At 35.4% G+C, this 72089-nt stretch overlaps 4 protein-coding genes across 4 annotated transcripts; 3 read left to right on the top strand and 1 right to left on the bottom strand.

The window, feature by feature from the left end:
* Nucleotides 1-17015: 17015 nt before the first annotated feature.
* Nucleotides 17016-19959, top strand: ncd (non-claret disjunctional). The gene is made up of 3 exons (XM_073957942.1): nucleotides 17016-17513; nucleotides 17574-18226; nucleotides 18289-19959. Exons 1-3 carry the CDS (start codon nucleotides 17294-17296, stop codon nucleotides 19507-19509), a joined length of 2094 nt encoding a protein of 697 aa, XP_073814043.1. The 5' UTR covers nucleotides 17016-17293; the 3' UTR covers nucleotides 19510-19959.
* Nucleotides 19960-27175: 7216 nt separating this feature from the next.
* Nucleotides 27176-32078, bottom strand: LOC141387766 (3'(2'),5'-bisphosphate nucleotidase 1). Its single transcript, XM_073957955.1, has 2 exons — nucleotides 31812-32078; nucleotides 27176-31752 (listed from the first exon to the last, which is right to left on the bottom strand). The coding sequence occupies exons 1-2, from the start codon at nucleotides 31923-31925 to the stop codon at nucleotides 30946-30948; spliced, it is 921 nt and encodes a 306-aa protein (XP_073814056.1). The 5' UTR covers nucleotides 31926-32078; the 3' UTR covers nucleotides 27176-30945.
* Nucleotides 32079-39491: 7413 nt separating this feature from the next.
* LOC141390872 (lamin-C-like) lies at nucleotides 39492-40874 on the top strand. The gene is made up of 2 exons (XM_073963814.1): nucleotides 39492-40417; nucleotides 40490-40874. Exons 1-2 carry the CDS (start codon nucleotides 39996-39998, stop codon nucleotides 40617-40619), a joined length of 552 nt encoding a protein of 183 aa, XP_073819915.1. The 5' UTR covers nucleotides 39492-39995; the 3' UTR covers nucleotides 40620-40874.
* Nucleotides 40875-64848: 23974 nt separating this feature from the next.
* Nucleotides 64849-66029, top strand: Etfb (Electron transfer flavoprotein beta subunit). Its single transcript, XM_073963815.1, has 2 exons — nucleotides 64849-65023; nucleotides 65163-66029. Exons 1-2 carry the CDS (start codon nucleotides 64973-64975, stop codon nucleotides 65871-65873), a joined length of 762 nt encoding a protein of 253 aa, XP_073819916.1. The 5' UTR covers nucleotides 64849-64972; the 3' UTR covers nucleotides 65874-66029.
* The last annotated feature ends 6060 nt before the right edge of the window (nucleotides 66030-72089 follow it).

Genomic DNA, 72089 nt, shown 5'->3' on the forward strand with positions numbered 1-72089 from the left:
TCAAAACATTAATTTCAACTTAAAATAGCAACAATGCAGCATCAAACGACGACTACGATGAGTCTATACACAAACTTCATAACATAAACAAAATTGTTGACATCCATCACAACAAGCCCAACAACAAGAATGATGATGACAAATACATGGTCACGGTTAACATCAATGGCCGACGTCAGGATTTTGAAGTGGACTCTGGAGTAAAATATACATTAATCAACAAAAGTGCATTGACCGTGTTTAGAAATTCAAACTGGAAAGAAAATTTTTCTTCTCAATTTCTTTTAAAATTTTCTTGTTGTTCAGACACGGAAATCACGTTTGTGTTAATTTTATAATTTTTCTTATTCTTCTTCACACTCATTTTCTCATTGCGCCGTTCAAAAACAAAGCCAAGACAAAATTGTATAAACAAATAACACCAATTCAATCTGTACGAATTAATAAAACATATTCACTAAATGAGATTAATAATGAATTTCAAGAACTTTTTGATGAGAAGATTGGATGTGTTCCTAACTTTCAAGTTAAATTACAATTACGAGAAAATTCAACCCCTAAATTTTTCAAAGAACGTTAAGTTCCATTTGCCCTACGTCAGCGGGTAGAAAAAGAACTTGATGAATTAGAATCATCAGGCATCATATCGAAAGTGGAAAGGAGTGCCTGGGGTTCTCCATTAGTAATTATCCCGAAATCAGATGGTGGGGTTCGACTCTGTGTCGATTATAAAATTGGAGTAAACCCACAGTTAGTCTCAGCCAACTATCCAATTCGCCGGATTGATGAAATTTTAAATAGCCTTAAAGGAGCCAGGTATTTTTGCCGTTTAGATTTGTTTAAAGCATATTTACATCTTCAAGTCGACGAGGAATCCAGTCAAATTCAAACAATATCAACCCATAGAGGAACTTATAAATTCAATCGATTGTCCTTTGGAATAAAGACAGCGCCCTCTGAATTCAATCGCATAATAGAACAAATTCTGTCTGGTTTGAAAAACACAATGTCATATTTCGACGATATAGTAGTTTATGGCGCTACAGAAAATGAATGTTTACATAATTTACATCAATGTCTTCAACGTTTAAAGCAGTATGACTTACATTTGAATTTGGGGAAATGCTCATTTATGAAACTTAAAATCGAATATTTAGGACATGTAATTCAACATAATAAAATTTCAAAATCGCCTTCAAAAGTTCAAGCAATAGTAAATATACCAAGACCATCAAACGTGGATGACGTAAGAAGATTCTTAGGTATGGTTACGTACTATTCAAGATTTATTCCGGATTTGTCTTCAACAACTGCACCCCTACGGTTGCTACTACAAAAGAATAAAATGTTTTTCTGGTCAACAAGTTGTGAAACAGCATTTTTAAAACTCAAAAACATTATAGCTAGTGACCAAGTACTCATGCCATTCGATCCAGACTTGCCAGTTGTGGTAGCATGCGACGCTAGTCCCACAGGGATACCCCTTGTCACATATTGTTAATGGTCAAGAACAGAGAAGTGCGCAAGTAGCTGATTTTGACACTCATAAGCCACATGCTAAAAAACAAGCGTATGTGCGGCTTGCTACTCTAAAAAATAAATGCAAGTGTTGCTTGCCATTCTCAAAATATGTACGAGTGTGGCTAGTCACTCAAAAAATAAGTTATTTAAAAATGGATATTTTTTGACACTTGCGTATGCTTTGCCAAGTAGTTTTAAATACGCAATAACATTTTCTGTCTTACTTGTTTGCTCATTGCACATCAAGTATTGTTTTCAACCCTTGTAATTCAACCGATTGTCTCGTGCTCTCCGAGAGAGTGAGAGCTAAGATCATTTTCTAACACTGATTTTCAAACGTTAAAAGAACATGCAAAAGCGCAAAAGCACACATAACATTCCAAGCAAATAAAGAAAATCATACACAAACGAAACAACAACAAATAAAATTACAATTGTTTATTTTTGTAGTGTTGTGTGTGTGCTTCTACTTGTTAAGCCAATTGGCAAACTATCTACGATTGCGATTTTTGTATACAGTGCAAAATACGATGGACACTTGTTTTACTTATTACGCACAAGCAACGGTCTTGATGCGTCGTAAGTATTTTTTGTGGTGGTGGAAAAAATACCGAGTGCAAGAAAACACATGCGTTAAAAGAGCAAAAGGCCCAAAAACTTGTGCGTGCTCAATTGGCTTACGGATGCAAGTAACTCATTGATGATCTCTGGTCAAGAACATCCAGTAGCTTTTGCTTCAAGATCGTTGACAGCTACTGAGAAAAATTATAGCCAACTGGACCGCGAAGCACTAGCAATAATTTTTACAATAAACTATTTCTTCATGTCAGACAGACAATCGTCCCTTATGCCGAATATTTCACCAGAATAATAAATTGCCAGCAATAACATCAGCCAGATTACTACGTTACGCAGAATTTTTATCAAACTTCGATTACGAAATAATTTTCAAAAAAGGAACTGACAATTCAAACGCAGATTGCCTCTCAAGAGCAACACAAATGTTGAATCAGACAACAACAGATCAACTTATCAATGAAGAAGTTAATCAGCTTTGTGTTCAATCAATTTTCAACATTTCAAATATCAACGCCGAATTAATAGCGAAAGAAACAGCGAATGATCAATATTTATCCAGCCTTCTTGAGCAACTACGCAACGGCACTGATATTAGCGAGGCGTATACGGTGAATGACAATATTATATTCAAAGGTCAACGAGTGGTAATTCCCAAAAATATCCAGCCTCAAATATTAAAGGAACTGCACCACACACATTCGGGCATAACAAAAATGAAGCAGCTCGCCAGAAGATATTGCACATGGAAAGGTATAGATCGCGATATAGAACGAATGGTGCGAGCATGTGAGTATTGTGTTCAAATTCATTCAAAACCGGTGAAAGCCCCTTTACATCACTGGGAGGAACCAGCACAGAACTGGGATCGAATACACATCGATTATGCAGGTCCGTTCCAGAACCATCATTTCTTAATTGTAGTTGATGCGAAATCAAGATGGGCTGAAGTAAAAATTACGCGTGACGCACCCACAACCGAAATTACTTTGAAATTGTTGGCAGACATTTTTGCGAGTCATGGATTTCCCATTACAATGGTATCCGACAATGCAAGTATTTTCAAAAGCGGCGAATTCAAAGCTTTTTGCAAAACAAATGCAATTTTTCAAAAACTAATAGCTCCTGGACATCCAAGTACCAACGGCTTAGCAGAGAGAAATGTACAGACCCTCAAGCGGAAATTAAAGGCAATGTCAACTGAACGTGGTACATTACACAGCAAGGAAAACGAAATTTTGCAAAGATATAGAGCAACGCCTCTTTTATGTGGAAAAAGTCCAGCTGAATTGTATTTCAACCGTCGTATTCGAATTAAATTGGATGCAATATTGCCTACAATAAAATTTCAACATACAAAACCAATGCCTGGTGTTCGTAAACTAAGCGTGGGAGAAAGAGTGATAGTTCAACATATGCATAACAAAAAGTTAATATGGAAAAACGGTACAATTTTAGAAAAGTATGGACAGTTACATTATTTAGTGAAACTCGACGATGGATATGTGCTTAAACGCCATATAGACCAATTAAAAGCCTCAAGGGTTCAAGAAAAGAAAGTTCGTTTTGAGTCAGCAATTCAAAGTCAGCCATCGCGACAGCAATATAGTCAATATCAGTATTATACTCTCCAACCAGCACCTCAAGGTCAAATCCAATCAAGTACTCCAGAAACTTCAAATTCAGCAGTGCAATCATCTCCAGGAAATACTCAGCAGACTCAATATTCTCAACCGGTACAACAAGACAATAATCCAGATATTCCAATTTCTACAGTTCCAGATTCAAATTCAATCAGCCAACATCGTCCAACAACCCAGCAGTTCAGTCGACAACCAAATATTCCACCTTCAACTAATCGACAACATCCAGAACCTCAACAGCAATTCTTAAGAAGATCTCAACGTTCTCGAAACAAGCCATCGTATCTTAGAGATTACGTAGATGAAATGTATTCAAGATATCAATTAAGCGTGGGAGACTGTTGTGTCCCTATTTATAATTAATGTACAATGGTAACTCTAATAAATAATGTAAATTATAATACAGTGGCAACACTATAATTCAAATGTCATTGTATTCCCTTTCTACTTCATAGTTTGTAAGTTTCTAGCAAAGAGAATAAATGAGTTCCTAATACACTAATTAAAAATTAAACGCGTGCCAAGCTTTTCAATTATTCAACATACATAGTCCACTCTGACGACCATTCCAGACACAGCATGTGCGTAAGCAAATGACGCAAAAAAACAGATGTAAATACACTTCATTTGATTCTAGGATTTCGTAAAACGAAATCATTTAATATGCATATGTAAATTGGATTCTTCTTCTTTATTTACTCATCCGTTATCCGGATATAAGTGATCGTACAATTCATTTTGTTTTTTAATATTTATCGCATTATATTTATGTTATAGTATAGTGGTTGTCAGCTCTCTGTGTCTTGCAGCATTCAGCAGATCAGTTTCGTCGGTATAACCTGTCCAGTCCATGATGTTTTTGAGCCAAGATGTTTCTTTTCTTCCTCTAGCACGCCTTCCATCAATTTTTCCTTTTAAAATTGCTTGTAAAATGTTGTATTTGTTGTTCCTTAATACGTGTCCAAGATATGCTATTTTGCGACTTTTTATTGTTGTTATTAACTGCCGGCTTACATTCATCCTTCTTAGTACTTCGTCATTAGAAATTTTCGCAGTCCATGGTATTTTCAGTACTCGCCGGTAAATCCACATTTCGAAGGCTTCCAATTTTCTTTCATCAGAGGATTTGAGCGTCCAAACTTCTGTTCCATATAGCAGCACCGACCAAATATAGCATTTTATAAAACGTACTTTCGTTGTTACGTTTATGTCATGGCTTTTCGTAAGTTTGTTGTATTTACAAAAAGCATCTCGCGCCATCTCTATACGACTTTTAATCTCTTTCGAGGGATCCCATTGGTCGTTTATTAGTATCCCTAGATATTTAAAAGATCGCACTCTTTCAATTTCTGTACCTTGAACTTTTAAGGTCATATCTGTATGGGGATTTTTTCTGCTTATGACCATATATTTCGTCTTCTTCATGTTTATTTTAAGGCCATATTTCTCACTTACACGTGGAAGTTTCTCCACACGTTTCTGGAGACCGGATATACTTCCAGCCAGTAACGTGGCATCGTCCGCATACCTTATGTTATTAATTATTTTCCCATGAATTTTTATTCCGACGTTTTCTCCTTCTAGCGTTTCTTGGAATATTTTCTCTGAATATACATTAAACAATAAGGGAGATAGAAGACAGCCCTGTCTAACACCCCTTGAGATGCCAATTTCTTTTGTTGGTTCTCCACTTACTTCAATTCTTGCCGACTGATTCCAATAGAGACTTTTTATGCACATAAGTTCATTGTATTGCATTCCTATATCATGTAATATTTCCATTAATTTATCGTGTTTGACGGTATCGAAAGCTTTTTCGTAGTCAATAAAACACATGAATACATCCTTCTGGGCATCCCTACATTTTTGTGTTATAATTTGGATGCAGTATAGTGCTTCTCTTGTACCCATTCCTTCTTTAAACCCAAATTTGGTATTTCCCATGTGTGCTTCACATATTTTGTATATTCTACTATGAATAATCTTTAGAAATATCTTCAAGTCATGACTCATTAAGCTAACGAGTCTGAAGTCACTGCATTGTTTTGCATTATTTTTCTTGGGTATTGCGATGAAGGTTGATTTTAGCCATTCTTGTTGATAGTTTCCAGTGTTGTATATGTAGTTAAAAAGGTTGACTAGTAGGTGTATATTGCTGGAATCAATAAGTTTCAGTAATTCTGATGGGATTTCGTCCGGTCCTGTAGCCTTTCTGTCTTTCAATGATTTTATAGCGCGTTCTACTTCGCTCTGCGTTATAGGCGTCCCTCTTCTTGGAATTTCCGAATCATCCTCATAAGATGATCGTTCGCTATCAGTAAAAAGATTGGTAATATATTCCTCCCATATATGCTTCCTTCCCTCCAAGTCAAATACAGCTTCATTGTTTTTGTTAATTAGAACTGGATTGGTTATTTTCTTTCCATATATAAATTGGATTGAATATCTCAAATAAATTATTTTAAAAAGCGACTGAGTGCATATAAAAATCAAATACTTTTATTCTAGAAAGTTAGCTTTTATTACTCAAAAATACCCAAAAACATCTTAAAACGCTTCTTGCATAAAGCCATGCCTATAGGTGATAAATATCTAAAATTGATTGCTGACTTCTTTGACGTAAAAAAGACATAGGGCGTTATCATGAATGAAATTTCCCCGCGAGTTTCGTCCTTCCGCCGTTGCAACTTAAGGGCTGTTTACACCATCTATCAATGTCATATGAGCTGTCATTTCTTTCACCCATTCGACATTCTCTATGTTTGTCAAAATTGACGTCATCCATACAACTTTCAATTTGTGCGTTCATACCTACAAGTGTTATTTTCGTATGACATAACCTATAAATATAAAAACAGCTGTTTTTGTCATTGTTTACATTTATTGTTGAGTTGCAAATTTGCGCAAATTTTAATTTTGGTTAAAGGAAAATGAATATCTAGCATGTTTGTTGTGGTAGAATAGGTTTTTGGGGTTATAGAGGCATTTATGTTTTTGCCACAAAGCAATCATTTCCAAGACTGCTTCTTTCGACCAGTCGATCTGAAAATTGCATTATAAACACTCTTTGTTTACTTTTCTAAATATTTAAATATACATAACTTTCCATTTTCTTTTTTAAAATATTTTGTTTTTCTTTTTTTTTTTGAGAATGCCAGAAAACAGCTGATAAATTTATGTTTACATACAAGAATGCCGTATCAAATAGAGCGCTCCCTAAATGAAAAATTTACATATGAGTTGCCAAATCATATTGATAGATGAAAATTTTCATAGTGGTCACACTATAGCTCTGTTCCAGAACTAAAAAGTTTTTACAATTTTTACCACTTTTACGCATTTTGCGTTCCCGTACACAAAATTTATATGAAAATCGTTTACGACTTTTACAACTTTTACGACTTTTACCACTTTATAAAGTACGGGAACAGGCCATATGTGTACAACATTCGCAGGTAGAAAATTTGACATCTCATATGACATTGATAGATGGTGTAAACAACCCTTTAAGGGAGAAATTGAAAAAATTCACGGGGAATTGCTGTTCATGATAACTCCAATAGTCACTTGCAATCATGATTCAACTACTTTTTTGGCTACAAACAAATATGCAGTCTGACATTTCTTGCACCTATGACTATCTTTTTGGATACAAACATTTTGCTGAGTAATTAAAATACCATAAAATAAATTGTTTCTTGTGTTCTTAAGCATTTTATTTGCAAAAAGTTATTATAAATGTAAACATTGCTAAAATGTGAAAATTTTTGTGAAATGGATTCAAATCGGACATTGTCAAAATGTGAAGAACGGAATACATTTTTCATGACTCTGCGTTGACTGCTTCTAAAAAGCTATTCAATCACTACTTCTCTCTTGTAAAATTCATAAGTGAATTCATAGGAAAAGATGTACTTCAACGGCAAATGTACCGTACACTTGTAGTGATTCAACTGCATCCGCGGATGCAAACTTTTTCTGGGTTATTATGGCCTATTCTGTCAAAAGCAGGGTTGACATTTCTTACTGTTGATGACATTATGCACTAATAAAGGTAGATGCGTAATTGAAATGAATTGAATTTCTGCTGTAACACTATAGGTGTGTTCGTTTACTCAATAATTTATACAAATTTGTACAAGTCCAGTAACTTCTTGTAAACGACTAAGGTATTTTGCATTGTACTGTAGAGTAAACGAACAACATCCAGTAAAAATTCGTACAAATTTTGGGTAAACGAACACGCATTATATGATAAAATTGAAACCAAGGATAACGCATTTTTATTCTCGTTATAAAATTATATTCAAGGCACATTTATAGAAGGTAGAAGTGACAATCAGCTGTATTTTTACTTTTTTTGTAAATTTGGTTTTCAAAATATAATAGGGTCTATTCATGAAATTTGAAACTTCGATCTTTGCTATCAAAAAATACTTCTTTTCATCATAATCGTGTAATAAAAATTACCTACGAGAGTTCTGAATGCGTTATATTTACATTTTGATTCAAATTTGTTCTATTTTAGATGATTTTCAAAACGTATTTATGTTTTTCTTGAAAAATTTTTTGGATCGACCCTATTACTCAATATTTATCTTTGACAATTAATTTTCAATAACAACAATGTTGTTTTTGTAAATTTTTTAGTTGTTGTAATTCATGCACATACCTTCTATAAATTTACCTTGATTAAATTTATTTTTTAATAGAAATACATGCAAAAGAATGATTTGTCAAGTATTGATAGTCCGTGTTTAGACCACTGATGGGCAGAAATGCTCTGCCTCACACACAAAAGTGTAAAAAATACATGAGTCTCTCGCAATTTGCCCACCATTGGTTTAGACATACAAATTTCTCGGGAAAGTAGATTCAGTTTTTAGGCAATAGGTGGTAGGAAAGAGTATTGAGGAGCTCTTTCCTCTACGCTCTCTCCCAAAAAACTCAATTTACTTTCCCGAGAAATTTGTGTGTCTAAAAACAGACATATTAATTGAAATTTGTTCTAAAATTACAGGAACGGAAAAATTCAAATATTGGGTGTGTTCGTTTACTCGTTGAACAAATTAGTACAAGTCCAGTAACTTCTTGTAATCGAGTCGTGGTACAATTATTACAGGTAAAAGCAAGTGTTGTAGTACATCAATCGATACAACAACCACATAGAAATTTGTTGTTGTACGTAATACTAGTGTCAACTTCATTTTTGAAAATTGTAAACAAAAATATAAAATATCAATACGCTTTGAAGTCTCATAAATATTGGTTTAATGAAATACAAATATACATACATGTAAATTTAATAAATGAATTAAAAACTATTTAAACTATTTAAACTAACATCAATAATAATTCCGCGTGTTACTTTTCTTCAAAAATGTTGACAGTGGTAAGTATCACTGCATCTAAATATCCAGAATTACTAATAATTCATGGTTAATTTCAGATGGGGCACATTGAATCACAATTTTCAATTAACCAAATCCAAACATATTATATGCGAAGAAAAGATGAAATCCACGATTCAGAATGAAATTTATCAACATTAATGAATAAACACTGCTAGAAACAAATCAAGAAAGCCGATGGTGATGCAGTACGGCAGAAAACTACATACCTGCTGTAATAGGAAATGCAGCCGATGTTGCCAGGATAAGCAAACATCTCTATTTCTGACTCCCTTATGTCGATGGTCAGACTAGCAAGGTTTCTTGAAACCAATTTCGTTAAAGTTTCTTTTCAAGTTTCGTTAGTGTCCACACACTTTAACGTGACATTTTAGATTTTTGCGTGTCCTCTTTATTTTACCATTCGCGTTTGTTGTGTTTCACATACCAATAAAAACAAAACAAACATAAATAAACTAAAAAAAAACACAAAATACCTAATTAACATTAATAATTAAATTAATATTAATAGTTAAATTTTCACTATTTCATTAATTAAATGTTTTTATTAAATCTTTTTATGCTTGTTTTGCTGTTAACGTTTGCTTGAGAACATAAAAATGAAAGAAAATGGAAGAAAAAAATCTTGCAACGAATAACAAGAAGGGGCAACACATCAAACACAGAAAACCATGTACATGGGATTCACTACTTCATACCCCTCACCTATAAACTTGACGTCGCCATGTTGAAATCGTGCTAGTCTGACCATCGACTATACTGCATAAACAAATGAAACTTCTCAATTCGATATATAAAATATATTTTGTTCTATGTATGTACATACATATCAGTGTGTTTGGATATTATCCCCAAAAATTGTTGGCTAAAGTTCATAGATGCAAAATGGGTTCACTATTTTCATCCTACAGGTGTAACGAGAGTTTCGGATTTACGAAATCTGAACATGGGTTTATGTTTTGTTTAATCCATCGCTTGAAACAACAACCACATAGGACTGGTTTCGTGATGCTAACCACGGCAACACTTGAGACGAAACTGCTGTTCTGATAACTCGTCCTTAGCAAGAGGGGACTACTAGGGATATTTTGAACAAATCTGCTTCATCATAACCAAAAAACACGACTGAGGTTCCATAATAAAAGTTTAACCATACTCTGCAATTGTCTTATTCCGTATAATTCACAGTGCATCCAATATATTGAGATTTCATTAATAATGTTTTCCATCAGATCCTTGTCTGCAATGAGATATTTTTAAGTGCATAAATACCCACTTGACCCTAAATAAATATGGCTGTTCTTTTACACCATCCTTACAGATTGCTAAACTATTCGAAAGTTGCGTCCTGTGGATCTATTTATTCGAAGTTCGCACGTACATATTACTCGTGAAGTCTATAACTTCATAAATATGTGTTTAATGTTTATCGGCCCAGCAAAAAATTTTGGAAGTTGTGCAATTGAAGTTATGATTTCACAACATCTTTCAATGTAGTCCAACAGAGTAATGAAAAATGCACTCCGTTCGATACATTTTATAAGCAGTTGCTGTAGAGATCCCTACAGAAAAAAAACAATTGGTTGATCCCTACACATTTTTTCAAAAGATAAACAAGAGTGTATACATTTCGAAGAATTAGTTATAAAATAAAGAAATAACAACTTAAGTTGCAAACATTTTTGCGGTAATTCACGAGACGGAAATTTTTAATGGAGTGGAGTTGGAGTCCATGTCGAAAGCTGAACTAGTGATGGAAGGCAACATAAAAAAACATTAGGATGTTGAAAGGAAATCAGATGCGCTTGGATTAAATAGAGAACGGAGGAAGTAAGCTCAAATGTGATTGAATTTAATGGAATCTTTTTTTATTTGTTTTACACAAATAATAAATGCGTTTTATTTATTCTGGGATATTTCGCAATGGCTTCCATTTTTATTGCATCTTTGGACTGACTAAAAATGCAATCCGACGAGTGTTTTTAAAATCAATCCAAAACACTACATCAAAAGCTGTGATTTGGATCGAAAATGGAGTGCATCCTAGCTGTGTGCTATGGAAGCAAAATGGAGTGCATCCTAGCTGCGCGCTCTCTTGTAAAATTCATAAGTGAATTCATAGGAAAAGATGTACTCCAATGGCAAATGTACCGTACACTTGTAGTGATTCAACTGCATGCGTGGATGCAAACTTTTTACTGGGAGAAAGTAAAAATATAAATATTAATTGACAATTAACGAAAAGAACAACTTCATATTGTATTAGACACTAGTATTACGGGTGAACCTAATCAGCTGGGACTTGCTTTTACCTGTATTATTGTACCATGATGGGTACTTTACACGATATTGTTACGGAATTAGGTTTAACTAATCTCCGTGTAGACGTTGTTTTATTCCCCGATACGATTTGTACCAAATAAAACAGGGTTCGTTTTAGATTACGTTTCTACAATGCTTTATTTACTTTATTACACTTATTCAGAACCGACTTTAATTACTAAGCACACAGCAAGTCTCTGGTTAGCACGCAGCTACTCTTTTACCGATCTGTTCAGTTCAACGCTTAAAACACAACTCACTCAATGTTGCCATTCGTAACTCTATTTATACCCAAAATCTCCTTGGTCTAGAAATATCTAGAAATATGGCAACAACTCGAATCTGTGTAACGAACACACAGACTCACATTCGCACTAAGCGAACATCCATACTCACATACATACAAGCACAGTAATGACGTAACTACAACAACAAAGAACTACACGAAATACAAGTAGTAGGAACTAAACGATAATTACATTATTGTTGCAAAACAAAACAAACAAAAGAACATTAACAAAAGGTAATGTAACGACTAGAATGATGAAGAGAGTTCTACATGGTAGTTGTTGTTGCTTAAATAAAGTAACTGCGTAATAAAAACTTTACGTTACAATTCAAATTTTTAAATTAACGGAAATTAAACTAAACTAACTTAAACCTATCAGTTACATTCGTAACATTGCCTCCCGCTTAAGCCTGTTCGTCCCGAATAGGCACAGTTCCTTCTCTGTGGTATGGGCATTGGTAACACTGCCTCCCGCTTAAGCCTGTTCCTCTTGACTAGACGCAGTTCTCGTTCCGTAGTGGCGGCAACCAATTTAGACGTACCCTCTACGCCGTCAGCTTTGGACTTTCGCTCCTTTGGACGTCGTTGTTTTCTCGCCAGCAATCGCAACTTTATGTCTTCTTTCTTCGTGGTCACCCTCCTAAGTGCCACCTGGTCTTCATCGGACGTTTCCTTCCTTGCTGTACGTCTGCTTTTCGATGGACCTTTCCTCGACGTACATATTCGCTTTTTCGTCCTCGCTGCTGGATTTTTCCGCTTTCCTACAGGCCAATTGTCGGCGGCTTCCACCTTCAGCGTACGGACATCGACAGCGATCTCGCCGGATTCTGCCTTTGGGCGATGTTTGCTTTTCTCGTTGTAGCCCACATTTATCGGTATTTCCACATTGGACCAAGTCATCACACGGTGCTTTATGTCCAGGTTGATGTCGAAGGCAATCATAAAGTCCACGCCAAGTATAACTTCGTCCACAATATCGGCCACTATAAAATCGAAATTTACCGATTTCCTACCCATACTTAGCCTTTGGTAGGCCTTTCCATGCACCGGGGTCTTCTCGCCTGTGGCCGTCCGCAATTTGACTCCATTTAACGGCAATACCTTCCCTTTTACCAAATCCGGTCTAATAATGGACTTTGTTGCACCGGTGTCCAATGTCAAGGTACGCAATACACCATTGACAAAGCCTTTAACCGTTAAGTTGTGATTCTTCTGCTGGACTATGGCTATAGAGATTGTGGGACCATCATTTTCATCCTCTGCCAGCAGCGTCTCGTGATTGACGGAATTCCCTTTATTTGATTCACCTGATGTCACCCTTTCCAGATTCTTGGCCACCGGTTGGTCGTCGCTTTTTGAAGGCGGTGAAAGCGGTGAGGTGGATCTGGGCCTTGCTTGCCGCAATCTGCATTCTCGTGCAATGTGTCCAGCTTTCCGACAGTTGTAGCAAGTCCTTCTCGTTTTGCCAGCCCTTCGTTTCACTTTATCTATTACCTGCATTAGTGCATCTTTCATTAGTTCGACAACGGTCTGAGGATTGTTGTCCTCAACTTCCAGCTTCCGCACATTGCAAGCCTGAGGTTTCACCATTGTCTCTTGCTTATGTCCGCCACCGTACTTTAGTTCGAGAGCTGCAATTATATCTCCATAGTTGTTTCTAGAAGCGGCGGGAATATTCTGTAATACGTCAGCAGCACCGCCCTTCAATGCCATAAGTAGTCGTACCGCATTGTCGTTGTCGTTCCACGAATTTCTCGGAGACACCGCCTCGAATTGTAATTTGAAGACATCAAACGATGTAGATCCGTCGAATTCCGGAGGCTTGAATTTCAGAGTGTTATCAATAACTCGCACTGGTCCTCCTTTGATTTCCAGTTCAGACATTTTCTTTTCCAGATTCACAATCTTCTCGTCGTGGGCCAGAAATTGCCTATCCAATTTCTTTAAATGGTTTTCCATAACCTTGAATCGCTTTCCAATAACTTGCGTAATATTATCGAGTCTTTCGCTGATTTTCGCCTCTAATTCTTCCAATTTTTCGTCGAATTCCTCTGTCAGACATTTGAAGCTTTCATTTATTGCAATAGATTCCTCTTCCATTCTCTTATTAAATTCCTTCGCCAACGTTACTGCAATAACTTTTGCAACCTCCGTATAACTCGGAACCGCGTCTGAAGTTTCATCTCTAATATCAAACTCATATTCGTCGATGTTCATTCCACGGCGCTCGAACTCTTCCAACAAGCGTTTTTGTAGTTCGGCCTTGTTGCCAGTAGAACACAACTCCAACTTACTTAGCTCCTTCTTCAAATCTTCCTTTCGTAGATCCTTGAACTTCATTGTAGGATGATCGTAATCTCGCTTCCTGACACCAATTGTTACGGAATTAGGTTTAACTAATCTCCGTGTAGACGTTGTTTTATTCCCCGATACGATTTGTACCAAATAAAACAGGGTTCGTTTTAGATTACGTTTCTACAATGCTTTATTTACTTTATTACACTTATTCAGAACCGACTATAATTACTAAGCACACAGCAAGTCTCTGGTTAGCACGCAGCTACTCTTTTACCGATCTGTTCAGTTCAACGCTTAAAACACAACTCACTCAATGTTGCCATTCGTAACTCTATTTATACCCAAAATCTCCTTGGTCTAGAAATATCTAGAAATATGGCAACAACTCGAATCTGTGTAACGAACACACAGACTCACATTCGCACTAAGCGAACATCCATACTCACATACATACAAGCACAGTAATGACGTAACTACAACAACAAAGAACTACACGAAATACAAGTAGTAGGAACTAAACCAGGTATCGGCACCAATACAAATGCATTGTTTGCGGCCTCACGCATACGACTCTCTCTCGCTCTCTCCACAAACAGCGTGTGCGTTAATGCATTGCTAAAATTAAAAATCATTGAAACAACCGACAACAGAACCTTCTTCTTTGACTTCTGAACGAAGACTGAGAGGTGGTTGTTCTGTTGTTATTCTCATCAAGGGCACGTGTGCCCCTTTTTGCCGGACATTGAACTAAACGATAATTACATTATTGTTGCAAAACAAAACAAACAAAAGAACATTAACAAAAGGTAATGTAACGACTAGAATGATGAAGAGAGTTCTACATGGTAGTTGTTGTTGCTTAAATAAAGTAACTGCGTAAAAAAAACTTTACGTTACAATTCAAATTTTTAAATTAACGGAAATTAAACTAAACTAACTTAAACCTATCAGTTACATTCGTAACAATATGTTATTTTACATATGTGTTGTCACTTTGCGTATACATTTTGTATATAAAAAGTGACAACCCATATGTAAAATACATATCTTTGCACGATATGTATTTTACATATGGGTTGTCACTTTTTATATACAAAATGTATACGCAAAGTGACAACACATATGTACCCATAATCGAGTAAGGTATTTTACATTACAAATTTTGAGAAAACGAACACATACATTGTAAAAATCTGCAAATCGGATGGCAGCAATCACCATGTTAAACGCATTTTACACTTGCACTTAAAACAGGTGTTTTGAGAGTTTACGTCATTTATTTGACAGATATTGTATGCATGTTTTATAAAACATAAGCCCTGTTCCTTTACGTGCAAGAATCTTCAAGTTTTACAACTTTTTACTCGAAAAGCGTTCCTTTACTTCAGACACCATACAATTCATATGGAAGTAGATTACAACTTTTGCTACTTTTGCCAGTTTTACCATTTTCAAAAGTAAAGGAACAGACTAATAATAAATGTAAAATGCGTTTTAGATTCCCAGCAAAAAAATTTGTGGAGTTATGATTTCACTACATCCTTCGGTGCCGTCCACACGGACTTATGAAAAATGCACTCCGTTGGATACATTTTATAAGCACTTGCTTTAGAGATCCCAACAAAACAAAAACAGTTGGTTGATCCCTACCCGCCGCTGCCGACATCATTTCTTCAAAAGAGAAACAAGAGTATATATAGTTCGAAGAAATTGTTATAAAATAAAAAAATACAAACTAAAGTTGCGAACATTTTTGCGGTAATTTACAAGACGGAAATTTTTAATGGAGTGGAGTTGGAGTACATGTCAAATGCTGAACTAGTGATGGGAATGCAACATAAAAAACCTTTAAGGCCGCGGCACATACGGTCAGTTGGGCGTCGCGTTACAACAACCACATGTAAACTTTAAGAACAAACTTGGCTTCTCTTACACATTTTCACGTGGCTGTTGTTTTGAACGCGCAACGCGTCGCTCAACGGACCGTATGTATTTGACCCTTTAGGGCGATGAAGCAAAATCAGATGCGTTTGGATTAAAGGGAGAACGGAGGAAGTGAGCTCAAATGTGATTGAATTTAATGGAAACTTTTTTAATTTGTGTTTATATAATAAAGTTCTTTGTACTCTTGTTTTACACAAAAAATAAAAGCATTTTTTTATTCTGGGATCTTTAGACTGATTAAAATGCAATCCGAAGAATGGCTTTAAATTCAATCCAAAGCACTGCGTCAAAAGCTGTGATTTCGATCGAAAATGGAGTGCATCGTAGCTACGCGCTCTCTTGTAAAATTCATAGAAAAAGAAGTACTCCAACGGCACTTGTACTGTACACTTGTAGTGATTAAACTGCAATCCGCGGATGCAAACTTTTTGCTGGGTACATACGGTCCGTTGAGTGTCGCCTTACAACAACCACATGAAAACTTCAAGAACAAACTTGGCATCACTTACACATTTTTCATGTAGTTGTTGTTTTCAACGCGTCACACAACGGACCGCATGTATTTGAGCCATTATACCCCGGTTACACTTAACCGGATTAACCCAGTGGGTTTGGGTTTCAAATGTCAATTCCATAGCGGAAACGTCAAATAAATCCTCATGAAGTGTGTTAACCCGGCAAAAAACTCTAATGTAACCGTACTTTTATTTATAAATATTTGCAAGAACGCATATTTTTTGATTAAAAATATATAAGAAACTATGTTATTCCATTATCCGGGAAAATCGACTACCTATTGGCTCCGGTACCGAGGTTCTACTGGACATGTATTTTTTTTTTTTTAACGCACACGCAATTATTTATGTAATGCCCTTTCATACCATTTGGATTTCTTAACACTTTTCCTCGTTGGTCTCTTCTTTGGATGGGCAGCACTCAACTCTCGTTTCCCTTTTGACGTGCCCTTCTTATAGGTAGCACTTTTCTCTTTTTTATCTTCATGAGCGTCGCGTCTTGATAGTTCAAATTGCAGCGAGGAAGTTATGGCCCCGGCACATACGGTCCGTTGTGCGTTGCGTCACGCGTTGAAAACAACAACCACATGAAAAATGTGTAAGTGATGCCAAGTTTGTCCTTGAGTTTTTCATGTGGTTGTTGTAACGCAACGCTCTACGCGCCGTATGTGCCGCTGCCTTAACGGCGCATGCAAAGAAGGAAGAAAGAAAGCGCCAATAACTTCAAACTAAAATTATAAATAGTCTGTGTGCGACTGGTTAATTGTGAAAATAATGGAATCCAAGTTACAAAAACCATCAGGTTTAAAAAGGCCAGCGCCAGTTTTCAAACCCATCTTGCCCACGGACAGGATAAAGACTGCATCTTTCACGGGAAGTTTTGGAAACAAATCTCATTTATTCACCGGGAGTTCGCAATCTCTGAATACGTGCCAACAGCAACTACCTCGAGATATAACCAATTTTCAAAACTATGAAAATTTATCTAGAAGAGGTAATGAATCGGGTGTAATATTGTGACACAAATCTGATAAGTTTTATTGTTTACTTTTAGAACGTGCGGCATCTCCCGAAGCTGCGGCTTCGAATTTTGGAGCACCTCGTACTAAAATGAGACGTAGTCGTTCTGCGTGCGATATTCGAGATATGCGGCCACTGAAACGGACGGAGTCCACACTGGCTCCAATCCCAGCAAAAACTTCCCGAATGCATAATTCCACAGCAACATCAGCATTGGGATCTAATACAAATAAACCACCACGCATTGGTACTTCCACTACTGCAGCAAGCAGTACCAGTTCAAAGAAACCAATAGCTGGCAATACCTCCAAAGTTAATGCAGGAAGCCGAGCAGCTGCAAATAACACGAGCACAAATTCATCGACCGCAGCGCCTAAAACAACAAACAAGCGAATTCCTGCATATGACTTTAAGGCACGGTACAATGACCTTTTAGAGAAGCACAAAATCCTTAAAGAGAAACTAGAAGAAAAAATAGAGCAACTGAACGGCCTTGAAAATCTGCCAGAGGTATTGGAGGACACGGAAAAACAGTTAATAAACACTAAAGAGGAGCTTAAAAACACACACACCATGAATGAGTGCTTGCTAAGGGAGAAGAAGATGCTGCAAGAAAAATGTAATTCCACTATGGAAAATTTAAGTAAAACAACCGAAGAGCTGGAAGTTATAACAAAAGCATATGAAGTAAGTACTGCATTAGTTCTAAATTTTTCATAAGAATATACAATAAATACCTTTTTGATTAGGACATTAAACATGAACATTCCGCATTAACTGCCGAAGTAAATGAACTACGTGAGAGGACATCGATATTGGCCGATAACAACGCCTCTCTTATGAACGAAATTGCAATATGTAAAGAACAATTATTCCGTTCAAATATGGAAAGAAAAGAACTTCACAACACAGTTTTGGATTTACGTGGTAATATACGTGTATTTTGTCGTGTCCGTCCACCACTAGATTGTGAAAGAGATAAGATACTGTGCAATTTGAGTTATTTAGACGAGGCAACTGTTGAAATAGCCAGTTTTGAGCCAACAGCGAAGGGTAAACCAAATGCCCATACATTTACTTTTGACCAGGTATTTCATCCATCGTCTGGACAAGAGTCAATATTCGAAATGGTGTCACCACTTATTCAGTCTGCTTTAGACGGATACAACATCTGTATTTTTGCCTATGGGCAAACGGGCAGTGGCAAAACGTACACGATGGATGGTGTAACATCGAATCCTGGAGTTATACCAAGGACTGTAGACTTGTTATTTGATTCTATCAAGAACTATCGTAACTTAGGCTGGGATTATGAAATAAAGGTAACGTTTTTGGAAATTTACAACGAAGTTCTCTACGATCTATTAAGCAATGAACAAAAAGATATGGAAATTCGAATGGTAAAGAATAGCAAGAATGACATCTACGTCTCAAATATAACACAGGAGACAGTGGAAAGCGCGGGACGTCTACGGGAACTGATGCAAATTGCAAAGATGAATCGTGCAACGGCAGCCACTGTTGGCAATGAACGATCATCACGATCGCACGCAGTAACAAAAATTGAACTAATTGGCACACATGCAGAAAAGCAAGAAATCTCGATTGGTTCGATTAACCTCGTTGATTTGGCTGGTTCGGAATCTCCCAAGACAAGTACACGTATGAACGAAACAAAGAACATAAATAGATCACTCTCAGAACTGACAAATGTGATTTTGGCCCTATTGCAGAAACAAGATCACATACCTTACCGGAACTCAAAACTCACCCACTTGTTAATGCCTTCCTTGGGGGGCAACTCAAAAACACTGATGTTCATCAATATTGCTCCGCTTCAAGACTGTTTCGTGGAATCTCTTAAATCATTGCGGTTTGCCGCCACGGTTAATCAATGTAAAATGGCCAAGGCTAAACGTAATCGAATTCTTAACACTTCCCTTGCAAACACAAGCGGTATTAGTAATTAGTAAAAAATACTTTTGGAAGAGGTTAGATACCTTTTATTGTTTAATTCTTCTTACAAACAAATATGATTTTATGTTTTCGTAGATTCGATTTTATTAAAAATAATATTTGTATACTAGCCATTAAGCAGTAGTTAGTATTGAAAGGGCTTTATCACTTACATATACCAAATTTAAAAAAAGGGGGATGTCCTGAAACAGACTGCTGTAATGTCCCAGTCTGCTGAATAATTTCATGTTGTTGCTGGATAAATGTCTACAATGTTCTATGAAAATTATACGAATGACTTTTATCATAAAAAATCTTAAACATACAGAGTTCGCACTGCTAATTTGTTTTTTTTTTATAACTTATTTATATTTGTTAATTTGTCAATAGAATTTCTTCTTCAAATCTTTTTTTATATATTTTTTATTTACAATAATAAAATAAAATTAACTAGTTGCTCTATATTTTATGGAATTTTCACTTTTACAAATGTTTAAATCCGTAATCGAAATATTAGACGTGCATATACTACTACAGGCTTCTAAATTGTGGAGTCATTGTGTAGAGGCCTTTAAGTAGCCCAGCAAAATGTTCGATGGTATTCAAGCATGTGTGCAAGTGATGTGGAATGCCATTTTTAGGATCTTCACTCGGAAAAAATTTTCATTTTTTTCTATATAGCCGGCCTTCGGCCGGGGATTTAAGACTTTCTGCTATGGACAGGAGCCAATATAGGGAACGGGAGCAACATTTTCTTTTAAATTAAAAATTTTCTCTAAGTAGCCGACATTTAACAAGGGAATTTTCGGAACTTCGGAGGCCCATATCTCGGGAAGTTTGGACTTCCGAAAAAAATGTTATATATATTTGTGATCAGGGTAACGAGACCTACCTGTGGAAAGAATTAGGTCCCGATCCGAGCTTAATGCTTAAACTCATCTTAAGCCATCATTTCTTTTCATTTAAGGATAAAATAGAAATTAATATACATATTTTGACAATAACTTATAGTACGTTTATATATAACCGGATTTAACAAACCCACTGGGTTTCAAATGTCAATTCCTTTACGTGTACGTCAAGTAAATCCTCACTAAGAAGGTTAACCCTCCAAAAGGCTATAATATAAAAATGGCCTTAAATGTTGTCTGTCAAACTAAAATCTTTAAAGTTCTGTTAATTTTATTTAAGTTAATTATTTTCTTCTTCATTTAAAAATGTTTTCGGATTATACAATTTCTATACTTCAGAGCACTTCGAACAGTTGTAGAGCTTTTCCCAACCACCGTCTACATATCCATTTAGAAAATTAATCAGCCCTATTCTGAACGCATGGGAGTTAGGAATTTTTTCCCATTCCCACATTTTCGTATTCTGAATAAAATTTTGTGGGAGTTTTTTCCCATTTCCCATCTCCCTCATTCTGAATGAAGTTCAAATTGGGAATTTGTTCCCATGGCCATGGGAAAAAAGTATACATTCTCTATCTTGAATTGTGGGAGAATTTTGTGTCTTTTTGTGGGAAAAATTTCTCCAGCAAACAGTGTGGGAGTTTGAAAAAAAGTTTCAAGAAATTTCATATTTTTATGAAATTTCATATTTTAAGACATCAACGGCATGTGTTTGCTTAATAAAAACTACGGATTTTGCATATTCTTATATTATGGAAAATTATATACTACGACAATTGTTGTAAGTTTTAGCATCTTAGATCCATTAAATATCCAAAGAAACAAAGAGGGTGGGGTTGGGAAAGTAATAATAAATGGATTTTTAAATATAAAAATGTAATAAAGAAAGGGGGATGGTTTTATTTGGTGATGGTTAGAAAACTGCCAAAGAAGTAGTTACGCTTATGGGTTGCGCCGTCCCAGCCAATTCAAATTTTTGATGATTGTTGGTTCCATGTTTGAGTAGAAGGTTAAGCTTGGAGGAAAGCATACTCCTGTTAATATATATCGCTTTCGAGTTAACATCGGGCAGCGACATAAAATATGCTCAATAGTCTCCGTTTCCTCCTCATCTTCACAGAGCCTGCAATAATCCACGCCATCGTCCTGCCATTTGCCGATAAAAGCTCGGATGTTGCAATGACCGGTAATGACCCCCGTCAATACCCTGATTTCAGATTTGTTCAAATTTAAGAGTGAAGTTGTTCTGTTTGTTGATAGAGTCGGCCAAATGGCCCTTGACACGTTGCACCTTGATTCATTATGCCATAGTTCCTTGGCTCGTTCTTCAAAGGACGTCTCCACTCTCCGAAAAAGGTGACATATGTGTGGTTTGATAGGACCTTCGCGATGGACCAAACATGTCTGCAACCACCACTGTTTTAAAATTTTTGTTGAATGAGGTATCGTACGTAGAGGTCCCAAATACATATATGTTTGAAGGGGATAGTTTTGCTTTTGAAGAACTAAAGGAAGACGATGATAGCAAAATTGACTGTCAAAGTGATATTGATGAAGATAGTGTCACACTGTGCTTTACAGCTAAAGACGTCTCTTTATGGAAAAAAAACGTCCCTTAACATTCAGTCAAACATGTATTCGATTTACAGGACGCTAATGACCAATAAAAAAACTGAAATTATGTCAAAAGCAAATACATTCAAATGTTTCCTTAGATGGGCCCTTATTGTACGCAACCCAAATAAAAAAATCAATGATACAAACGTATACAACAAACAAGAACAAAATTGAAGAAAATGGGGAATATATGTGGAAGAATGTAACCGCAGAGGAAATGTATTCTTTTGTCGGAATACTTATAATGATTGGGGCAAACCATTCCAATAAAGACAACGTAAAAGATGTATGGTCTTCAAAATCTTACCCTCTATATCGGCCAACTATGGGTATAAACAGATTCTGGTCAATATTGCGGTTCATAAGGTTTGACAAAGCTAATACCCAAAACCAAAGAATTATTGCAGATATAAGAGACATATGGGACATGCTGAGTAAACATTTGTTTTTGCATTACAATTATAGTGAAAATCTCACAATTATTGTTTAGAGAAAACCAGGAAAGAAAATACTAAAACCAGGGAATTATGTGATTTGTGTGGAAAAGCTGTTTGCAGTAAAAATTCAAAAAAACTACGACAGACTTCCTTTGTACAAACACTTATGGCCTGTTTCACTAAGACGATTCGAATTCAAATTCGATCGAACAACTACCAAACTTATATCTTTTAAAAAATATATCATGGATTTTTGTTTTCAATAAAACAACAATTTATTGAAATAACAGGAGTTTGATAGTAATTCGAACGAATTTGAATTCGAATCGTCTTAGTGAAACAGGCCATTAATTTTTTATGTATTCTATACCTTTTTCCTAGAAACTAAAACAATAAAATAAATATTTGACCACGCATAAAAATTTAATCCGCTGTTTTACTACTATTCAATCAAAAACAGTATTTAGAATGTTGTGAAGAATAGCAGGTTAGAATTCTTGTTGTGAGTATCTAATTTTTAATCATTCGATATTAGAATACAGAATAATAAGCTGCTTTTACTACTTTCCAATCAAAAACAACATTTGTAAGTACTATTGGAGGGTAGAGGGTTATAACTGTTGTTTTGAGAAGTTTACTATAATTCAAAACAGTATCGATTGCTGATATTTTTGGCCCACCACGAAGGTACTATGGTGCGTAAGGCCACAAAAAATGATAAAAAAAAAAAAATGGGAAAACATCTTAATTTATTTTCACTTTAAGTTTCATATAAATATTAATGCCCATTCCAAAGATATAAACAAAATAATTGGCAAGTTTTTGAAGAAATAAAATTCCAAGTGCTTTTTTCAGCATTTTTTCTTCACATATGCATATATTTAAATTTAAAATTATAGTTGGCATCCTTACAGACCAATCTGCAGAAAACCCCGCATTAATATCTATTTTTTTTATTGATTAGATACAATTATTAATTAGATACAAATGTACTAAAAAATGTAGGGGGCTATAACATATCTATAAATCGGAAATATATATAGTTTCTATAGGGTAAGTGCACCAATAGTCGGTACTTTAAGAGTTTGCCTAACTTCAATCCTTCGCCATTCCGAGACAATTTGGCCAATTGCAATGAAATAAAGCTTATTTGATTCGAAATTTAGTTTACTTTCCGATGACATAAAGAAATGTTGAATTATTTCTTTTAAAACTCGTGAAATTAGCAAATTTGTTAGATTAGTGCTTTTTTGCTAGTAGTCGGCATCACATGTTCCAATAGTCGGCACCTTGTATTTTAGTATATAAATGTTCTTTTTTATTATTTTGAATAACAAAAAACATACTTTTACACAAATAATAAATATTTTAACCGATATTGCTTTTAAAAAGTAAATAAAATAAAGATTTTGTTAACATTTGGAATTCATTTAAAATTGTTCGTTTTAGATTTGTTTTTAACATAAACTAAATTACTTGAAATGTCAGTAGCATCTACAGTATTAGTTCATATTCCAAATAATTGTGCATCATAAAAGTTGGAAATTGTAAATATATTGCTTAAATAAATTAGTTGGTGCTATAGTCGGCAACTATTACCCAATTACCTGCATGACACAAATGTACGCACTTCAAAACATGCCTAAAATCACTAAAAATGCATTATTTTAATCAAACTATTTTTATTAATTAGACTTTAAAGTATTTATTTAAAAATTTTCTACAATGTTGAGCTAAAAATTACGGACAAATCGGGTGTTTTTCACCCCATGCCGACATCTGGCAAACTTTACATTTGTTGTCCCTAAAGTCGGCATCGGCAACAACAATTTTGTAAAAGTTTTTTTTTTTTTTAATTTTAATATAATTACAGACATTATTATGTTGACGTCTCCACTAATTTTTTCTTAAGAGACATGCATTTTCGGTTGTGGTGAAAAACGCTCACTAACAATATAATAAATGGTCTTAGCTCAATGAAATTTCACACATATTTAGCTGAGAGTATTGTTGAAGCCTTTTTGATATTATTTTAATATTTTTTTACAGTAATTTTGAGTTATTTAAACTTAAATACGAAAGATGCCGACTACTGGTACATGCCGGAGATAGGAGCACTTACCCTACGTGATCCTGAGTAGAAACACCTCCTCTTCATTTGCTTCAAGTTTCATGTAAATATCTCTATTATTAAAGATTTGACAGCAATTTTATTTTCAAAAAGGTACATTTGTACCCGGTTATTGACCGTAGGGTTAATAAGAAAGGTTAACTAAAGTTTTGTGTCAATCATGGTGTAATAATACCCTGTAGGGACTGTGGCCGATTTAAAGCTGACATAAAGCTAGCTTTTTTTTAAACATAAGTGGCATTTTATCGATTATTTTCCCTTATGCCAACTGGCTAATTTTACAAGGCGATGAGAGCCTGAGTAGTCAGTATTGTCCAACGCCAGATAACTTTTCGACTGATAATAAACTAACTTTTTTTGCCTATTTGTAGTCAGTTTAAAACATAATGTGAAAAAAAAAACAATTTTTGTTTCTGTGTGCTTTTTATTTTTGACTTTTCATATTCTCTCTCTCCCTCTCTTTTTTATTAGAGAGAAGAAGAGGCAAATTTGTATATTTCCTTTGCGTTCCTTTTTAATTCCAGAATAATATGAGTAATATGTACGAATATGTTCAGTCCATCAACACTGTATTCTATAATTACTTACTTACTTAGCTGGCCCATTACAGAACATTTGTTCTATAGGCCGAACTAAGAAGAGATCTCCATTCCTCTCTATTTGTTGCTTTGCACTCTGGAATACCGCGCCTTTTCATCTCATCATCCACTTGTTTGCGCCATCTATTCCTTGGCCTGCCAATTCTGCGTGCACCGCCATGTGGCATGTATTCATACGCCTTTTTAGCGGGTTCATCATCGCTCATTCTTATGATATGGCCTAGCCAACGCAATCGATGCATCTCGATACGTTTAACTATATTGATGTCGTTGTATAGCAGATACAGCTCGTGGTTCATGCGACGTCGATATTCACCGTCTACGCAGATTGGTCCGTAGATCTTTCGAAGAATTTTTCTCTCAAACACACCAAGCACTGCCATGTCTGCTTGCGCAAGTACCCAGGCTTCGGAGCCATACATCAGCACGGGTAGTATCAGTGTTTTGTAGAGCGTTATTTTTGTTTGACGAGATGTGGCTTTGTTTTTAAACTGCTTACTTAAACCAAAGTAGCATCTGTTGGCCAATACAATTCTTCTTTTTATTTCACAACTGATGTCGTTTGTTGTGTTTACGGAGGTGCCGAGGTAGACGAAGTCTTTAACTACCTCAATATTATAGGAACCAACTTCCACAGTCGGTCCGAGCTCAATGGACGCATTGCGCGTCGACACCATCAACTTGGTCTTCTCACCGTTTACCGCCAGACCCACTTTAGCAGATTCTCCTTCGACCTTTATAAAGGTATCAGTTACTTCTTTTACTGATCGGCCCATGATGTCTATATCATCAGCATAAGCAAGTAACATGTGACTATTGGGGTAGATTGTGCCACTTCTTTTGACGTTTGCCTCTCGTAGAACCTTTTCTAGCAGGATGTTGAAGAGGTCACACGAAAGGCTGTCTCCTTGTCTGAAACCTCTGTTGGTACCAAACTCTTCGGAGAGGTTCTTTCCTATTTTAACTGAGGACCTCGTGTCAGTTAAAGTCATTTTACAAAGCCGGATGAGCTTTGCGGGAATACCAAATTCAGACATGGCTTGGAATACCTTTGAACGCAGCGGGCTGTCGAAGGCTGCTTTATAATCGACAAAAAGGTGGTAGGTGTCGATCTGCATCTCTTGGGTCTTCTCCAGGATTTGCCGCAGGGTAAATATCTGGTCAATGGTGGACTTGCCAGGTCTAAAGCCGCATTGGTATGGTCCAATTATCTCGTTGACCATAGGCTTTAGTCGTTCGCACAATATCCCTGACACGATCTTGTAGGCAATAGGGAGTAGACTTATGCCCCTATAGTTAGAGCATACAGTCTTATCTCCCTTCTTGTGGACGGGGCACAGGATACTCAGGTTCCAATCGTCGGGTACTCGTTCTTCCTGCCAGATGGTGCTAACTAGCTGATGAATACACCTTATCAGCGTGTCGCCTCCGGTTTTGAACAGCTCGGCTGGTAAGCCATCGGCCCCTGCTGCCTTATTATTCTTCAGCCGATTTATTGCTGTCTTTACCTCATCTTGGCTGGGCGGTATACATTCAATACCATCTTCTGGGATTGGGACTGTGGTATCTTCGTCGTCTTCGCTGCTATTGGATACCAACAGATTTGAAAAATGTTCTTTCCATATCCTGAGTACACTATCTGTATCAGTTACCAAATTACCTTGCTGGTCTCTACAGGAGGATGTGCCTGTGCCAAAGCCATCAGTTTGATGCTTGACTCTTTGGTAGAATTTTCGGACTTCATTCTCCCAGCAAAATGTTCGATGCCAAAGATGACATTCAATCATGGGTGCAAGTGATCTAGCATGTCATCTTTTTAGCATCTTCATCGATGAATTTTATATGAGCGTGGACCCCAAAAGATGACGTTCTTTTCTGGATCCTAAGCATGTCATTTTAACCAATGCGTTGACATGTCATTTTCACCAACCCCTTGGCATGAAATTTTCATGTCTTGTTTGGAAAATGCAAATGCTGTATTGAAATATGGTTTTCATGAAAAACAAAACTCTTTATTAATTCAAACGAATTCATGAAATAGCTACAATTAATTTATCAGTTTAGTTTTTCAAAAGTTTACATCCAAAATTGCAATGTAATCGCCACCGCTGCAACGCAAAAGATTACTTCCTCCGTTCTCCGCAACTGATATTCTTTCATCTTACAAAAGGTTTTTTCAATTATCTTCCCATCACCAGTTCAGATTTCAACATGGACTCCAAATGCACTCCTTTAAGTATTTTTATTTCGTAAATTACTTTTATTTTATAACAACATTTTGGTAATTTATACTCTTTTGTTTAGTGACGGAAATATGTAGGGATCTACAACCCGGCTTGCTTTAGGGATCTCTAAGAACAAAATGTAACGAACGGGGAGGAGAGACTTTTTATGGAAAATACCATTTATGCTTAATTAATTTATTTTTAATTGTTTCTTTCCAAAAGTAGTTTCTTCTTTATTTTCAGATTCTTGTTCCTTTTCGTTTCGGACTTTTTTTTCAAATTCCAAGAAGCGAGATTTGATTGATTTCATTCTATGTCAGATTTAGAACAGACAAGGGAACTTTTAAAATAGCAATGTGTGCAGTCCGATTCTATTTTTAGCTCGATGGTTGGGACTTCATATAATACCAATTGTTTAGAAGTTTTAGTTGTTTGATATGCAGGAAATGTAATGCCTGATTTAGACTATGCTGGATTTAGCAAATCCAGTGGATTTAAGTTGCCATTTTCATACAACATGTGTCAAATAAAGCCAGATAATTGCTAAATCCAGCGTAGTCTAAATGAACATTAAGACAACATCACGACGACAGTTCTAACAACTTTGGTCTGTTCCAGAAACTGCAAGAATCTACTTATTTTTACTACGATAACAATTTTTCCTTTATGTTATCGGAAAAAAATAGTAAAAATTAGTAGATTTTTGCAGGTGTGTAAATAAAAACACAAACATCATCTCTATTGGATCGATGGAATGGGTACAAATGCTGATGAAAAGATCGGATCTTTCACGACTTCCTTTGCATTGGTTCAAATCCTAATGAAAAGATCGGATCTTTCACGACTTCCTTTGAACCAATGCAAAAGATGACATGAAATCACGTCATCGCAAAGAACCCCTTCCGTCAAATTTTGCTGGGAATGAATTTTGACAACTAGTATGATAACCAGCTGTTTTTGCCGCTGCACCTGTATTATTGTGCCATGGCATAGATGAACAAGATGAGCACTCGCACGTTTTCGTACGATTCACCATACAAATTCTCTCTTCGTGTTCATCATTGCTCTACAGTGCAATGTAAAAGACCTCAGCCGTTTACAATAAGTTACTGGACTTGTACAAATTATTGAGTAAACGAACACACCTTATGTAAATAAAATTACAATTATATGTCACCTCTATAAAGCACATACATACATACAGTTAGTCAACTTAATTATTGCATAACCAAAATTATTACAAAATTTTAAATAATAGATCACTTTATTGGTATAAATAAATATAAATTTTAATGTTTTTGTTAAGAGTAGAATTCTTACAGATGTTCATTAATATTTTCTTAAAATTTTCAAAAATGAGAACAACTCATTATTTGCTCTGTCAACTAACGAATTGCAAAATTCACAACTTTTCAGTCTTTCACGGTAGTTTTCGAAAAGTTGGTTCTATTATTTCGAATTCCCACCTTTGGCATCAAAAACAGCTTGTAAATGTATCTGAATTTAATAAATAAGTTTCGGAATGTCATATTCCAATGGTATGTTTTGCTATTCTTCTTTATTGCATTTTATTTAGTCCCCCAGGTTAGTGGCCGGCCTATTCCAGACTTTTTCCTTCAAGTTTACCCATGAATTGTCGATGGGGTTAATATCTAGACATTGGAACGGGGTGTAAATGACTTTGGTACAGTTGTATAACAACCAAGTCCTACATAAATTAGATTTATGCTTAGGGGCGTTGTCTTAGTAGTACTTATTTTTTTTGAATTTTCAGGGCCAACAGGCCAAAATTTCTTGACGCTTTTGGTTAAATCAAGTTTTGAAACATCTAAATAAACTTCCTCTGTCATTATTTCCTCCAAAATCTGGATGCTACCAACGTCACTGCTTGGTATACAACCCCATACCATAAATTACGGTTTTCCAAACTTTACGGTATGTATTAAATTCATGGTTTTCGCAACACTTTTTGAGACCCATCGTGATAGTACAGCATCATTTTAGTCTCACCAGAAAATATAACGTCATGCGAATACTAAAGGTAGCGTGAAAAGGCGTCTGTAACAAGTCTGAATAGTTTCTATATATGGTATGTTCCTTTACTTCTGAAAATGGTAAAACCGGCAAAAGTAGTAACCCTGCGTTTACACATGACAGGAAAGTTGATTACATGTATTGATTGTCAAAAACCCAAAACTTGCCTGTGTGACGTAGGCGTATAGACAACTGCAATAACAGTTGTAAAATTATGAATGAAAATCATCGATTTATTTTCTTTCTTTTGTTTTCAACACATTTCAATTATCACCTTTTTTACACAAATGTCAAAAATTTGTTAACCCGACTGTCTATGAAAAAATGATGGACAGCTGGAAGACAGCCGACAAATGTGTGTATGTGTTAGTAAATCAGAGTTGTATTTGAAGACAAACTGTCTGGTGTAAACGCCTAGTAAAAGTTGTAAACTGCTCCCATATGAATTGTATTGTGTCTGAAGTAAAGGAACGCTTTTCGAGTAAAATGTGGTAAAACTTGAAGATTCTTGAATGTAAAGGAACAGAGCTATATTGTGCTGTGGGAGGGCAATGGTTTTTACCTAGTAAGTCGTGATGAGAGCAATTTTCTGACTCTTCCATGTGACACACTTACTCCAAAATCATTTTTAATTAAAAAAAGAAATTTTTCTGTTGCTGCTTTGGGCTCTTTCGTCAATTTCTTTAATCAATATCCTGTCAATTCGTGTGGTTACAATTTTGGGCCTGTCATGTAACGCATTCAGGTTGAGCCTGGATTCTTTCTCGGTGCGGTATATGATGTTGTATACACTTCTCAGCTTACGAGAAGTGACTTTAAGGATTTCTGTTTCGGATTTACCATTATTATAATTGGAATATCCGAAACCGTTTACCTGACTTTCTCATTTTCTGATTATACTGTCTATGTTACACACACAAAAATTAATTTATGATCAAAAATTATGCATCTACTTGTCCACCCACATACCATAAAAATAAAAAAAAAATCCTTAAATGGAAAAAATAGCGAGGGAAATCCCACGATTTTGTTGCACATTCATTTATTTGCAATTATTTAGTTGACTCCACAAAACCAGGTACCTATCCTTTTTGCCCGCTGTTTTTGTTATTTCCGACCGATTTCTGAATTTGTTGGCTTGATGTCATTAACAAGTAAATCAACAGATATTTACAAAAAGCCCAACAATATTGAAATAATTTCTTGTAGTAATTACTAATTAAACATCTAAATTTTTAAAAATTTATCGTTTGCAATATAGTTGACTAACGTATATCGATTTAGCCAAGCCATATGAATTGGATTTAAATTGACATAGTAAATTCAGATTAGATTGTGCTCTGTTTCGGAACTGCAGGAATCCATTCTGATAATTTTTACAATTTTGAGTGTACAAAATACACAAATTCGTTCGATTTACAAAAAAAAAAGTTATTACATATTTTTGTTAGGTTCTGTCAATTTTCTATATAGCATCTTCGTTAGGTTCAAGAACCTTAGCATTTGCTTTTCATGGCCTCTAAGACATTAGATGGTAATTTGGAAATAATATCAGAGTGGGATACGTCTCCATTTGTTGCCAGAACACCTTGCACATTAGGATGATTAACATCGGTACCGTAAGAATAATGGTTGCCTAACATATCAGTAAGTGTTCCACCTTGCGCTTCTAAAACCGCCTCTGGTGCACAAGTGTCCCACTTTTTGCAACCAGGGCTAGCAAATACATAAGCATGCGCTTTTCCCTCCAATAATTGTAGTACCTTGTATCCAGCGCCGCCGACTCTAATAATGTCTGTGGGCGATAAGGCATCTAAAGCAGCCTGTACGATCGCATTAGAGTGGGACCGTGTTGTTGTAACTATGAATTTATCTTTCGGTGGTGAAACACGTTCGAAACCACCAGTACCCAATCCTTGTAAACCCCAGATCGTACGACCCAATTCTCCTCCGGGATTCTTAAAGTAAGGTTGATGAATAATGCCACCTACAGCAGAGTTCTTTACAGCTATACCAATTAATACTGTAACGTGGTCAAGGAAACCTTGGGTATATTCCGATGTGCCGTCCAAAGGATCTACCCAAACGACAAAATCATCATCATTTACATTACACCACTGTTCCGGGCAAGCGTTTCTCAAAAATTCTTCATCACCAGATGTTACCAACCAATCGTTTTTCACATTAAGGTCCGACCCACCTTCCTCTCCAATAATCTTAATTTGTGGAAACGATTTGGACAATGATGCTATGATGCAGCGCTGTGCCGAGCGATCGGCTTCTGTTTGCAAGTCATCTTTACCCTAAAAAGTTAAATAAATTGTTTCTAATAGACCAAGTACATATGTAGTTTCGTACAAACCTTATCGACAATTCCTAAATTTCCCTTTTGCATAACATCTCTTATAATATCTCCGGCACGTTTGGCAGTGCTGATGGACAATGCCATCAGACGCATAATCGTTGGTTGGGACATTTTTTCTGTTATCTTTTTATGATGGAATGTTAAATTTACTATTTATATCATTTATATACAGGTCTTATCAAATATATTTGAAATCACAGTGCAAAATGAACGACGAATGACACTTGTCGTTCGGAATAAGCTAGTTCAAAGGAGCGATTCCGTGAAAAAAGCTATAGGAATTAAGTCAAGAAGATTAATCGTTCACATAGTTCCCTTCAAGGCAAGGTACAGGTAGTGGCATGGTAGAACAAATATAAGGTAAAGTTAATACTACAACAAATACAACTCGAACAACAACCACAAAGGAATTTGTTTTTGTTTGTAACGTTACTGCCAGTTGTGTTTGTAAAAAAAAAACAAGGAAATGTCTATAAATTATTGGAATTTAAATAACTAATAATTTTTCACATTTGGTTCAATATTTTGGAAAACATGAATGAAAATTCGTTACATTTTCAATTTTTATGTTTCCACATCACTCCACTAAATGCATAAATTCTCGCAGAAAGTAGAATTCTTGCAGAAAAGTTTATGGTCGCTGGAAATTCATAGAAAAAGGAGAAGCTGTTTCAATGTTTTGTTTTAGAAATCAAAGAAGCACATGTTTATTAGGGCTTTATTTTTTTAAATTTTAATAAAATACCTCACATATTAACAAACGTTGTATCGCCTCTACAAGCGGTGATTTACTGCGCGGCTTATCGTTCGAACTTGGAGGAGGTTACATATCATTGATATGAAGAAGTCTTTCTGGGAAATCGTTTTTTCCGAATGATATATTTTTTTTATTTGAAAATTTTTGCCTTTTTTAGGCGAAGATCATTTTTTAAGATTAATTTTTTAAATTTTTTAATCGAGCTTTATGATCTATTATGCAAGTGAAAAAGGAAAGCCGACGATTCGAACCCACACACCCACCACTATGTGACATGCATGTTTCGTCTTCGGTAAAGACTCTTCAGACATATCGGATGTGGAGCGGCTTCGATGTCCTCGAACTTTTCATCTTTCAAATGCATTTTTGTTTTGTATTTTTACAACAACAATGAGGATTTTCTCATTTAGTTGTGCTTTCATGACAAACGCTTAGCGCTGCCTTTGAAAGTTATGAGTTTGGCTCTGAACGCTAACACGCCGTGACAACACTTTTTTTCATGTGTTTTTCAAGGACGTGGGTTCAAACCCCAGCCTGGCTCAGCTGATTTTATTTATTTGAAAATTTTTGCCTTTTTTAGGCGAAGATAATTTTTTATGTCCGATATGTCTGAAGAGTCTTTACCGAAGACGAAACATGCATGTCACATAGTGGTGGGTGTGTGGGTTCGAATCGTCGGCTTTCCTTTTTCACTTGCATAATAGATCATAAAGCTCGATTAAAAAATTTAAAAAATTAATCTTAAAAAATGATCTTCGCCTAAAAAAGGCAAAAATTTTCAAATAAATAAAATCAGCTGAGCCAGGCTGGGGTTTGAACCCACGTCCTTGAAAAACACATGAAAAAAAGTGTTGTCACGGCGTGTTAGCGTTCAGAGCCAAACTCATAACTTTCAAAGGCAGCGCTAAGCGTTTGTCATGAAAACACAACTAAATGAGAAAATCCTCATTGTTGTTGTAAAAATACAAAACAAAAATGCATTTGAAAGATGAAAAGTTCGAGGACATCGAAGCCGCTCCACATCCGATATGTCTGAAGAGTCTTTACCGAAGACGAAACATGCATGTCACATAGTGGTGGGTGTGTGGGTTCGAATCGTCGGCTTTCCTTTTTCACTTGCATAATAGATCATAAAGCTCGATTAAAAAATTTAAAAAATTAATGTTAAAAAATGATCTTCGCCTAAAAAAGGCAAAAATTTTCAAATAAATAAAATCAGCTGAGCCAGGCTGGGGTTTGAACCCACGTCCTTGAAAAACACATGAAAAAAAGTGTTGTCACGGCGTGTTAGCGTTCAGAGCCAAACTCATAACTTTCAAAGGCAGCGCTAAGCGTTTGTCATGAAAGCACAACTAAATGAGAAAATCCTCATTGTTGTTGTAAAAATACAAAACAAAAATGCATTTGAAAGATGAAAAGTTCGAGGACATCGAAATTAGTACTTACTCCCTATGACATGCCCGTGTTAAAATAATGAGAAAGTAGGCCAATTTGTAATGAGTATTTTTGCTGGGTTGTACTTTTCATTAAACCAAAATAGCGCCGAATAACACTCTATCTGCTGTTTTCTGCCATACAATTTTGGCATTGTAGAAACTAGCAACATGTTCATTATCATCTAAATACGATAGCTGATACGTTGATTTTGATATTTTTACTGGAGTTTTTGCAATTTCCGCCATTTTTCCGTTCACGTATTTTTTTTAGAAATTTTTATGGGGAAGCAATTTTTGACAATTCGCTCTTTTTTCTAACACTACCATTAAAAAAATACGGGGACACAATGAAAAATAGCATTGTAACAAAGTAATTTAATTTTTTTACATTGTTTACAAAATTTGATACTAAAATTTTTTTGTTGCAGCAATTGACCATCTACCTTGTTTATTGTGATACGTGAAAAGTGTTGCAACTTTTGGTACTTTTTTAGGCAAAGACAGGGTTGTATATCATGTGTACTGTGATTTCGATGTTGATTTCGCTGAAATCACGAAATGAGATGATTGCATTTTTGTATGCGAAATCATGATAAATTTTGCTTGATTTTGCGCGAAATCACGAAACGCCTTTGAAATCACGAAAAGGCGCCGAATGTAAACCAAACATAAAAATTTGTTTTGTTATTCTCAAATCTTTCTTCGTTATGGTAATTCCCATCAATTATTTCATATTTGCACATAAAATATGGAATTAATAACGATTTTATTCATTTTTTAGGGGTGTACGAATATGAACTTTGCATACTGTATGTCCCTAATGTACATCGAAATAGAAATAAATGTATAAAGTGTCATATGAAATTTGACACTAACGTTACAACAAAGTTCAGTCAGCTGTGTATTGCTGCTACCTTTTCTTATTCTACCATGGGTCAAATCTACACCTCTAATGACTCTGATACACAAATATCTATCTTAAACAATATTTTAATTGAGCTTTATGACATGACTTATGGTATGCGATTTTTTGATTGCGTTTTTCTGACCCTAAAGGACTGTGGTCTAGAATTAGGTCAACTGGTGGACTTGATTCTAAGTACAACTGTAATAATTGCTGTGATATCTATATCCTCGGAATGTCGACCTCGTCGAGTTACACAGTGCAATATTTAGAATTAAGTCCAATGCCATGGACACTGATAATATACCTATTCGTTTTATTAAAATTGTTTTTCCGTATATACAGCATCATCTCTTGCATGTTTTTAATACAATTTTAATGACCAACAAATTTCCTACTCCCATTCGCAAGAAAGGTACCTCTGGACTTAGTTGTACAGATTATAGCCCTATTTCTATTCTCCCAGCGTTGTCCAAAGTTTTTGAATTGCTGGTTAAAGATCAGTTGATAGAGCATCTAAATCGATATTCCCTGATAGATCCCCGTCAACCTGGATTTAGAAAACATCATAGTACAACATCACTCATGATAAAGCTCACAGATGACATAAGGCGGTGTCTTGATCGCAAAAATCCTACAATACTAGCTTCTCTGGATCTAAGTAAGGCATTTGACTCCGTTGATCACGCCGTACTTTGCTCTAAACTTTACCATCAATTCAATGTGTCCAGCTCAACTTGCAAACCCTTCTTATCGTTCATTTCTGAACGCACTCAATATGTGCCGTCTAATGATCGTCGGTCGGGAATTTGTCCAATACGTGCAGGGGTTTCACAGGGATCTATTCTGGGCCCATTACTGTTTATGTTGTATGTGAATGATGTGTGTCATTCTGTCCAAAGAGGTGATATAGCGATTTATGCAGACGATCTTCAAATATATTATACGTGTTCTGGTACTGTTGATGATTGTTTATCTGATCTAGATGGCGATGTCGGTCGCTAGTGCGATGGCGATGCGGTCGCAACCACCAATAAGTTAACCATTAACATTAATAAAACTATATTTATGGTCTTCAACAACTCGCGTAATTACGATACATACAGTATATCTATAGTGCGATTCTCTAACCCATTTTTTGAGTTACCGACAAAAATCGGTAAAATTAGAATGTTTATAAATTCGGTAATTAACGATATTTTTCGGTAAGTTAAGCTGAAAACACATCCAACGTTTGGGTAAAGTTTTGTGTCGTTTTAGCCGTTCTTCCACTGTTCGGCATGATGCCGAAAAATTCAAATTCACTTGAAATATATGCCGGCAAACATATCAACGCTGGACTTTGGTGTCGGCGTCGCCCTGTTGTTGTTGTTGTTTTTTTGTCAGCGCCCAACACAAAACTTAACTCAAACGTTGGATGTGTTTTCAGCTTTAGCGACTAATACTAAAACTTTTTTCATAATTTTGGGTTTTAATGTTACCGATTTTTGTCGGTAACTCAAAAAATTACGTAGAGAATTGCAGTACTGACAAAAATAATGTTATTAATTCCTCCAATCTGTTCTCTTCTCTTGGGTTCACCCTCGACAATGGTCTTCGGTTCTCTTCTCACATATCTCACATTTGCTCAAAGTTGAATTTAATTCTAAAAAAGCTCTATAGTCTTAAGCCCTCGGCACATACGGTCCGTTTAGTGACACATTGGGACACGCGTTGTCCCAAAACAGTTAAATTATGTTTAACTTTAATGCGTCAGCCATGTTGTTGTTTTTCAAAAAACTTGGCATCACTTACACATTTTTCATGTGGTTGTTGTAGTGCGACGCTCAACGCACCGTATATGCCGAGCGCTGTAATGTTATTTTGCCTACAGAAATTAAAGCTCTGTTCCAGAACTAAAAAGTTTTTACAATTTTTACCACTTTTACACATTTTGCGTTCCCGTACACAAAATTTATATGAAAATCGTTTACGACTTTTACAACTTTTACGACTTTTACAACTTTATAAAGTACGGGAACAGGCCATAAGTATACAGTCAGGGACAAAAGTTTACATACACCCCCTAAATCTCGAGTATTAGGGTTAGTAGTAATTTTTATGAAATTCCAACTATGCAGTTTTATTTCTTCTTACAAATAAACAATATTTAATAGAACAAAAGTATATTCCATAATACAAATAACGGTAAATTTTACAAAAACCTAAAAATTATGGGGACAAAAGTTTACATACACCCCAAGGATATATGGGTATTACCGTGCAATTTATGGAATTAACAGCAAAATGTATACATTTTATTGTTTTGGCGAATGCCTCTGGGTGTCTGAGATATATTTTAGAAAAAAGAATATAATTTTTGGGGGTCAAATGCCGTTATTTAAGGTCAAACTTCTTGTATAGCTTGTTAAAGCTTACCCTTGCTCAATTCTTTGCGTTTTTAGGTATTGCACTTTAAAAGAAGAACAAAATTATTGTCAGATTGCAAGTCTTGAGGCCCGAGAAAGCTTTGAAGTTGTTCTTGGGCACAATATACCTTCCTGAACCTCGATAAATTCACGTTTTTCCTCAGATTTCTCAGGAAGTGAATAGATTCCACGGAATTCTTGGCGCAAATTACATACAGAAGGCTTTGAATTGCCTTGTAATATAAGGTCTGTACGATAACCCAAAAGTTTGTACAAATTTGTAAAAACTTTTACAAAATGCTGTTCGATAACAAACTTGTTCAGTGAAAGAGAACTGACAGAACTTGCAAGTAGTTGCAAGAACTTGCAAATACTTTTTACTTGCGGAGTTATCGAACAGACATATAGTCCGATACATTCCTTGTGCACAAGAACAACTTCGAAGGTTTGTAGGGTCTCAGACTTGCAATCTGACACTAATTTTGTGGTTTTTTAAAGTGCATTACCTAAAAACGCAAAGAATTAAGGAAGGGTCAGCTTTGACGAGCTATACAAGAACTTTGACCTTAAATAACGGCATTTGACCCCCAAAAATTATTTTCTTTTCTCTAAAATATATCTCAGACACCTAGAGGCATTCGCCAAAACAATAAAATGTATAAATTTTGCTGTTAATTCCATAAATTGCACGGTAATACGCATATTTCCTTGGGGTGTATGTAAACTTTTGTCCCCATCATTTTTAGGTTTTTGTAAAATGTACCGTTATTTGTATTATGGAATATATATACTTTTGTTCTTGGACAATTTTGTAGAATTGTTTATCTTTACACATAACAGCTGTCGGTAATAAAATATCTTTGTTCCTTATCACCCGCAACGCACACACTGCGTGGAGTGCATATACCTTTAGGCACATCGTGCATTAGTAAATAAGTGCATGTGTATTGTTTAGTGATTGGAGATTTAAGGTCTAGTTGCAACAAAGTAATAAAATAAAATTGAGTTTCTTTCGATCCATAGAACGGACAACATCAGCCCGCGTGTTTTCTTTTCGACATAACAGCTGTCGGTAATAAAATATCTTTGTTCCTTATCACCCGCAACGCACACACTGCGTGGAGTGCATATACCTTTAGGCACATCGTGCATTAGTAAATAAGTGCATGTGTATTGTTTAGTGATTGGAGATTTAAGGTCTAGTTGCAACAAAGTAATAAAATAAAATTGAGTTTCTTTCGATCCATAGAACGGACAACATCAGCCCGCGTGTTTTCTTTTCTTGGGGTTTTTCCTTAGTTTTTCTTGGGCTACATTTTTAGTGATGAGGTTGAGGAGTCGACCTCATCATTTTGGTGACCCCACAGTGATTGTTTCGTGTATAGTAAAGACACGAGATAGTTTCACGTGTAGTATAGAGACGTGATAGGCGCGTAGTGGAAAATAACTCGTTAGGTCTATCCGTGTTTAGTGTAGTGACGTGGTAGGCTCACATTTAAAAAAAAAAGTGCTGTAGTCTATCCGTAAGTTAGTAGCGGAATAAGCGCGTAGTAAAAAGTTACTGCGTTGGATTAATCCGCTATTTTAGTGACGTGATAGGCGCGTAGGTTAAAAAGATACCTCGTTAGTTTATCCGTCTGCTAAGTTAAAGGGCGCACAGTCGAAGAAAAGACTGTGTTAGGCCAATCAATAGTGTTAGTGACACGTAGTGAAACGAAGAAAAGTGACTACGTTAGGTTTCTAACATGTGTATTTAAGAAACACAAAAAAGTTAAATTTGTTTTCTTCAAGCGCACAATATATTATTTCGTCAAGATGAATTTTGGAGAATTCATTCAACATCAAAAGATGTTGGGCGAATATATTGTGTCGCTATATTTAGAAATGAGCAAAATTGCTCAAATAATTGTAGTAAGAGAAACTAGGGAAAAGTGTTCAAAAATGGTTATTTCTTTCACGAAAGCAAGAAAGGATTTTTTAGGTAACGAAAGGGAGCTCCGACGTATGGAAAAAGTACCATACGATCATTGCATATTCGCTGTGGGAGTGCAATATGCGGTAAAAAGAATAGAGGAAGGCATGGAAGCTATGAGTTTGTTTGTGCCCATAGAAGTGCCACGTCTAGATAATGTAGATTTTATAGCTGATGTGAACAGCTTAAGTTCATCGGAACAGTTTGGAAAGAAATCCGTACTGCTCCATACAGACCCGCCAAATATTAGGGAAACAATTAACTTAGTAGATGCCTCTTTTGAGTTTTTGGGGGAGATTAGGAGTGCGCTTTTCTCAAGAACAGAAAATTTCGAAAAAAGTTATCAGTCATTATCGTCACATTACGTGCAATATTTAGAGGTAGTAGGGAAAGAGGATGACTACACAAGTCATTACCATTTTTTAAAGATTTGTGACCACTTAGTGCGAAGTGGGAGCATTTCAAGAATAGCACCAAAAAAGGTGAGCATAAATAATGATGTACAGTTTTCAGATAGAGTAGGGTCTACACAGGAAGTTGTTAGGGACTCGGAAACTACGGAAACTCAGAATGAAAACGTTCGCGTTGATGTTTCGCGGGAATTAAAGATTGAAGTCAACCAACTGCGTGAGAAAAATGAGCAGTTGAAGGCCAGATTGGAGCAAAGAACCACGTACTGGCAAATTGCTGAGAAGAAGGCTCGTATGTACGAGTCACGAGCTGCTGACCTTAACGCCAAATACGATGCTGTGAATGCTTATACCAAGGAAGCCGGTGATGAACTTTGTGAGGTGCATGCAGAATTGGTGCTTCTACGCAAACAAATGAAAGAGGCTCATAAACGTTTGCAAGATGAAGCACGGGCACGTATTGAGTTGGAAGACAACATACAACGTCTGCGTTACGAACTGACCTTCAAGGAAAAATTCCATTCAGAAGAAATTAATGAATTACGCACTGGTCTCTCTAAACAATATGAGACCAAATTACAACAGTCGCTGCAAGAGTTGCGTGAACAACACGTAGGAGTAATGCGCAAAATGGAAACTGTATACAAACAAGAGAATAACAATCTTCAAGCAGCAGCCAATCGTGAGTCCGTTGTAGCTTCAAGTGCTATAGAAGAATTACGTGCCACTCGTACACGTATTGGGAGCCTGAATAATCGCATTATTGAGTTGGAAGCTACAAATGCTACATTGAATGCCCGCAATTATGATTTAGAAAAATTTCTCGACAATGAACGTGCACGGCATGTTACTGATTTCGCCAATATGGAAGCTGAACTACAACGGTGCCGTGATGAAATGGCACAGCAGCTACAATAAAGTGCTGCATACGACAAACTACTGTGTGTCGAAGAAGATAGTAGCCAAACGGAATGGGTTGTCACCAGCAGAGAGGATGACATCGAAATTTCCAAGGGTGATCCTAAGGCAATGGTACAACAGAAAGGTACCAATGAAGTGCAAATCGATGGCGGTGCTACCGTATCTCAAAGGTTTGTAACGGATACATCACAAGAACCACCAACAAAAATAATGATGAAGCCACGAAAATGGAAAAGTGGAGAAAACATAAAGACAACGCTATATAATGCCAATGAAGAAGAAGTTGCCGGTGCAGATCGTGTCAAGCGTACAACTATACGTCATGTGTCAGGTCATCGTATAAGTAATGAAGAAATATTTAGGTGCGAGGAACATCCTCTACGAAGAAAATGGATTTACCATGTAATGAAGCAATGGAAAAGAAGTCCCCGTCCTAGCTGGTTGCTGAAGGTGTTGGGTGCCATCACTTAGAATTAAGTTATAATAATTGTTTGCATTCATATTATTAGTTTAGAATCTAAGTAATGCCCTCAGCAGTTACAAAATGAAATGTAATTGTAATATTAAAAAAAAAAAAATAGTTGTAAAAGATAAGATACTAATACATACAATTGTTAAAAGATTAGGATCTTTTCACATAACAGCTGTCGGTAATAAAATATCTTTGTTCCTTATCACCCGCAACGCACACACTGCGTGGAGTGCATATACCTTTAGGCACATCGTGCATTAGTAAATAAGTGCATGTGTATTGTTTAGTGATTGGAGATTTAAGGTCTAGTTGTAACAAAGTAATAAAATAAAATTGAGTTTCTTTCGATCCATAGAACGGACAACATCAGCCCGCGTGTTTTCTTTTCTTGGGTTTTTTCCTTAGTTTTTCTTGGGCTACATTTTTAGTGATGAGGTTGAGGAGTCGACCTCATCAGTTCTATTAAATATTGTTTATTAGTGAGAAGAAATACAACTGCATACTTGGAATTTCATAAAAATCACTACTAACCCTAATACCCGAGATTTAGGGGGTGTATGTAAATTTTTGTCCCTGACTGTATGTCAGCGCATGCGTTGCTTATGTCTCATATGCTTTAAGGTGTTGAGGTTATATTGGGTACCAGCAGGAATAATATAAACAAACTTAAGGCCAGAACAGAATCAATCGTCGCTTGCTTCCAAAATGTCAAATTATAAAGGAATGCCAGAGCCTCCTTAACGCAGGCGGATTTGCAAAGAGGCTCTGGAATTCCTTTATAATTTGACATTTGGGGAAGCAAGCAAAGCGAGCGACGATTGATTCTGTTCTGGCCTTTATATCCTGCTATCATAAAATATTAAAATTTTTGTATGGTAGACGCTGCAGAAATAAATATTCACAGTTTTCCTTTCTGTTTTTAGGCTCTTCGTTTGAACGGTTCCTTGAAATGCGATGCCTCTGTATCATTTTTTAATTTAATTAAACATGGACAACCTTCATATCTCCTGTCGTTTTTCCAGTTTCTATCGCCTTCTACAAACTCTCAAGTAGGGATACGTAAAATCGATTATTAACCGTAAAATTTCCAAAAGTCGTAGTCGACTATTGACTGCGAAAACCGAAAAATCGATTATTCTTAGTCGACTTTCGGAAGACGGAAGCCTTTACCTAATTAACTGCGTGTTGCGTGTGCGTTCAAAAAAACAAAAACAAAATACATGTATTTGTTTTTTTGTCAATTTGAAATAGATGTATTTTGTTTTTGTATTTTTGAACGCAACACGCAGTTAATTAGGTAAAGGCTTTATTCGTAGTCAACCATTAAGTGGGGTACACACGATCAGTTTTGACTGTCGATTTTTCGGAATTATCGATAACTGTCCAACCGTCCAGCAACCACAAAATATTTTGTGGTTGCCTGATGACTGACAAAAGTGAACGGCCACACTGACAAGCAACCGATTATTTGAGCAAAACTGACAGTCAAAACTGATCGTGTGTACTCCGCTTTAGTCGTAGTCTATTATTATTCGTAGTCGGCTATTAATCGTGGTCGACTATTAGTCGCAGTTGACAATTGGGTGTGCTAAAACCGCACAATTGACGGTACTTTTTTATACATATAACCATCACGGATCGCATCAACGAAAATGTTCGATTATAATCGGTTTTCGGCGGTTAACGATTAATCGAAAGTCGACTTTTATAATGCTAAGTTTACATTTACGAAATCCACTCGATTTCAACTGTCAATTCCATAGCTCAAACGTCAAATGAAATCTCATCTGAAATCCATTGGATTTCATTTGACGTTTAACCTATGAATTTGACAGTTGAAATCGAGTGGATTTCGTAAATGTAAACCAAGCATAACACTCTCAAATAATCCACTAATGTTTGGTTTACATTCGGCGTCTTTTCGTGATTTCGAAGGCGTTTCGTGATTTCGCGCGGAATCAAGCAAAAATTATCATGATTTTGCATACAAAAATGAAATCATCTCATTTCGTGATTTCAGCGAAATCAACATCGAAATCACAGTACACATGATATACAACCCTGCTTTTGCCTGAAAAAGTACCAAAAGTTGCAACACTTTTCTCGTATCACAATAAACAAGGTAGATGGTCAGTTGCTGCAACAAAAAAATTTATTATCAAAATTTGTAAGCAATGTGAAAAAATATGAAATTACTTTGTTAAAATGCTGTTTTTCATTGTGTTCCCGTACTTTTTAGTGGTTATGTTAGAAAAAAGAGCGAATTTTCATAAATTGCTTCCTCATACAAATTTCTTAAAAAAGACGGGAACGGAAAAATGACGGAAATTGCAAAAACTCCAGCAGAAATGTCAAAATCAACGTATCACCTATCGTAGTTAGATGCCAACGAACATGCTGCTAGTTTCTAATAGGCCAAAACTGTATGGCAGAAAATAGGAGAAGAGAGTGTTATTCGGCGCTGTTATTGTTTAAAGAGAAGTGCAAGTCTTGCTAGATTTCGGAGTACGGGAAATCATTTTTAGCACTGAACGGGCAAACTACTTCAAGTAATAATATTTTGCAGGTTCTGAGCACAAATTTTATCTATCAAAATTTATTATTATGATGTCTCAACGATAACATAATTTTTTATTTTTTTATTTGTTAGTACTATACACAATTAATACGATATATTGATAATTTTACGGTAATTTTCGAAATAAAGTTGTAAAGTTCTATATTGTCGTATATTTTTGATGACTAATTAAATATACAACAACTTGTTTTGAAATTTCATGTTCGATCAGCTGCGCATATGCATCTACCTTGATAATTGTGATATGTTTGAAATCAACAAAAAAATAAGTATAAACACCGGGGTGTATTTCAGGATTTCGTAAAATCCAGTGGATTTTGGAGCGCAAGTGTAAACTTGGCATAACCGAAAATCGAGTTTTAAGTTTTTCACGAAAACAGAATAATCGAAAAACCGATTATTGCAATTCACTGCGTATCCCTAGTAGGGATTCCCTACTCTCAAGTTGAAATAAGTTATTTTGCCACAAGTATTTCCGAGTAATCCTTTTCTATCCGGGTTGCTAGATTGTGGAGCTCTTTGCCTCCAATATGAAAACTTTTTCCATTTCTAAACAAACTTTCAAAAAAAGATTAATTACCTATCTCAATGAACTGTCTTAAAAATACCCAGCAAAAAAGTTTGGAAGTAGTGCAATGCAGAGTTATGATTTCAATACATCCTTCGATGCAGTCCACACGGAGTTATGAAAATTGCACTCCGTTCGATACATTTTAGAAGCTCTCGCGTAAAGATCACTAGCCAAGCAAGCCAATTTTTTGATCCCTAAGGTGCAGTCTTTTTTTCTGAACACAAGAAAGAGTGTCTAAAATTATAAGAATTTGTTTTAAAAAAATAAAGAAATACAAACTAAAGATACGAACATTGTATTGATTCACGAGACGCAAATTTTTTTTGAAGTGGAGTTGGAGTTATTTTGTCAATCTGAGCAAAATCAATTGCGGTGTCAGAAAATGCAGAGCAGAGGAAGTAAACTCAGTTACGATCAAATTAAATGGAAAATTTGTATAATTTTTGTTAATGTAATAAAGTTAATATGTGTAAATGTAATAAAATTAATAATCTTTTTTTACACGAATAAGCAATGTATTTTATTTATTTTGGGATATTTGCAATGGCTTGCATTTTATAGCATCTTTAGACTGCATTTAAATTCAATCCAAAACACTACATCAAAGGCTGTGATTTGGATCGAAAATGGAGTGCATCCTAGCTGTGTGCCGTGGAATCAAAATGGAGTGCATCCTAGCTGCGCGCTCTCTTGTAAAATTCATAGGTGAATTCATAGGAAAAGATGTACTCCAGCGGCAATTGTTCTAGTGATTTAACTGCATCCGCGGATGCAAACTTTTTGCTGGGTAAATTTTTCTCTCTTTTTCGTCATTGACAATTTGTCACTGTTTGTTTTATTAAGCGCTTCAGGAGTGCGATTCTCTAACTAATTTTTTGAGTTAACGACAAATGTCGGTAACATTAAACTGCTTTTAATTTCGGTAATTAACAATATTATTCAGTAAGTTAGCGACCAAAAGTAAGTAGTCGAGAAGTTTTACCGATAGCAAGAGTGTTGTCAACTTTTATTTAAACTTTTGATTCATAATTTTGCGTTTTAATTTAATCGATATTTGTCGGTAACTCAAAATATGAGTTAGAGAATCGCACTACAGCTTTGTTACTTTTTTTAAATTAATTTCTCGTTGGAAATCAAGCTTTATGATCAATAATGCATCTGATAAAGGAAAGCCGACGACTCGAACCCACACACCCACCACTATGTGACATGACATGTTTCGCCTTTGGTAATGAAGGCTCCTCAGACATATCGGATGTGGGACAGCTTCGCTATCATCTAACTTTTATGCCATGTTCAGACTAGCGGTAATTCGCTCTCTATTCGTTGTTCGACCCCAAATTACGATACAATTACTTCATTTTCCATACAAAATTTTGAGAACGAACAACGATTTTTGTACATTGTTCAATTTAAATTACTCTCAGAACGACGATAAAATGTGTCCCATCTCTAACAAATGAGAGAATTTATCGAAATAAATTAATTATGACAGGAAAAATAAAAAATTAAAAATGTATTAAAAATCCAAAACTTTTTAGAAAAACTGCAAAATATGAATGAAAAGTAAACAGTTTAACGACTAGTATACATTCAAATCATAGCAAATTTTGTCTTCACTCCCATTGCAGTTGCATTTCTTGTCTATCGTTTCAAATTCGCGTACAAATTTAGAAACAAAAATCAAATGCCTGCCGGAATGTCTGTACACCAAAAAGATGTGTTGGCAGGTTTCTCTCTCGTTAATTATTGAAATAGAAAAATTTGAAAATATACTGAAAACACCAAAATTGTGAGGAAAAATGGAAAACATGAATGAAAATAATAGAATTTAATATTAAATAGATATCTGAAAGAAGGATAAATATTTTTTCAGTTCATATAAAATAATTTTACCCGTATTTTGGTTGAAACTTTCTTTAAAATCAGAAAACAAAAACTATGGAAATATGAATCATGTTGCTATGAATGATGTACCATGTCGTATGAACGGGTTAATTCGTGTACGTAATTATGAGAACGAACGACGTGATTCAAATGCTGGTATGAACATGACATTACTCTTTCAAATGCAATTTGATTTTTTAAAGCTCTGAATGTTTTGTTCAGTAATTGTATGGCTCTCATGACAAACGCTTAGCGTAGTCTTTGAAAGTTATGAGTTTTGGCTCTGAACACTAACACGCCGTGACAACACTTTTTTCCTTGTATTTTTCAAGGACGTGGGTTCAAACCCCAGCCTGGCTCGGCTGATTTTATTTATTTGAGAATTTTGCCTTTTTAGGCGAAGATCATTTTTAGTATTAATTTTTTAATTAATTTCTCGTTGGAAATCGAGCTTTATATTAATTTTTGTCAAAAAAATGTGCGTTATGCTTGGTTTACATTCGAAAGCGTTTCGTGATTTCGAGCGGAATCAAGCAAAATTTAAAATGATTTCGCATACAAAAATGAAATCATCTCATTTCGTGATTTCAGCGAAATCAACATTGAAAAATCACAATACACATGATATACAACTCAAAAGTTGCAACAGATTGCTGCAACAAAAAAATTAGTATCAAAATTTGTAAAAAATGTGAAAAAATATTAAATTACTTTGTTTCAATGCTAGTTTTCGTTGTATTCAGGTACTTTTTTAATGGTAATGTTAGAAAAAGGAGCGAATTATCAAAAATTGCTTCCCCGTACAAATTTCTTAAAAAATACGGGAATGGAAAAAAACTCCAGCAGAAATGTCAAAATCAACGTATCAGCTATCGTATTTAGATGCCAATGAACATGTTGTTAGTGTCTACTAGGCCAAAATTGTATGACAGAAAACAGGAGAAGAGGGTGTTATTCGGCGCTATTTTTGTTTAAAGAGAAGTGCAAGTCCTGCTAGACTTCGAAGTACGAGAACGCATTTTTAATACTAAACGGGAAAACTACTGCAAGTAGTAATATTTTGCAGGTTCTGAACACAACTTTTATATACCAAAATTTATTATTACGATGTCTCAACGATAAAATCATTTTTTGTTTTTTCATTTGTTAGTACTATACACAATTAATACGATATGTAGATAATTTTCGAAATAAAGTTGTAAAGTTCTATATTGTCGTATATTTTTGACAAAGACATAAATACAACAAGATAAGAAATTTTTTTGCTATCATTCTTCAGTGAATGGCTTTTGAATTTAACATAATGTTATATTACGATATGGTGATATAACATTTTTCTCTTTTATACATTTTTACGTATTTAACCGAATTTACCGATCCAATTGACATAGAATTATTCTTGAATATATCCTTGAATTCATAAATTTCGTTTCTGATACCATTACATGAAATGTTCCTCCTTGGTTGCGATTTTGAATTAACTGCAACCTGTTAAGGGTAATGTTTCTATACAAAGTTTCGTAAACATTTTTTTGTTGCATGCATTTTGTCTAGTCTTAGTTGTATTTATGTCTTTGTTTTTGATGACTAATTCAATTTACAACAACTTGTTTTGAAAATTCATGTTCGATCAGCTGCGCATTTGCATCTACCTTGATTATTTTAATATGTTTGAAATCAACAAAAAATAAGTGTAAACACCGGGGTGTATTTCAGGATTTCGTGAAATCCAGTGGATTTTGGAGCGCAAGTCTGTCTACGAACCAGACAGTGCCGAGGCAACTAGCCAAGTGTTTGTATGTACCCAGCAAAAAGTTTGCATCCGCGGATGCAGTTGAATCACAACAAGTGTACGGTACATTTGCCGTTGGAGTACATCTTTTCCTATGAATTCACTTATGAATTTTACAAGAGAGCGCGCAGCTAGGATGCACTCCATTTTGCTTCCACAGCACACAGCTAGGATGCACTCCATTTTCTAGCCAAATCACAGCTTTTGATGTATTGTTTTGGATTGAATTTCAAGGCACTCTTGGGATTGCATTTTTAATCAGTCCAAAGATGCAATTAAAATGCAAGCCATTGCGAAATATCCCAAAATAAATAAAATGCATTTATTATTTGTGTAAAACAAAAACACAAAGAACTTTATTATATAAAAACAAATTAAAAAAAGTTTCCATTAAATTCAATCACATTTGAGCTTACTTCCTCCGTTTTCGATTTAATCCAAGCGCATCTGATTTTCTTTCATCATCCTAAAGTTGTTTTATGTTGCCTTCCTATCACTAGTTCAGCTTTCGACATGGACTCCAACTCCACTCCATTAAAAATTTCCGTCTCGTGAATTACCGCAAAAATGTTCGCAACTTAAGTTGGTATTTCTTTATTTTATAGCAAACTAGCTGAACCCGATGCGCTTCGCTACCCCGAATAAGGTAAAATATATTTTGATATATTTATTTGTAGGTCAATTTTCGTCACACGTGTTTGGTCCATCAAATACTTGAAATCGGACGATAATATATATGGGAGCTATATCCAAATCTGAACCGATTTCAATATAAATTGGCAAATTTATTTCTAGGCTCAATTTCGTCACTCATTCCAAATTTCATTGAAATTGGACATACATACATATCGTGTTTAAAGCATAAAATACATGAAATCGGCCGAAAATATATTTGGGAGCTATATCCAAATCAGAACCGATTTGGAGGTACATCCGATTCTGATGCTATATCTCCGGACCAACGCGGAATTTCAGAAATTTTAATAGCCTATGCTACTTTCAGGCCGTGCAGTGATATACTCAGAAATTTTCAGGAAGATCGGTTCAGCGGTTTTTGAGTCCATAAACTTCAAACAAACATACAAACATTTTTCTACTTTATATATGTATATAGATTCTTCGAAATGTATACACTCTTGTTTATCTTTTGAAGAAATCTGTAGGGATCAACCAACTCTTTTTTTCTGTAGCGATCTCTACAGCAGCTGCTTATAAAATGTATCGAACGGAGTGCATTTTTCATAACTCTGTTGGACTACACCGAAAGATGTTGTGAAATCATAACTCCAATTGCACAACTTCCAACATTTTTTGCTGGGTATTAGTAAATCAGAGTTATATTTGCAGACAGTCTGTCTTGTGTAAACGCGTAGTAAAGATCCCTACCATGGTACAATAAAGTAGAGGTAGGCCAGGGGCTCAATTCTGTTTCTATGAAAATGTGAAATGAAAAAATTTATAAAGGAAAAAACTGTGAAATGAAAAAATTATAAAGGAAATATGTATTTTTCGTTTCAAATTTTCATGGAACAAGAATCCAGCCACAGGTATGAATATCGCTTAATAGTACAACCCTGCAGCCATGGCTTAAAACGTCAAATGGCATGGTCATGGCACAATTACCATGGTAGTGGCATCGTAAAATTTTGAATATGTTATGTCAGAACTTTCTTTATGTTGTTGGGGAAATTACAACAAAAATATTTTTTTTTATAAAGGGATTTGACTTTTCATATTCGATCAGCTGACAGCTGGCATGATAATGCTACCTGTATTATTGTACCATGGTTCTGCCATGGGCATGGTACAATAATAAAGGTAGATGTATCTGCATATCAAGCCCGTTTTACAGAAACATATGGAATTTAGAACTTCACTGTTTATATGTTAAATAGAGTTAAAAATAAAAATTACCTTAGATAGGCTCCAGAATATTGTTGCTAGAAAAGTGTTTCAAAAATAGCAAAAGTTGTACCCAAACTAATAACAGTGAAAAAATATCGTTCTCTTAATTTCTACTTGACAAGTTTGGTTGATCTAACATCGTGATTGCTGGCATCCGATTTGCAGATACATTTCAGCTAGAATTTTTGCAAAAATTTTTACATTCCCGTACTTTTGGAACAAAGTTCAATTAATATCAATATTTGTCGAATCGTTCTTTTGCAAGTATTACTATTAAAAAGTATTACTATTCAAAATTTTTTTAATTAATTTAATTATTCGAGCTATATGATTTATAGCCCGTTTCCACGGTACGTCGTTCGTTCTCTATTCGTTGTTCGACCCACAAATAAGAATAAATTACTTGATTCCCCATACAAATTTCTATGAACGAACGACGATTTTTCTACGTTGTTCGATTAGAAATACTCTCTGAACGACGAATAAAAAAGTCCCATCCCTAACAAATGAGAGAATTTATCGAGAAAATTAATTATGACATGTCGAAATTCAAAATTGAAAAATTTGTTGAAAACACAAAAATTTTTAGAAAAAAGAAAAATGAGAATTAATGAACTAAACATTTTATATAGATGCAGAAGGAAGAAGGATGTGTTTCCTGTTTAGTTCCACACAAATTTCTTGTCCATTAGTTCAAAATCGCGTAAAAAATCAAAAACAAAAAGGAAACAAATAACTGAAAGTCTGTATACACAAACATTGTTTCGACATGCCTCTCTCTCTCTTTAATTTTGAAAATAGAATCATATAAAAATATATTGAAAATACAAAATTATTCAGAATTTATGGAAAAAATGAATGAAATGTGTTTAGTTAAATATAGAAGATACATTTCAAGGAAAGCCTATTGCTTTTCCTATTCATTTAATGTATATTTTATGTGTTTTCGGTTCAAATTTTCGTAAAAATAAGGAAACAAAAATGAAGGAAATTTTGTTTATGTTTCTGTTAACTACGAATGGTGTCGTGGAAACGGGTTAATTCGTGTACGTCGTTCGACAGGCGAACAACGTAATTGAAACGCTCGTGTGAACATGACATTAAGGAGATTAAATTGAAATATTTATATCTAGCGAAGTCCTACACACACATCAACCGCTATGCGACGATCGTTTCGTTAACTGTAGTGTTGCTGTTATCGATAATTTTCGGTAAAATTAAAATGCTTATAATTTCGATAATTAACGAAATTTTTCGGTAAGTTAACGATGAATAAAAAGTAGTCGCTAGCCCCTAGCGACACAAACAGTGGTGCGAACTTTTCTTTATGTTTTTGGTCATAATTTTGCGATTTAATTTTGCGGATTTTTGTCGGTAACAAAAATTAGTTACAGAATCCCACTACTGGTTAGGTTAACATCCTCAGGCATATTAGATGTTGCTGTGGCTAGACAATTTTCGCCATTTGGATCCCCTATCTAATATGCCTGAGGATGTTAACCTAACCAGTTAACGAAACCATCGTCGCATAGAGGTTGATGAGTGTAGGTCTTCGCTAGATATCAATTTTTCAATTTACAGCCTGTTTCACTATGTCGAACGAAAATGAAAACGAAAGAAAAACAACTAAACTCGTGTATGATTTTCAAATTTTGTAGCTGTTTTAAAGCAAACACAAAGTCAATATTGCTATGAAAACCAAAGTTTAGGTGTTTTTCGTTCGCAATAATTTTCTTTCGACATAGTGAAGCAGGCCCTTATTAATCTCCTTAGGTCATATAGCTCGATTAAATGAAGTAATTAAAATCTCACAAATAATGGCCTTCGCCCTAAAAATGCAAAACTTAAAATTAAAATACAGCTGAGCCCGGCTGGGATTCGAACCTGGGTCGTCGCCAACTAACAGACAATTTTGCTGACGTCTTACTAGGCGTTTGCACAAGACAGACTGTCTGCAAATACAACCCTGATTTAGTAACACACATGGTATAAGAGGTAGATTTAAATGAAAACAATCTATAGAACCCTTGTTTTTCCCGAAGTCCTAAGTCGAAGGTCACACTAGAGTGGTTTCATTGAAACTTTTAAGGATTCTTAAATCGAGTTCCCCACTACAGCAACTTCATGATTTTACTCTAGTATGGACATCGACCTAGGAACCCTGGATTTCATGAAAATGTTTCAATGACCAAGGAATAAAACTTCAAAATTAGTAAACACAAAAGCAACAATTGGGTTTGTTTACAATTGGTCTGTTCTGCAAATAATTATTCAGTTCAGTAATAATTATTCAGTAACTTCTTTTCAGAGAGTAATACTATGTTTACATTTACGAAATCCACTCGATTTCAACTGTCAAATCCTTTGCGTATACGTCAAATGAAAACTCAACTGAAATCGATTCGATTTCATTTGACGTTTGAGCAATGGAATTGACAGTTGAAATCGAGTGGATTTCGTAAATGTAAACATAGTATAAGAGAGATTTTGCTCTTTGATACGAAAATAGAGAAAAAAGTAAAAAGACAGCATTTAGTAAACTTTAGCAAGATAACAGTTGATAACCAAAACAAAAACATTGGCGCCAATGCATGAAAGAAAAACTAAAACACCTGTTAGACTATACATTTATAACATGTTTAAGTGCATTATCTCGATTTATTTGACATATATTGTATGAAAATGACAACTTAAATTGACTGGATATGCTAAATCCAATATAGTCTAAACGTACTATAACTCCAAAGCAATGAAAAAGTTCTTCAATTTTAAGCCAAATAAATAAAAAATATTAATATTGTTTAAGTTAGAAACTCTCTATTGGTATTTTCACTACAAATCTCCAGGGAGCCTTTGTTCGCCTAGTTCGGATCGCAGAGAGGCCTCCCTTCCTTAAGTGTTCTCTACAAACCCTCTGAGAAACTATGTTCGCTTACGGCGGACCGTAGGGTGATATTTCCAATCATTGCCCTACAAATCTTCTCAGAGACTATGTTCGCTCAGTGCGGATCGTAGAGAGTACTCTCTTGGTAGTGGAATTTCTCTGCAATTTCTCCCTGGAACTATATTCGCTCAGTTCGGATCGTAGTGAGAACTTTCCAATAAGCAGTGAGTGCCACAGCCTTGATTCACTCTCGGTCTTTATACACAAAACACTTATAAGTCATCTCTTCACCAGTACGGAAGTACTTCTCGGTTTACTCGCGAATTGTAACGCGTCTCACCCACACCAGGTAAAGTCATCAGCACTTTTCGCCTTAATAAATCACCCACACCAATATTATTTATACAAACTAAAAACCTTTGTGTTTTATTTTTCTCCTCTTATATTTATCGGTAACACTCGGGTTTGTATCACCATTGCTCATCTCCACAAAAAACAACTATTCTCTGCGGCCTTTCTGAGCTACACCTAAACATTTGGTCCTTCGAGCCGGATAAGTTCCTTTGGATTTTGTTGTTGTCCACCCACATTTCATCCAATCGAGACGAATTAGTGGATAATTTACACGGTGTTGTTAGTGCTAATCTAAGTTTTTGTTCTCTTCTTCACCACACAAAAGTTTCCCAATCACCCCTCACCACCATCTCATCAACAAAACCATCCAATCGTATCACCAACAACAAATATTTCATCAAAAAACATACCAGGTATGTAAATTCATTGTTTTCCATAAGTGAGCAAATCGCGAGTGTTCAATTTTTTATCTCTGTTTGCACAAAAAAAATATTTCGGTATACTGATCGCCTTTTATTCACCCCATCGGTCGGTAGTTATCTTCATACAGTCCACACAATAAATCTTTTAATAGTTATTCTCACCAAAATACGGTTGTATTCCCTTTAAAATACATGCAAAATGTCGTTTATTTTTACATCCAATAAATCTAATATACGGCATACTGTGTTTCTTTAGTATTCACCAACAAGTGTAGTGATCGCCAATACGTGTTGTTGTTTTATTTATTTCGGTTTTTTCTCACTATCCCTACGTCAATAATTATTCCAAAGGGAGAGCCCTTCAGTGAGAATTGCAACAACAAACGTATTACAAATTACCCGCCTTTTTGCATTTCTTCTAGCGTCACTTATAAAACGAAAAAAACCTACCAACAACAATTCAATACGTTGTGGTCTCTCTACCTGCTTACCTAGTACTACCCTGTGGGGACGAAAATTCCAATTGTCGCAATTTAAGTAGTCCAGAACTAGTTCTAATCAGTACTAGTACAAATATTGGCCCCTAAGTAATGCGAAGGGAACCAATTGTCACCTTTTTATCCCCAAGTAAACGAGGAGGCGTCAGTTGCGACTTAATTAACTTAACTTAAACGACGAGTTGTATAAATAATTCACATTTACATTTTCTTCATAACTTTAATATTAATGAGGCATCCAAGCTAGTGTTGAAGGAATGAATATCTTCGTTCATATTGTTCTGGTATAAAAAAGGAATACGACGGAAATATGCAAATCGCCCTCTTCTTCTCTCTACCCGCTAGCAATTCCAATTGTCGCAATTTAAATAGTCCTAAACTAGAGGTAAGTGGTACTAGTTCACAATTGACCCATAAGTAATGCGAAGGGAACCAATTAACACCTATATATCCCCAAGTAAACGACGAAGCGTCAGTTGTGTGACTATTTCCCACCACTTTTTTTTATAAATAAACTGGTATATGACTGTAAACCTGGAACTAGTACAATACCACCTACAGGTAATGCATAGAGTGTCAATTGGTTACCTCCTATGACATCCCCATGTTAAAGTTTACAGTTGATTGCACTGTGAGGGGTCAGAAGTGGAACTAGTTACTGTAACGCTGAGAATCGACGAGTTTCCGATGCCGAACTAGCCCATCGCCCAAGCGGGTAGTACATACCAGCATACGTCTACTGCGACGCTAGTTGTGTTTTATTTCGTTTTGTTGTACACATTCGTTATTACTACGGTTACAGTGGGTCGCAGGTGGAAAAATAATTTTTTATATAGATTATTTTTTAATATTTTTTCGGAAAAATAAATATTTGCACATTTTTTGAAAAATAATCGGTTTTCGTTTTAAACGTTTTTTGGACATCGTACACCCTACAATCGGCATTATATATTTATATTTTTAGTAAATATAACATATAATTTATTCAAATATTCAATATAAATTTATATTTTTATACTAAAATCACCTTTTTTATTAACATATTTGAATTTTCGGTTGCGGTTTTTTGCTTTTTTGGTTGTCCTAAAGTAGTGCACCCTACATTCGGTCCCTTTGGAATTTAAAATTTTCATTTTTTACAAGGAAAATTCCCAAATAATTTGGTTTTCGATATTTTGGCAATTTATGTTTTCCCATTTCACAAAAATTAACCGATTTTGGACATTCAGTCATTGATTTACCCTACACCTCGCTGCTAAAACCATAAAGTCAATTGATTTTTTGGAGCGTTTTGGAAAATTATTGTCTTTTTTGCAATTTTTGAACAGATTCGCGGGAATTTGTTTAATTTTTCGGACATTTGCTTTATTTGTGTTTCCTCTTCACCTAAATAAATTTGTTTTGGAGCTTTTAGTCCTTGATTCACCCTACACCTCGCTGCTAAAACAATAAATTCAATTGATTTTTTGCAGCTTTTTGGAAATTATAATTTTTTGCAATCTTTTGAACGGATTCTCGGGAATTTGTTTAATTTTTCGGACATTTGGTTTATTTGTGTTTCCTCTTCACCTAAATAAATTTGTTTTGGAACATTTAGTCCTTGATTCACCCTACACCTTGTGCAAAAATAATAAACTCTATTGCATTTTTGCAACTTTTTGTTCATTTTTGTGAATTATTCCTACTAATTCGTGGAAATTTGTCTGACAAATTCTCTACAAAGAAATTCTGTACAATGCCGGTCACACCTTTAGATCTCTTTATCAGAGCATCGGATGCTTTGATCAAATTCGATTCCCATTTCAACCAAATGCGGGATGATCAGTTAGACGAGTATGAATTGGAGTTCCGTAGCGCAGAAATTGACAAGCTATGGTCCAAGGTCCAAACAATGTTCGATACTTGTCTCGATTATTTAATGTCGTCGGTAGACCCAGGAAAAGATATCATCGATTCGATAGATAGTAAGTACGAAGTGTGTCATCAGACGTATATATCATGTAGATCGACGATGAACCGCAAGTTAGCAAAAATTCGCCAATCTTCTAAATCCTCCCCTCATATCTCAATAAATGGTTCGGACCTCTCTCTAGAAGAATTTCACGGTGACCAAGCAAATAATATGAGTACGTCGACACCTGAATCTCACGAAGTCGGTACTCAGGTGGATCATCCAGTCCCTTCATTAGTTCAAAACAGTTTTCAAACTGGAGAATCCTTCTTTTCACCAAATCCGGATAGTGTACACAATCTTGTACTTCCTCCATGCGATATAGAAACTTTTCATGGTGATTTCTTGTCGTGGCCGACATTCCGAGACCTTTTCACCGCGATATATGTAAATAATACTGGTCTTAGTGACATTGAGAGACTCTGTCATTTAGTTAGAAAGACAGACGGCGAAGCTAAAGAAATTGTATCTAAGTTCCACTAACTCACCGTAGCTTCGTCTTAGCATGGACAGCTCTCAAAAATCGGTTTGACAATAAACGGGTTATTGTCAATAGTCACTTGAAGCTTCTCTTTGATCTTCCATACATCGATCGTGAAACTAGTTCGGGATTGAAAGCCCTTCAGCGCGGAATAAATAGTTGTTTATCTGCTATGGCCGTATATGATATCACCACAGTACATTGGGATCCTATCATAGTCTTCATTTGTATTCAGCGTTTACCGCGAATAACTGTCACTCTATGGGAACAGAGTGTTAGAGACAAATCGGCTTTGTCTTCTTGGGAAGACTTGGATTCATTTATTTCTGAAAGAATTCAGACACTTGACTGTTTGCGTGATATCAAAGGCCTTGAACACAATAAAAAGTCTACTTCGAAAGAATTCGAATCACCAATCACCAACAATTCGGTTTATAAAAAATTCAAATCACCAGCCACGATAACTTGTCTTCTATGTCCTACGAAAATTCATTCTTTGCGATCTTGTCCAAAGTTTAAACAATTGCCTTTTGACCATAAATCTTCTACGGTGAAGAAACAAGGCAGTTGTTGGAATTGTCTTTCACGGGGTCATACAATTAAAACTTGTACTAGCGCCCATAATTGCAATATGTGTCGTGGAAGACATCACACCCTCCTCCACCGTTCTAATAATTCACCTCCCTCAACTCCTTCATCGAATTCTACACCTTCTTCTTCTCGCCATTCTGTACTTCACCACAATGACAATATAGCTTCCACCTCCACCGGTGCCAATCCAACTATAGCAAATCAACAAGTTTTCCATACATCACAGAATCGTAGTGTTCTTCTGGGAACTGCTATAGTGAATCTAATCCATAACGGTAAAGAGTATCCAGTTAGAGCTCTGATTGATCCAGCATCTGAGGGTTCTTTTATTTCTGAAACCATTAAAAATCGGTTACATTTGCCTACTTGCTCTGCTCTAGCTCGTATTTCAGGAGTAACGGGAACGGTATCAGCTAATACTCAGAAGAGTTGTTCTCTGAAAATCGGTTCAAGAATCAATTCTTCGTTAGTACTTCAAACAGAAGCATTTATTCTCCCTCGGATATCGGATGATCTTCCATCTTTCTCAATAGATCCCGATATAACACATCGTTTGCCAAACATTCGGTTAGCTGATCCACACTTCTTTGATAGTAGACCTGTAGATCTATTGATCGGAGCTGACTTATATCCAAAAATATTAAAAGACGGAACTCACCAAAATATACTCGGTTCTCTTCTTGCACAGAATACTGTATTTGGTTGGATCCTAACTGGTCCAATGTCCTCTTCTCCCGGTAATTCGAACGAATAATGTTCAAAAAGAATGCACCAACAGACAACCAAAAGCCAAAATTCTAAAATATTTCCACCAGGATGTATTTCCTATCGGTTTTCACAACTTAAAATGATATAACACTCCTCTTATAAGAATTGAAATCGATTATGCGAACAGCCGTTCATTTAATTCATCACCTTTTATCGGATAAATGAATTTTTTTGAATTAAATCATCATCGGGATGATGTTCATGTCATTAATTTATTTTTACCTTCTCCATTTGTATTAGTTACGCAACGACTATAACTTAATACATTACAGTACGGAATTTTAAATATAAAATCGCCAAAGCTCACCTTAACTGAATTTACATACTTGGGTTCCTAGTTGTAAGTTACTTTAAGTTCACCCATTTTATGTTGAAACACCCCTATGTGTTTCAAGGCTGGCGGCTAATGTTTAAGTTAGAAACTCTCTATTGGTATTTTCACTACAAATCTCCAGGGAGCCTTTGTTCGCCTAGTTCGGATCGCAGAGAGGCCTCCCTTCCTTAAGTGTTCTCTACAAACCCTCTGAGAAACTATGTTCGCTTACGGCGGACCGTAGGGTGATATTTCCAATCATTGCCCTACAAATCTTCTCAGAGACTATGTTCGCTCAGTGCGGATCGTAGAGAGTACTCTCTTGGTAGTGGAATTTCTCTGCAATTTCTCCCTGGAACTATATTCGCTCAGTTCGGATCGTAGTGAGAACTTTCCAATAAGCAGTGAGTGCCACAGCCTTGATTCACTCTCGGTCTTTATACACAAAACACTTATAAGTCATCTCTTCACCAGTACGGAAGTACTTCTCGGTTTACTCGCGAATTGTAACGCGTCTCACCCACACCAGGTAAAGTCATCAGCACTTTTCGCCTTAATAAATCACCCACACCAATATTATTTATACAAACTAAAAACCTTTGTGTTTTATTTTTCTCCTCTTATATTTATCGGTAACACTCGGGTTTGTATCACCATTGCTCATCTCCACAAAAAACAACTATTCTCTGCGGCCTTTCTGAGCTACACCTAAACAAATATACTAATAAAACAAGTAAGAAAAGCGTTAAGCTCGGCCGGGCCGAACTTTTTATACCCTCCACCAGGAACTGTATTGAAGTAAATAGGAACAATTAGTTTTATTTCGTTTATGAAAGTACTAAACTGTTCCTTTTATTGCAAGACTAGTACATATATCTCAACTGATAATATTCTCTTCAAAACAGTTAATATGGGGCGACATTTTTGTTCTTTCCAAAACATGGACCCATATTTACAATTTTCCGAACTCGTATGGGGGCTCTACCAAAACGCGGACCTATATAAACAAACTTTGGTAGAAATGTTTTTAGCCTCTGGAGACACAAAATACCAAATTACAACCAATTCAGTTGTCAAATGAGACTAAGGGCCTGTTTATGTATGTCGATAAGAAAACAAATGCGGAAGAAAAACTACCAAATTTGAGTGTGTATTTCAAATTTGTTTTTTGTTTTGAAGCAAAAGCAAATGAAATAATAATTCAAAAACTAAAGTTTGGGTGTCATTCATGCGCACACATTTTCGTTTCGAAATACATAAACTGGGGGTAATACATTCAAAATATCTTAAAATTACGCGTACTATATAATACCCCGGTTACACTATTGAAGGTTAACCCACTGGGTTTAATAGATCCAGTGGGTTAATCTGGTTACATTTAACTTTTCGAGGATATAAACTGTCATCTGATGTTTGTTTACGTATACATACAAAATAACTAATAAAGTCGTGTGTTACCCTTTTACAATTTCTCGTATGAGATATCGTCCCCTCTTTGCTCATATTGGTATATTTTACACACAGGGATACATTTTTGTATCATGGTATCAATCGTACTTTTTGTTAAAAAAGTGTCTAATGAAAAATAAATAATTTCATGATTTCCAAATAACTTTAGATTTATTAACTCCATAAAATCTCATGCGACCAATCGTAAACGTGTAAAACACGACAAACTCTGTTGCAACTTTTGGTACTTTTTGAGTACAGTTGGATTTTTTTGCACAAACACCGAATACAACACTGTATTTTTGGTGGATTTGTGCCGGATTTAAAATAAACCTAGCCATGAGAGGATTTAATTTGTGTATGGCAAATCTGGTCAGATTTGAGCAGATTAAGCAAATAAATCCTCATGAAGTGGGTTAACCCGGCAAAAAGCTGTAGTGTAACCGTGCTATAAGGGGCCTTATATGGGGCTATAGCAAAACGTGGACCTATATAAGTAAAATTGGTACAAATATTGTTTAGCCTCTGGAGACACAAAATACCAAATTCCAACCAATTCGGTGATCAAATGGGACAAATATCCTAAGATTTCCTTAAAACGGCGACGCGTCACTTTGTATGGGGGCTATACGAAAACGTGGACCTACATAGTCCGCTTTCAATACCAAAAGTCCTACATAAATATAATAGATTTTACCAAAATTTCATCCACCTACTTCAATCCGTTCGGAAGTTAGAGCGATTTCCACAGACGGACGGACATGGCTAAATCGATGTAGAATTGCAAACTGATCAAGAATATATATAGTTTGTGGGGTCTACAATGATTATTTCGAGTAGTTACAAACGGATTTCAGATGAGATTTCATTTGACGTTTGAGCAATAGAATTGACAGTTGAAATCGAGTGGATTTCTTAAATGTAAACCTAGCTTTATAGTATTTTTCCACAAAAATAAGGTAAACATTGAGCAGCTGACCATTAGCAGATGATTAAAAAACAGCTGATCACGTAAAAAGACACACCTAATGATAAAATGATTGTTTCAATGCAAAGCTGACGGATTTCTTCCATACAATGTTTTAAAAACAATTTTAATAATCATTGAATTCGATTGTTTTTAAAATTGTTTGACATATTATTCAAACAGTTGAAGTTTTAGGAACACTCGAAAGAAAAAATTTAAATTGACATAATTTAGCTAAAATCCTGTTTATATTAAGGTTTATTTGACGTATAGGCAATGGAAATGACATTTGAAACCCAGTGGGTTTGTTAAATCCGGTCATATATAAACGTACTATAACCTTTCTTATTAAAACATGCTATCACATACATATACATATATACATTGTCGGCTGTCCATCGGTCTGTTCGTTTACTCAGTAATTTGTACAAATTTGTACAAGACCAGTAACTTCTTGTAATCGACTAAGGTATTTTGCATGGTACTGTAGAGTAAACGAACAACATCCAGTAACAATTCGTACAAATTTTGAGTAAACGAACACACATATTTTTTCACAGACAGTAGGGAAGACAATTTTTTGGCATTTTGTAAAAATAAGCAGAGCTCCGATTTGCTCGTTTTCAATCGCGAGTGAAAAGTACTCGCGAGTGGGAGTACTCGAACAGTACGAGTTTCACAAGAAGTTTACTCTCCACTCTTTTGTTTTATTTGGGAGCACTCGCGAGTACTCTTGGTTTAAAAATAAGAGTGCGAATGAAAATACTCGAAATGGAGTACGAGTTCGGAGGAGAGGTGGTAGGAGGTCCAGTGAATGTTGTTCCGATGTTCAGAGGTCCAAAGGAGGTTGTTCCGAAGTTCAGAAGAGTATAGTCGGAGGTCTAGAGGAGGTTGTTCCGAAGTTCGGAGGAGGGTGGTCGGATGTCCAGAGTAGGTTGTTCCGAAGTTCGGAGGAGGGTGGTCGGATGTCCAGAGGATGTTGTTCCGAAGTTCGGAAGAGGGTGGTCGGAGGTCCAGAGGAGGTTCTTCCGAAGTTCGGTTAGGGTGGTCGGAGGTCCAGAGGAGGTTGTTCCGAAGTTCGGAGAGGGTGGTCGGAGGTCCAGAGGAGGTTGTTCCGAAGTTCGGAAGAGGATGGTCGGAGGTCCAGAGGAAGGAGTTCGGAGTTCCGAACATCCTCCGACCACCCTCTTCCGAACTTCGGAACAACCTCCTCTGGACCTCCGACCACCCTCTCCAATCTTCCGAACCTCCGACCACCCTCCTCTGAACCTCCTCCGAACTTCCGAGCACCCTCCTCCGAACTTCCGACCACCCTCCTCCGAACTTTCGAACAACCTGCCCTTTCTATCTTCAGTCCACAGCAACATCAAAAAATGTTCTCTACCACACACACAAACGGTAAAAAAATAAATACATTTTTCCTACTCTATTTTAGGACTGCGCTCCTTAGATCATATAGCTAGCCCTAAAAATGCAAAACTTAAAAATAAAATTTTTTGTTGGAACAATTCACAGATGCATTTACCTTTATTATTGCATAATGTCAGCAACAATAACAAATGACAACCCTGATTTTGACTGATGAGCCTATAGTAATGCTTGGTTTACATTACGAAATCCACTCGATTTCAACTGTCAATTCCTTTGCGTATACGTCAAATGAAAACTCATCTGAAATCCATTGGATTTCGTTTGACGTTTAATCAATGGAATTGACAGTTGAAATCGAGTGGATTTCGTAAATGTAAACCAAGCATAAGTCTATGTTTAGACACACAAATTTCTCGGGAAAGTAAATTGAGTTTTTTGGGAGAGAGCGGAGAGGAAAGAGCTCCTCAATACTCTTTCCTACCCCCTATTGACTAAAAACTGAATTTACTTTCCCGAGAAATTTGTGTGTCTAAACACGGACTAAGAAAAAAATTGTAATCAGCTGTTAGCTGTGTAGCTCTGTTCCAGAACTAAAAAGTTTTTACAATTTTTACCACTTTTACACATTTTGTGTTCCCGTACACAAAATTTATATGAAAATCGTTTACGACTTTTACAACTTTTACGACTTTTACCACTTTATAAAGTACGGGAACAGGCCATGTGGCCTACATGTAAGTCATGGTACAATAATACAGGTAGCATTATCATGCCAGCTGATGGTAACATAATGTGTCAATTGCATTGAATTAATGTCAAATTTTGACATCTAATGTTACCAACAATTGCCGATGCGGCTACCTGTGTATTTGTACCATGATGTAAGTATTCTACTGTGGCGACAGCATGGCACAATAATACAGGTAGCATTATCATGCCAGCTGATGGTAACATAATGTGTCAATTGCATTGAATTGATGTCAAATTTTGACATCTTATGTTGCCAACAATTGTCGATGCGGCTACCTGTGTATTTGTACCATGGGCGACAGTCGACAAATGTATGTATGTGTCACCCTACGTTTATACATGACAGGACAGTTGAGTACATGTATTTATTGTCAAAATCCCAAAACTTGCCAAAACTGAAACAGTTGTAAAATTATAAATGAAAATCATCGATTTCTTTTTGTTTTCCGTTCACATATTTTATTGTTGTTCACCTTAATTTATTTTCAACACACTTCAATTATTATCTCACGTCTTTTTACAAAAAATGTCAAAAATTTGTTACCCCTACTGTCTGAAAAAACGATGGACAGCTGGTAGGCAAGCGACTGTCAGTATATCAGGGTTGTATTTGAAGACAATTTGCCTTGCTGTTGTTGTAACAGTGTTTATTATTATGTTTGTATGTTCGTTCTTCAGTTTAATATGGCTCTGGGTCTATCTCCAGTGGCTGTAACAACGGGATGTAACAACAGATCCACTGGAGTTAGATGAGTAGGTTTGGCGGGGCAATTGAAAAGGTGTTTGTGTCGTGCTGGCCCATGCCGGATATTGGGCAGATGTCTTGCACAGCGCGGTCGATTTCAGCTCAATAAGAATTTAGGTGACTGCAATATCCCGAGTAGTTGAGCCAAAACTACTCAAATTAGCTCCGTTCCTTTACGTTAAAGAATCTTCAAGTTTTACCACTTTTTACTCGAAAAGCGTTCCTTTACTTCAGACACCATACAATGCATATGGGAGCAGTTTACAACTTTTGCTACTTTTGCCAGTTTTACCATTTTCAGAAGTAAAGGAACAGACCATTTGCAGGTTAAAAATGGTAAGAAATGGTAACCTCAGGCACGTAAAGAAACAGAGCTTATATTTGCTTAATGTTATGTTCACAAGAGCGTTTCAATTACGTCGTTCGCCTGTCGAACGACGTACACGAATTAACCCATTTCCACGACACCATTCGTAATTAACAAAAACATAAACAAAATTTCCTTCATTTTTGATTCCTTTTTTTAACGAAAATTTGATCCGAAAACACATAAAATATACCTTAAATGAATAGGAAAAGCAATAGACTTTCGTTCAAATGTATCTCCTATATTTATCTACACACATTTCATTCATATTTTCCATAAATTCTGAATAATTTTGTATTTTCAATATATTTTTATATGTTTCTATTTTCAAAATTAAAGAGAGAGAGAGGCATGTCGAAACAATGTTTGTGTATACAGACTTTCAGTTATTTGCTTCCTTTTTGTTTCTGATTTTTTACGCGATTTTGAACTAATGGACAAGAAATGTGTGTGGAATTAAGAAGGAAACACAACCATCATTCTTCTGCATCTATATAAAATATTTAGTTCATTAATTTTCATTCATCTTTTTCCTTTTTTCTAAAAATTTTTGTGTTTTCACCAAATTTTTCAATTTTGAATTTAGACATGTCATAATTAAATTTTTCGATAAATTCTCTCATTTGTTAGGGATGGGACATATCTATTCGTCGTTCAGAGAGTATTTCTAATCGAACAACGTAGAAAAATCGTCGTTCGTTCATAGAAATTTGTATGGGGAATCAAGTAATTTATTCTTATTTGTGGGTCGAACAACGAATAGAGAACGAACGACGTACCGTGGAAACGGGCTATAATATGTACTCCGAGGACTTTATTCACACTATAGCTCTGTTCCAGAACTAAAAAGTTTTTAAAATTTTTACCACATTTACACATTTTGCGTTCCCGTACACAAAATTTATATGAAAATCGTTTACGACTTTTACATTTTTTACCACTTTATAAAGTACGGGAACTGGCCATATATTGTCTTGTTTAAACGCCTAGTAAGTTGAATTTGAAGACAAATTGTCTGGTGTAAACGCCTTGTATATTGCAGCATTATGTAAACGTAGCCAATTCAATATTTCGCCGATAGAGCGCAAAGCGTCTCGTTTTCAATTAGGCCAAGACTTTAACCTTTGGACTTGTCATGATCTTGCCTGATGTCTTCTTGAGAAATTGAAATAAATTAAGTTAATTGTTGTTAATATATTTTGCAGTCAGGTTGCTCCAAAGAGAAAATTTTAAGGATGTCGCGTATTTTGGTTGGTGTTAAGCGTGTTGTTGACTATGCTGTCAAGGTAAATAATTATGTTGCCTGAATATAGAATTATTTCCAATATTAATATGTAATAATTGAGAACATTTTTCTTATCACATTTTCTATATTTTGCGTAATCATTTTTTGATGCCCTTTTAATTTTAACTTTGCCCATAAAGGTTCGTGTCAATCCTGAAAAAACTGGGGTGGTTACACAAGGTGTGAAACATTCGATGAATCCCTTTGATGAAATCGCTGTTGAAGAGGCTGTAAAAATGAAGGAAAAGAAGTTGGCTAGTGAAGTTATTGCCGTGTCAATTGGACCTAGCCAATCTCAGGAAGTAATTCGTACGGCTTTGGCCATGGGTGCTGATCGTGGTATTCATGTTGAAGTTTCTGGAAAAGAATATGACCTTTTGCAGCCAATTCATGTTTCCAAAATTCTTGCAAAGTTGGCTCTTGAAGAGAAAGCTGACTTAGTTATTTTGGGCAAGCAAGCAATCGATGATGACTGCAACCAAACCGCTCAAATGACTGCCGCAGTGCTTGACTGGCCACAGGGAACATTTTGTAATAAAATTGAAAAGACCGATGCTGGTCTTACCATCACCCGTGAGATTGATGGTGGGCTAGAGACAATTAAAACAAAAGTGCCAGCCGTGCTCAGTGCTGATTTGCGTTTGAATACCCCACGCTACGCAACTTTGCCAAACATCATGAAAGCAAAGAAAAAGCCATTGAAAAAGGTTGGAGCCAGTGATTTAGGCGTTGATACCAACCCTCGCATTGATGTAATCTCAGTCGAAGATCCCCCAGTCCGTCAAGCCGGTGCAATTGTCGCAGATGTTGATGCTTTAGTTTCCAAGCTAAAAGAAGGTGGTCACTGCTAAATAAAACACAGCAGGATGTTATATATTTTTAAGATGAAACTATAAGTTACACATGCATTTATGAAAATACTGAATCAGTTCACTTGGTGATGCAAAGCATATCATACATTGTAGTGACTATTTTATAAAGTGTCAATAAAAAATGTTACCAATTTATTACGGCGATTCTACAATAAGTCGTGTATTTGGACGTGGACGCCATAATACTTGTTAGCAAAGACAGCAGATTATTATGATAGTATGGCTGACTTCATAAATGATTTTATCCATTGCCATCATTTTTTTTTGCCAAGATTGGACAAAAAATCTCTGCACAAATTTCCATTTCTTACTCCGAATTGGCATGCACGAGTTTGCAAAAAGCAGTTGGAAATATTCAGAGCATTATGTCGAGGAAACTTCGAAAAGAAAGTTTGAGTTTTCCAGAAATTATTTAAACAAGAGTGTCATGCCTCTTATGTATCAAGGCCTTTGCACTTGACATAGACAATAGGTCTGTATGATAACTCAAAAGTTTGTACAAATTTGTACAAACTTTTACAAAATGCTGTTCGATAACAAACGTGTTCAGTAAAAGAGAAATGAGAAGTACTTGCAAGTAGTTGCAAGAACTTACAAGTACTTTTTACTTGCGAAGTTATCGAACAGGCATAATATCACATCATTTTTTTAGCTTTTAGGAGCGAGTGGGGGTGAAGGATCTCCCTTCTTACTCACACGCTCAAAACATTCATTTTCATGAAAGTTTTCATAGTCTGCGACAAGACACAAGTATTTGGGGCAAATACGTCATTTGACGAATATATATATATATATATATATATATATATATATATATATATATATATATTCAATGAAATTGACAACTTAAATGACGAATTTTTAAAACCTATTGGATGTAATTGCGGCTTTAAAACTTTAAATTTTCAGCTGTTTCAAAGCATGTGCGAATTTAGGGGTCGATCATGCATTGCCACTAAACTTGAGTTGCGTTGTCAATTGTCAGTACGACTGAGATGAAGGGGTCGATTATTAACAGAAAATTTAATAATAGAAACTTACTTTTCCGCATTGAAATTTACACATTTTTTTTACAATTAATAGCTGTAGGTTCAAAAGGCTGAAATTGAATGAATTTCACTAATTTTCCGTCATGTTACTTATTTTAAGTGTATCATTTTGTCTTCTGGCAACGCAACTACAGTTGAGTTGCTATCCATAATCGACCCCGAAGAAATTTTTTATTACTAATGACAACTCAACTTGGTTGTCGATAAACGTTTTATCGATCAGTGTTTTCTTCAAACTTGTGAACTCTATATTAAATCCAAAAGGCACAATTCGCAAAAAAAACTATTTTAAAATGATAAGTTCAGTGGAATTATTTTGATAAGGAAAATGTACCGGACATGGTATATATTAGAAGAAATTTGAGGGGCTAGTCGAAACCATTGGAATTGCCATCTGCACTGTAAGTTGATGCTCATGTTGGAAAGATCTGTATAATCAGTAAAGTATTTTGGGTTTAAGGCGTATTTTCAATTGCCAAAGGATGCCGTAGTTTATATTTTGGAAACGTTAAAGGATGAGTTTTAAACGTGTGCGCTGCGTTGAGATTTTTGTGGAGGGAAGTTTCTAAAAGTCTCATGGCTATGGTTACAACAATTGTATGGCTCAATCTACATTGTCGAACGTTTCGTCCACTTGATAGAGAACAAATTGCGCAAAAATTGGATATTTTCGAAGTTGACTGAGGAAGAAAGAAGAAAAATAAAAATAATTTTTGTTCAAAAACGAAATTCCCTGGTGTAATGCGGCTGTATAGATGGAACACATGCGCACATTGGATTTGCACTCAATTTATCAATTGATAAGTGTGTTCGTTTGCTCAAAATTTGTAAAAATTGTTACTGGTGGTATGCTCCTTTACTTTTAAAAATGGTAACAGTGGCAGAAAATGGTAAAAGTGGTAAACTGCTATCATATGAATTGTATACTATTAAAAGTAAGGGAACACTTTACAGGTTAAAAATGGTAAGAAATGGTAACCTCAGGCATGTAAAGGAACAGAGCATGGATGTTCGTTTATGCCATGTTCATACCAGCATTTGAATCACGTTGTTCGCTCTCATAATTACCCAGCAAAATAAATTGGAAGTAGTGCAATGTGGACTAGTTCAGTCACGGCATGTTTTGATGCAGTTCAACTGGAGTCGTGAAAAAGGCACTCCAGTCCTCACATTTTAACCGCATTTGGATGCAATCCAAAGAATCACATCCACTTGTCACATTTTAACAACATCCGGATGCAGTTCAACGGAGTCGTGAAAAAGGCACTCCGTTCGCTACATTTTATTAGCAGTTGTTAGAGATCCCTATATGTACATAAATCAGATTGTACATCTCTACAGGCAGCGGCTTTCATTTTCCAAAAAGAGATAAGCGTGTTAATATAAACTAAATAATATTTAATATTTAAATAATATTTAATTTGTGAACATTTTTCCGGCAACTCACCAGAAGAAAATTTCCGAATGGAGTGCTGTTGGAGTACGTGTCGAAATCTTAACTGGTGATGGGAAGACAACCCATTTAGCAAATGAAGCAAAAACAGTTCAGCTTGGAACAAATGCAAGCGGAGGAAACACGCATGTTTGCGATTGAATTCAATGGAGAATTTTCATAATTTGTGTTAATGTAATAAAGTTGTTAATATTTTTGTTTTGCACAAATAATAAATGCATTTTATTTGTTCTGGCATATTTTGTAATGGCTTGCACAATTTCCGCAGAATGCCTGTACCAAACACGTGCTTTGGACTGCCTCCTATTCTACCCCAAAGGGTTAGTTAAAATGCAATGCCAAAGGGTCAGTTAAAATGCAGTGCCAAAAGGTTAGTTAAAATGCAGTGCTTTGGAGTGCATCTTTCAGTAGTCACGCTCTTGTAAAAATCATCAGTGAAAATGCATAATTTGATGCAAATCCAGATCACTTGTACATATCATTTAACTGCATCTTTGGAGGCAAACATTTTGCTGGGTATGTACACGAATTAACCCGTTCATACGACATGGTACACAATTCATAGCAACATGATCCATATTTTCATACTTTTTGTTTACTGAATTTAAAGAAAAAGAGGGTTAAAATAATTGATATAAACTGAAAAAATATTTGTCCTTCTGTCAGATATCTATTTAAAATTAAATAATATTATTTTTATTCATCTTTTTCATTTTTTATCACAATTTTGGTGTTTTCAGCACATTTTTTAATTTTTCTATTTTCAAAATTATCGAGAGAGAGACCTGCCAAAACAACTTTCTGGTATACAGACTTTCTGGCAGGCATTTGATTTTTGTTTCTAAATTTGTACGCGAATTTGAAACGATGGACAAGAAATGCAGCTGTAGTAAAAGAGAAGAGAAAAATTGCTATGATTTGAATGTATACTAGTCATTAAACCCTTTACTTTTCATTTATGTTTTGCAGTTTTTCTAAAAATATTTGGGTTTTTAATAAATTTTTAAATTTTATATTTTTTTCTGTCATAATTAATTTATTTCGATAAATTCTCTCATTTGTTAGAGATGGGACATATTTTATCGTCGTTCTGAGAGTAATTTAAATTGAACAATGTACAAAAATCGTTGTTCGTTCTCAAAATTTTGTATGGGAAATGAAGTAATTATATCGTAATTTGGGGTCGAACAACGAATAGATAGCGAATTACCGTCAGTCTGAACAAGGCATTACTCTACAGTACAATCAAGGTAAATTTATAGAAGGTATGTGCATGAATTACAACAACTAACAAATTTACAAAAACAACATTGTTGGTATTGAAAATTAATTGTCAAAGAAAATATTGAATAATAGGGTCGTTCCAAAAATTTCCTCAGGAAAAACATAAATACATTTTGAAAATCCTCCAAAATAGAACAAATTTGAATGACAATGTAAATATAAAGCATTCAGAATTGTCGTAGGTCATTTTTACTACAAGTTTAGGAAGAAAAACAGTATTTTATGGAGGCAAATTTCGATGTTTCAAATTTCATGAGTAGACCCTATTACATTTTGAAAACTAAATTTACAAAAAAAGTAAGAATACAGCTGATTGTCACTTCTACCTTCTATAAATGTACCTTGAGTACAATGCAAAACACCTTAGCCGATCACAAGAAGTTGCCGAACTTGTACAAATTGTTGAGTAAACGAACACACCTAATATTTCAAACTGCTATTTTGTCGTTATTATCACCATATTTTTGATACACATATGGTCTGTTCCAGAACTGCAAGAATCTACTAATTTCTACTATTTTTTCCGATAACATAAAGGAAAAAATGTTATCGTAGTAAAAAATAGTAGCTTCTTGCAGGTTCTGGAACAGAGCAATAATTAATGATGCAAAGAATCAACAATTGTTAAGAAAATGTTTTTTCGTTTCAATTTTACATCTTGTTTCTTCGAAAATATTCACTGCAACTGAAAATAACTGGTTGCTGAAAAATAGCCGCTTCGTCAACTGAGATTCGCAACTTCAGTTAAAGGCATGGTGGAACAAGAAAAGGTAGCAGCAATACCCAGCTGACTGAACTGGGCTGTAGTGTTAGTGTCAAAATCCATACGTCATTTTATATATTTATTTCTATGTTCGATGTATATTAGGGATATATATTTTTCTGGAGGAACAAATTTATTCATAAAAAAAAAATCCCATAAATACTCCTTCATATCATTGACACGTAACCTCGTCCAGGTCCGAACGACATGCCGCCCACTAAAACACCGCTTATAGAGGGGGTACAATATTTATTAATATGTGTGGTATTTTGTTAAACTTGAAAAGAATAAAGCCCTAATAAACATGTGTTTTTTGTTTTCAAAAGCAAACGATTGATACAGCTTCTCTTTTTTCAATGAATTACCAGCGACCCCAAACATTTTTGGAAGAATTCTACTTTCTGCGAGAAATTATGCATTTAGTGGAATGATACGGAAACATTCAAATTGAAAATCTAACGAGTTTTCATTCATGTTTTTCAAAATATTCAATCAAATGTGAAAAATTATGAGTTTTTTAAATTCCAATAATTTATAGACATTTCCCTATTTTGTTTACATTTACGTTGACACTAAGGTTTACAAACAAAAACAAATTTCTTTGTGATTGTTGTTGAGTTGTATTTGTTGTAGTATTAACTTTACCTGGTTTGTTCTACCATGAGTTGAAGGTTGCAATAACAATGACCTATGACAGTTCTGAATGCTTTACATTTACATTTTAATTCAAATTTGTTCTATTTTAGAGGATTTTCAAAATGTATTTATATTTTTCCTGCGAAATTTTTTAGAACGACCCCATTATTCAATATTTTCTTTGACATTAAATCTTCTATAACAACAATGTTGTTGTTGTAATTCTACCTTAAGCCTTTACCTAATGTCATGTTCACACGAGCGTTTGAAGTACGTTGTTCGAGAGTCGAAATACGTACACGAATTAACCCGTTTCCACGACACCATTCGTTATTCACAGTAAAGTATTTCAATTCTTCTCACATTTTGTTTCCTGTTTTATAAGGAAATTTGAACACAGAACACACATTAAATGAACAGTAAAAACAATTGTCATTCCTCTGAATGTATGTTTTATATTTAATTACACGCTTTTCATCATATTTTCCATAAATTCTGTAAATTTTGCTTTTTCCATACATTTTTATGTATTTCTATTTTCAAAATTAAGGAGAGAGAGACATGTCAAAACAATATTTGTGTATACAGACTTTCGGCAGGTATTTGATTTTTGTTTCTAGATTTGTACGTGAAATTAAAACAATAGACCAAAAATGGAACTGCAATGAAAGTGAATAGAAAATTTGCTATGCTCTGAATGTATACTAATCGTTGAACTGTTTACTTTTCATTCATGTTTTCCAGTTTTTCTAAAAAAGCCCTACATTTTTAAATTTTATATTTTGTCTGCCATAATTAATTTATTTCGATAAATGCTCTCATTTGTTAGAGATGGGACTTATTTTATCGTTGTTCGGAGAGTATTTCTACTCGAACAACGTAGTAAAATCGTCGTTCGTTCACAAAATTTTGTATGGGGAAATAAGTAATTTATTCGTAGTTATGGGTCGAACAACGAATAGAGAACGAACGACGTACCGTGGAAACGGCACATAATTAACTGCGTATTT

The sequence above is a fragment of the Musca autumnalis genome, unplaced genomic scaffold (assembly GCF_047663935.1).
Source record: "Musca autumnalis isolate F117 unplaced genomic scaffold, ASM4766393v1 scaffold_1, whole genome shotgun sequence".
Lineage (NCBI taxonomy): Eukaryota > Metazoa > Arthropoda > Insecta > Diptera > Muscidae > Musca > Musca autumnalis.

Excerpts from the sequence above, each read along its gene's own strand:
- LOC141387766 (XM_073957955.1), bottom strand. The coding sequence starts at position 31,925 with ATGTCCCAACCAACGATTATGCGTCTGATGGCATTGTCCATCAGCACT. Across the intron at positions 31,753-31,811 it reads ATTTAGGAATTGTCGATAAG|GGTAAAGATGACTTGCAAAC; the intron begins GTTTGTACGAAA and ends TTAACTTTTTAG.
- LOC141390872 (XM_073963814.1), top strand. The coding sequence starts at position 39,996 with ATGTACGAGTCACGAGCTGCTGACCTTAACGCCAAATACGATGCTGTG. Across the intron at positions 40,418-40,489 it reads GCTTCAAGTGCTATAGAAGA|ATTGAATGCCCGCAATTATG; the intron begins ATTACGTGCCAC and ends TACAAATGCTAC.
- Etfb (XM_073963815.1), top strand. The coding sequence starts at position 64,973 with ATGTCGCGTATTTTGGTTGGTGTTAAGCGTGTTGTTGACTATGCTGTC. Across the intron at positions 65,024-65,162 it reads TTGTTGACTATGCTGTCAAG|GTTCGTGTCAATCCTGAAAA; the intron begins GTAAATAATTAT and ends TTGCCCATAAAG.
- ncd (XM_073957942.1), top strand. The coding sequence starts at position 17,294 with ATGGAATCCAAGTTACAAAAACCATCAGGTTTAAAAAGGCCAGCGCCA. Across the intron at positions 17,514-17,573 it reads TGAAAATTTATCTAGAAGAG|AACGTGCGGCATCTCCCGAA; the intron begins GTAATGAATCGG and ends GTTTACTTTTAG. Across the intron at positions 18,227-18,288 it reads TTATAACAAAAGCATATGAA|GACATTAAACATGAACATTC; the intron begins GTAAGTACTGCA and ends CTTTTTGATTAG.